The sequence below is a fragment of the Chenopodium album genome, chromosome 7, assembly GCF_948465745.1.
Source record: "Chenopodium album chromosome 7, dcCheAlbu1.1, whole genome shotgun sequence".
NCBI classification, from domain to species: domain Eukaryota; kingdom Viridiplantae; phylum Streptophyta; class Magnoliopsida; order Caryophyllales; family Amaranthaceae; genus Chenopodium; species Chenopodium album.
In genome coordinates this window covers 12,124,028-12,196,116 of record NC_137840.1, presented here as the reverse complement: position 1 = coordinate 12,196,116, position 72,089 = coordinate 12,124,028, and the positions used below count along the sequence as shown (strand labels likewise).

Sequence of the window (72,089 nt, the reverse complement as noted above, 5' to 3'; positions counted from 1 at the left end):
ACTTATTTTGCCCTTGAAAGAAATTTTTTTAATCATTCCTTAGCGAAATTTTAGTCAAACTTTGAAACATTACTTTAAACCCGGTTGTCCAAACTTTTCTTTTTAAAATTTTTTATTTTGGTCCAACATATTCGCAGAAATTGTGTTGATGAGGAAGTAGCTAATTAAGTTGGTAGCATAGTAAGCATACACTTAATTAACAAGCCAAGCTTTGCTCCCTTCTAAAAACATTGACTCTATATACTCACGAAGTCACGATCCTCACACTTTCCCCTTACTTATAGATAGCTAGATCATGGATGGGACACTAATTGAGACATTAACTTGTGATAAAGAGTTGGTAGCATTTATTACAACTGCAATTTAGTTACTCTATCATAATCAGACAACTGTCCAAAAATTTCCACCACTTTAATTTTCTTGAGCCACAACCCATTGATATCTTATATCAACCAAATATTGTTGATATAATGGCAAACTTGTAATATTTGTGAACTTTTTCAGAATTCCACTACTTCAGTAGTGGAAGTATGACGTGGCCCCCGTTTTGTAATTTTTTATTATATTCTTATAATGGTACTTGAATTTGACGGATTCTTAACGCCATCTCTTCTAATTGAGGTTGCTGAACAATTGACCTCCCAGATGGATGAGGAGAGAGAATAATAGAGGTTGCTGCTCGTCAAACGGGAGGAATATGGTTGTCGGCGGGGGATAATACTGCACCCAACGTCGCTCAAACACGAAAATAGCAACAGTATTTCGGCTTGATACATGGATTGCAGGAGAGAGATTATGCTAGAATTCGCCATGGAAGTGTAGCTGAACTTAGACTCGGAAACGCAAGGTAGGTAAGACCACCATGGTTGCTGCAATGAGAGAAGACCCCAGCTACAATATCTAGGAGAGAGAAAATGACGTTAACGAAAAGTTAAAGTAGTTAACTTCTGTTAACGTGCTTCGCAACCAAAAACGGAGCAAATATAACAGGTTGATGTCCCTATTCCAGTAGTGCCCTTACTTTATTGACTGATTTGACGATAAGGCCCTTATATCAACGTTTTTGGTTGATATAGGATATCAATATGTATTTGCTCAATTTTCTTATAGGGCCCTTATTTTTTAAAATGAAAACTATATTTTATCTTAAATTTTCATTTTTAGTTCTTTTATCAAACGTCCTAAGGACAGTTGTTAGTTTTTGCCTTATAAATTTATTTTTTTTTATTTTTATTTATTTATTTTTAAGTAAAAGATATGCTTCGTATATTGGTGCCGATTATATGCATTGCACACTCCACTCATAATTATGCACTCATGCTCATGCACTCAAATATCAAGAGTAGTAGTGAAACACTTTGCTCCACCAAAAGGTTGAAGCTTCGTCTCTGGATCTTCTTATGTTTGGGATTTGAGTCAGCACCAACTTCTTAAGTTCATCCAACTATGTTCAATATTAAATTTCTTCCCAAAAAAAGGATAAGTAGGAAAAGCAATAAAAGGAAAGACGAGAAAAGTATAAACAATTTAGGTGGAACAAAAACATCCAACTTTCTTTTCAACTTATCCAACATGTTATTTGATTACCTTGGAACAATTTAGTGATGCCATATTTGCTAGACTGCTAGTTATCAATCTATATCATTCACGTTAATCACATACATATAAAAATGATTAATTAGATCTATGGTTAATACAAGATATATGGTTTTTGATCTGATCTAATATATGATTGTCTAATTTAATCATACTAGATAATAGACCTTATATATATATATATATATATATATATATATATATGCTAACCCATAAGAAAAATATATATTATATGGCGTCTTATTAGATTTGTATGAATGGATATTTTTCAATTTTGTATTTTTCATAATTTTTTTTTAACAATATTAAAGATGATTTCCAATTTAAAGTTGCACATAAAAAAAGAAAATACGATTAGAGCTTACTTTTCTGATCCGGTTTGAACTTATTTCTTCTAATTTGCTATAATACGATACCGTAATTATATAATGTGAACTAATTAAACATAACCTATAATGTATAAATTGTTAAATGTGGATTGCAGAGAGGGAAAAAAAAATGCAGTTTTAAACAAAAGTAATTTAAGATGGATTCAATTCATATGCTATGTTGAGATATGGATGTCAACTAGCTAGTTTAGGCCCCAACTCTGCTCTGCTGAAATCTGCTCTGCTTCAATATGCTCCGCTCTAACCTTCTTTGCTTAAAAATAATACTTAATATTGAATTATTATAATAATAATAATATTTAATATTTAATAATAATAATAAATTAATAATTAATAATAATAATAATTAATTTTTAAATATTATTATAATAATAATTAATATTTAATAATAATAATAATAAATAAATAATATATATTAATTATGATAATAATAATAATTAATATTTAATAATAATAATAATAATAGTATTAATAGTAAAAATAATAATGATAATAATATTTGAAGTTGATAAATTTGGTCATAAATCATTTTGTTTGTAGCTCTCGCTACATAAAATCAATATGTATTAAGTTTATAATCTCAAAACAAATAAACATGAATTATTGCACACGGGATAAAGAAAAATGATCAATTAAACCACTTTTGAAAAAGAAAGTAATAAATATAGAAATATGATCATTTAAATCACTTTCAAAAGGAAAGTAACAAAAGGTGTCCTTGTTTTTAAAGGGAATATACATTAATGTAATTAGGCATATTTTCTCTTAAGATTAAAACCTAATCTAACAGTATATTAGTATGAAGGAAATATTAGAATTTAAGGTCTAAAAGGGGTTGATCAGTTGGTAGCTATATGCCTTGTGTCCTAGCTAGCTAGGCTACATAACTAGCGGCTCAAAATTAGAAGTGTCAAAATCACACTCGTCCGACCCGATTCGAAACTGACTTGAAAAACATTCGATTCAGATTTCGATTTACGTGGACACAATAATTATGCATGACTCAATTTCAAATTTAGACCCAATTTGATCTCACCGAATCTGACCTAAACACCCAAATTAACACCTCTACTCAAAATATGAGGTTACTTGGATAAGTACAATAACAAGTGCATCACAAGCTCCCACAACTATATGATTAATTCACAACAAATCTTGGGTGAACCTAGTCCACAATAATATTATTGTGGACTTAAGGTTTATACACATGTAACTGGCATTATATTCAACATAGTGACCCCTAATTATATTATAGTAACCTTATTTTTAACATAGTAACCTTTTTTAAAACATGTGTGACCTTTAATATTATTATGAATTTAAAGTACGAAATTATGTTGAATAATAACCTAATTTTAACATTATGATCTTTATTATTCATATTGACCATTATATTAAAAATTTCATTAAAAAAAGTTAAGTTGTTATAGCTTTTATAATGTCACACTAACTTTTATTTCAACATAATAACCTTTATTTTAATATAGTGAACTTTTTTTTTATTAATAAAACAATCATATTGGCCTTGTTTGGTAGTTAGCTTATTGGGGGTATATTAGCTTATTTGACTAACTTTAGCTGATTGACTAGTCAAACAAGCTAATATAAGTGTTTGGTAGAAAGCTTATTGAAAGAGCTTATTCCACTAAATAAGTTCTTTTTGAAAAAGCTCATTTTAGGAGCTTTTTCAATTAGCTTATTCATTAATTATTGTGAAATGACACTTATAACCTCATTTAATTTAAAATCCTATCTAAATTACCTACCCCACAATTAGCTTATTGGTCATTTCACATACTCGGTCACCTTTAAGCTATCAGCTATTTACCAAACACTTTTATATAACCAGGTAATACAATAAGTTAGTCAAATCAGTTAATAAAATCAGCTAGTCAAAATCAGCTAACTCAATCAGCTTCAGCTTTCAGTTTTCAGCTTTCTCCCAAACAGGGCCATTGTCTCTAATGTTAGAGGTGCACAATAAATTAGTGTGAACCATGTCCATTTAAGAATTTGAAATTAATTCAAGCTTTAGAACATACAAGTGACGGTGATTTGGTACACGAAATAACTTGGTTAGTCTAAAGTCAAACTCTAAAACAAATCATTATATAAAATCATTCTCTTAATTGCTTAAGGTGCATTTATAAGAGAAGTGGATATTTGTCAAATGCACGAGTGATAGACGAGGAAAATATATCGTCACAACTGGCGAAGAGGTGTCATCCAATAACCACCCTAACTCCCGACAATCTTAACCTGGCAATTGCAATCTTTTCTTCCCAATTCATGGTATATAGGCACACGAGTGACAAATGCAACAGAGCACTTCCTCACAGATTCGTCTATGCATAGAATATACGGAGTAAGCATTTCAAAAGACCTTGAAAAGAATTTCTACTCTCTTTCCTAAATTCCGAAATGATATTAGAATTAAAATAAATAAATTAAAAATTAAAAAAAATTAAAAATTAAAAAATACACCCCCGATCAATTATGTGATTACTCTCTAATTCTATGATGCACGAAAACTTAGTTTGGGTCAACGTTTGCGTTTTCGATAATATTTCAATCCAAAACACAAGATTTGTTAGATTGTTTTGTGAGAAAACTTGTTAAGTTGGAGTGATTGATTAATATATCCTATCATATCATATACGGAGTAACTAATATATAAAGCTAAACTTTTACCCAGCTCACGAGACAATGACACTTGACATTCTAACTTTTCGTCAAGTGTCGCGCCATGTTGGATATACTTAGATAGACTTCATAAGATAAATAAATTAGTTTCAATCAAATTTGGATAGAACTTTAGAATAAAATTGTTAGTTTAGAGTTTTATTTTTTATAAAATACCAATATTTCATAGGTATAAATTGAATTATAATTTTATTCAAAAAAAATATTATATTATAACTCTAAAATATTTCATATGTATAACATTGAATTATAATTTTATTCAAAAAAAAAAAAAAAGATTATAACTCTAAAAAATACCAATATTATAATTATTATTCATTTACATGTTTACTATACAATTTAAATCGTTACAAAATCACATCAATTCCAAACTAATTTCATATTAGAGATGTATTTTGAAATTTGACATATTGATTAAAAATTTATTTCAAAATTTAATAAACAGTCCGGGCATCGCACGGGGCACAAACTTTTAGCCAGTGCACGAGGCAGCGACACTTGGCGTTTCAACTTTTCTCCAAGTGTCACGACCGTTGGATATATTTAAATAGACTAAAATTGTTAGTTTAGAGTTTCATTTTCAATAAAATACCAATATTTTAAATGTACAAATTGAATTATAATTTTATTCAAAAAAATTATTAGATTATAATTCTAATAAGTTATCATATAAATTTATTTTTAATATCATAATATTTTTTGTAGCAAAGGGCCGAGAGTAGTTTAAAGCGTAAAACATCTATTTATAATATATACAAATCGGTTTAAATAATATACTTCACAATCTAATACAAGTAGAATTTTATTACTATATATATATACCTGTCAATTAGGATCGGGTCATGAGTCATGTCGGATTGGGTCACTTCAGGTTACGAGTCAAGAAATGTTCGACCCTTACCCAAAGTTTTGGGTTCTGGTCAACCCAACGGGCTTTGCACATTTATTTTATATATTTATTTATTTTGCTTTTTTTTTTTTAAATCGAACACTTCCACCAACATTATTATTAGTCATTATATGCCTACTAGATAGTAAATTGCCACAAAAGCACATCAATTCCTAACTAATTTTATATCAATGATATATTTTAAAATTTGATATATAGATTAAAAATTTATCTTTGAAATTCAATAAACAACCCGGGCATCGCACGGGCACAAAACTAGTAACTAATATATAAAGCTAAACTTTTAGCCAGGTCACGTGACAGCGACACTTGGCGTTCTAAATTTTCGCCAAATGTCGCGCCACGTTGGATAGATTTAAATAGACTTCTTAAGATAAAATAATTACTTTAGAATTCTATTTGGATAGAATTTTAGAATAAAATTAGTTTTATTTTCGATAAAATACCAATATGATGTACAAATTAAATTATAATTTTACTCAAAAAAAAGTTATTAAATTATAATTCTAAAAATTATCATATAAATTTATTTTTTATATCATAATATTTAATGGAGCGAAAAAGTAATTCAAAGCGTAAAACATACATTTATAATATATATACTAATTGGTTAAAATAATGTACTTGTACTTTACAATCTAATAGAATTTTATTACTATGTAGACATGTCAATTAGGGTCGGGTCATAAGTCATCTCGGATTAGGTCGGTTCAGGTTACAGGTCAAGAAATGTTCAATCCTTGCCCAAAGTTTTGGGTTCGAGTCAATCCAATGGATTTTGAACTTTTATTTTATTTAATTTTTTTTTTTGCTAATTTTTTATTTTTTAATGTATTAAATCGAACATTTTCACCAACATTACCATTATATGCCTACTAGATAACAAATTGTCTCAAAAGCACATCAATTCCTAACTAATTTTATTATATATATATATATATATATATATATATATATATATATATATATATATATATATATATATATATATATATACGGTTACAAATGTGAATCTTACACGTATTAGAAGATTTTTAAAGATAATTATACAATTTTCACAAAATATATCCTAACCTTGACAAAATATCTTTTCATATATTCTATCACACCCCGCAGTCATGGCGGAAGGAGATCAGATCAAACGCGGAGAAAAATTGTATAATTATCTTTTAAAATCTTCTAATTAGGTTTTGATGATTGTAAACTAATAATGAATATCTATCTAACGTGTTTTTTAAGTTGTGCGTAGAAAGAACAAGTTATGCTTGGAACAGGATACAAGGAACCTGAGGAATGTCAAGTATATATACAAGGAACCTGAGCAAATATGATAAGCAATAGAGAAACAAGAACAATGATGAGTGTCATGGTTGATAAGCATGATGATGGCTAAAGAACCACGAAGGTAACTATGTAAATAGGTGTTTGCATATGTTAGCTTCATGAGGTAAGTACACTATGCATACAAGAGTTGTCTACGTGTAGAAGTATTTACATAAGCTTTAAGTTTAATTAGTTCTCTCACTTGAAGTTTGTTTATGACAAACAAACTTCAATCTAATGTTTCTCTTGAGTGTTTATGTGAAGACAGGAACAGACTTAGGTGAAGTCAATGGGTTGGAACATAGAAGACTTTAAGAGGAACAAGAGAGAATGAATGAACCTAAAGCAGGTTCTCTATGAGAACCAAACCACGAAGGAACCTGAAGGTATTCTCTAACAAGATCCAAAAGGAACTTTCGGCAGGCTTTCCACAAAAGCCGAAGCAGGTTCCCTAACAGGTACAAAAAGAGTTCCATGTTCCCTAACAGGTACATAAAGAGTTCCCTAACAGGAACTTAGTTCTCTAACAAGAACTATCTAAGTTCCCTAACAGGAACTTGAAGACATCAAGTTAAGGAGTTGACTTGGTCTGTGTTGAAGACAGCAAGTTCCAGTTAGGAACTTGGCCTGCGATTCCAGAAGTGGAATGTTGCCCCGAGATCTAGAATACATCAATACTACAAGATTCCAGAACAAGAGTTTCAAAGAAACAACCTGAAGACGGAGAAATCGAAGTATATTGCTCTAGGATTCATGTAAGTATGTTGTACATAAAAGTCAATCTGGAACAAGTCTAAAGAACCAAGGTAAACTCATGATAGTCAATGAAATTAGAGTTACTGACTTGTCAGGAACTCATAGACTGTTAGAGTTTTGAAACCTAATCGAAACTTAGGTCTGCACGTCGTTAAAGGTCGCAGGTCGAATTTAATGATATATATTTACCTAATACGTGCATATCATTTAGGGATTTGATTTTACAGAATAAAGATATTTATTTTCTAATAAATCCCTTTGGAAAAAGATAAGTTATTTTTGGAAAATATTTTCAACAAAATAAGTTTTAAATAAAATCTAATTTTATGGCAAGTATATCTTTTGTAAAAAGATATGATAAGTATATCTTTTGTAAAAAGATATATTAGTATATTTGGAAAATATAAGATTTAGATAAAATCTGTTTTTATGGTAAATATATCTTATTATTATTGATAGAATATATTCTTAACAAAAGATATATTTTTGGAAAACTTATTTTTGGAAAATGTCTTTTATTTCTATCTTTTAATAAAACTTATCTTTTACGAAAAGAATAATTTGGGTGTACTATAAATATGCTCATATGTATTCATTCTAAGTTGAGGCTGATGAAGCTTAGTGGTCGTGCTTAATGGTTTCATCCTTCACCACGAAGCTAAGTCAAACCTCCAGGTCAAAGTGCTAGTCAGGTTTGGTTTCAGTTCGTCTAGTAAGTTCCAGATAGATCTTGAGTGTCCAGTATATTAGTTTTTATCTCTTTATTCGTTGATATGTTTTTAGAGGTATTCTTTGAGATCTTGTAAAAGGAAAAAAGGGTTTTGAGTGTTTTATGTATTGGGGTGTGAAAGTTCGTGAGGATTCTCGTTTTTATAATATTGTATTGTAAGAGTGCAATGTGTGAGCTTCTAGGGTGAAGCCGAATGAGCTTCTAGTGAGATGCTGAGTGTAGGCACTTTAGGAGTGCTGAGTGAATCTAAGTTTGGGACTTAGGTTGGGTAAGATAGGGTCTTATCGTGTAGCAAGTTCAGTCAGGAACTTGTGAGAAAGGTCTGTTTGTAATAGGTTTGTAACTAGGAGTCTTTGGCCTATTATAGTGGATTGGTTTGGCTTGAAATCCCTTGGAGGGTCGAGGTTTTACTTCCAGTTGGGCCCTGGATGGTTTCCTTGTAAAATCCGCTTTGCATTGTCTAAGTTCCTAACAACAATCACTTTTATATTCCGCGAAAAGTAGGCACTAGGAACATACTACAATTCACCCCCCTCTTGTAGTATATCATCCGAAATAACAGTAAGTGAGAAATAATGTTCTTATGCAGTCAATTCGAAGATGTGACCAACACAATGTCATTAACCTAGTACTAAGTCTGTTGCATCATTATTCCGTCCTACGCCGAAAGGTGAAGAAAGAATTATTACTCTTAAAAATGACAAACCAATTATGCAATAAATATATAGTTAGCAGAACACTAATACCAAGCCCATGGCGGTCATTGCTTTAGGCCATAGGGAGCCTTATGTAGCCTACAAGCATACCTAAGAAAACGCTTATGAAAATACCTTAGGGGTTGATGCATATAGACAGTCTCATGCAAATCTTAAAAAAAAAGAAAAAAGCCATTTTAACATCAAATTGATGAATAGACACTTACTAGTCAATTGATCTTTTAAGTTCTTCAACTGTTCACAATAACAAGAAATATCAGAAAAGTTAGACAAGTGTAATGAATTAAAATGGTTTTTCTGAAATACCTTAGGACATGCGTGCCAATGAATCATACTTGGATCATAGATATACCTACTTAATAAAGATGGGCAACGGGTCGTGTCGTGCCGCCGCAGGCCGTGTCGCGGTGGTGGGCGTATCGTGCCAACTCCGCGGCGGGCCGTGCCTAAATTTGGCACACCCCAGCCCACGGCACGGCCCACGTGCCTGGCGAGCCGTGCCGTACCGGGCCGCGGGCCAAATCGTGCCATTTTTTTTTTAATAATAAATGTAAATAAAAAACGATATATATATATACGTTTTAGTACAACTTAATTTATGTTTATGTTAATGTTAATATATTTTGTTTTGAACAACCTTTATTTTAATTAAGGTTATATAAATTATTTATCTAATTATATTTAAGTTTATATAAATAATTTTATTAATTTAGGAAAAAACAACAATGCATATAATAAAAAACAAAAATTTACGAGTGGGATAAGCCGAAAACACAAAAAAGTTGAAGATAACTTATTTTACTATATGCCGGTAGCCAATACGATAAATCGATAATACAAATAATTAAAAATCGTACAATAATTGGTGAATAACTTCATTTATTATACGGAACACGAGGTTCGATAATACAAAAATTGTACAATAGTGTACAATTATGGCGGGCCTCGTGCCGTGCCACGTGCCGTGTCGGCGTGCCGACCCACGGGCCGGCCACCGTGCCGCCCTCCGTGCCTCGTGCCGTGCCCGTGCCAATTCCCAGATTTGTGTTCACGGCACGACCCACAGGTGGGCCGCCGTGCCGTGCCGTGCTGGGCCATGCCGGGTCCGTGCCCATCTTTACACGTCGAATGTTATATCCGATTGAGTGCTTGTTATAGCTGTTAGATTTCGCGAAAACTCCTTATATTGGAGTGTGTACTATTGATCAATATATATAGAGTTTACAATGCTAGGCTTAATCACGTTAGGAAACCTAGTACAATAAGGATACAAACTACACATAAAATCTATCCTAATCTACGACAAATATTATCATAAATATAATATCTATCAATAGCATACATCAGGCATCCAATCAACCTAGCATTTTCCAATTGTGAAACTGGACCTCCACCATTTGGAACCAAAGAATCGTTTGGAGCCATTGGAGTAGACATGAGAGAACTATCCCACTCGTTAAAATTCTTAATCACTTTCTCAATATAATAAATTATGTTAAAATTAGAGTGTCATTCCCTCCATTTATTCTAATACCAAGGATAACATCCGCTTCTTTCATATCCTTCATGGAAAAGCTAGGCGAAAGAAATTCTTTGGTCTTTTCAACTTGATCCAATCAAATGAGTCCCATATATATATAAGCATGTCATCCAAATATAAACAAATCATAACACCTTTACCATAATTATCAAATTTACTATATACACTCTTATATAATTGATTTATATTAAAGCCATTTGCCAAGACTACATCATTAAACTTTTGATGCATTTCTTTAGGTGCTTGTTTTAGCCCATACAAAGATCTAATCAACTTGCACACTTTGGTTTCTTATCCACTGACAATGAAGCCTTCCGGTTATTTCTTGTACCCTTCCTCCTCCAGTTCACCATTAAGAAATGTTGTTTTGACATCCATTTGGTAAATTGTAAGGTCATGAATCGTGGCTACAACAATCAACAACCTTATGGTGGTTAATCTTGCCACTAGAGCATATGTATCTAAGTAATCAATACCGTGAATTTGCTTGATTGTACCCTCAGACCTCTAATCGAGCCTTGTACTTTCAAGAGTTCCATTGATCATTAATTTTCTTGTGAAAATCCATTTACAACCTAAGAGAGTGCAACTAGGTGGTAAATCTGACAAAACCCAATGCAAGGCTTATTTTCCATAATTGAATCCATTTCATCTTTTTGACAGCTTCTTTCCAAAGTGCACCTTGGTACACAACTGACCATGTGGTAAATCGGACAAAACCCAAGTATTATTTCCCATAATTTAATCCATTTCATCTTAGATAGCTTCTTTTCAAAATACCGTATCATGAGATTTCATAGCCTCATAAAAAGTTTTAGGATCCTCCTCCACACTATAACAATATATTATTTAATATTCCATCTTACTTGCTCCACTTTCCTTTTTTGGACGTATTTAAATACTTACTTCATTCATTTCCTAATTTGTAAACTTTTAATAATATTTTATTATTTCTCTCTCCACTAGTAGGGCTTGATGGCTAGTCACTTGAGCTTAATTTCATTTCAGTTCGATTCAGTTCAGTTTAACTCCAATTTTTTCAGTTCAGTTCAGTTTAGCTCCTAATTTCCTTCTCTCATAAAATATTCATTTCAGCTCTATTCAGTTCAGTTCAATTCAGCTCAATTCAGTAAATGTGAACAAGCCCGTAGTCCCCTCATATATCATATTTTTATAGTTTTCATATTCTCTTCTCCTCACTTACACTGACTTTTGATTTTAAAAGTTTGTTTATTTTTAAACAAACCTCACTTCCATCATATTTTATTACTTTCTACCGTTCCTCAACAACTTCGGGCAAAAAGAAATGAAGCAAGTAATAAAATACGGAAGGAGTATATTTTTGTAGGAATTACAGCAATTCCTGAGCTATATAGGCCACTACGAATATATTAAATTTTGGGGTAACTTTAGTATGCAACCAGTTAACACTAATATTAATGTACATCAATCAGTATAAGGGTAACTTTAAGCTAATTTTAGGGTAACAATTTTTTTTTTGAGTAACTTTAAACATAATATAACTTTTATATAAATAGACAACAAGAAAACTTTTATAAAGGTAATTTAATTACCTTCAATCACTAATAATTGATTTTTAGTCATTTAAAATGTGATTATTTACTAATAAAGCATAGACAATTTTTATTTGTATTAGGTTACTTTTATGCATATTTGGGTAACTTTTATTTATTTTAGGGGTAACTTTTGATCACTTTAGGCTATCTTTATAATGGATGCACAATAATTCTTGTACACCCGTTTTTTTTAAAAGTTTGTGTCGATTTTGATAGTATTTTAGGACCACATATGGAAAGCCCAAGATCGAGTTAAATGAATTAAGTTCGGTGATAAGGGCAAAGTTGGCTAAGGATTACCACTACGAGCTAGTGAGCCAATGGGTCTTGGCTGCGTACTAATGTATCTATTATAGCTGCAACAAGGAAAGACCCAAATGTGCGGCCCAAATCAAATAATCCAAATATATAATATATTCATGACCCGCCCAAATCAACTCCACGCTCTATAAAATGAACATTTAGTATAAAATGAACATCTAATAATAAAAAATGAACATCTAATAATAAAAAATGAACATGTAAAAAAATGAACATGTAATACTAAAAAGTGAACATGTTATAAAAAATTGATCATTTATTAAAAATATACATGAATATCATATAATCATATATTTGCTAGACCACGACCTTAAAAACGAACATTTAGTAAAAAAAAATGAACACGTAAAAAAAGGAATATTCGGTAATAAAAAATAGACGCGTAAAAAAAACCCGAACATTTAGTAATAAAAAGTGAAGAAATGAACATTTATCATACAACCATAAAATAGCTAGACTATACCAAATAAAATGAACATTTCGTAAAAATATATGAGCACATTAAATAAATGATAATTTAGTATTAAAAAAAAAAAAAAAAAAAAAACCACGTCAAATAATATTATGAACATTTTTAAAATTAACATGATTTCATATATTTATAGGTTCAAATTCATTGTATATAATAAATTTACGAAATATAAAGCTAAAATAAATCGTTAAAAGTTTTATGTATTATATGTTCATTTTTTGTGTACTAAATATTCATTTTTAGTCAACTAAATGTTCATTTTGTACAAACGTGTTCAATTTTAAAGTATTCCGTGTTCATTTTTTTTAACAGAAATTATACACAAGTTCAATTGTAATTATTTTAGCTCTAAGAATTTAAATATCCACCTTAAATCTAATCTTGATTCATCATAGAGACAATAATTATTGATCAATAACATGATGGATTTTTAATCACAAATTCAAAATTGATTGAAATCAACAATTTTACAACATTCACATGCATATTCATAAACACAAAAAAAAAAAATATTAAATTAAATTACCTAAAGATTCATAACCGCGATGAAGATGATGACGATGGAGAATGCTACGGTGGTGACAAATTGGAGAATATCCAGAGTAGGACAAAGAATTTTAAAGATTGAAGGGAAGTAATAAAGTAAACTTTTAAGGAAAGGGAAAAAAGAGGAGAGAAATATTTTGAATTGAGAATAAACCAGAAGAGAGAGGAAATTAATAGAGCTAATAAACAAGAAGAGAGATAGAGTTAAAATACAAGGAAGAGAAAAATACGTATGTTCATTTTTATGTACTATATGTATATATCTAAACTTGTTGCAGCTAGCTTAGCTACACTAGTGTGTAGTTAAGAATTTGCCCTAGTGAGCTACCAATAACCAATTAAAATAAGGGCCAAGTAGAGTGTTTAGCCACGGATCAAAAATCCAAGAGATTGAAGTTAAAAGACCCAAAGAAGGGGGTGTAGCAATTAGCAACTAAATTTGAAGGCACAAAGGAGAAATTCCAACAATTAGAGCAAATTTAAAGACTTACTCAAATAGTCGGGAGTGTTTAGTTAGTTGGGCTTTGGTACTAAAAGCCCAACTATTTTTCTAAGTTCCAATGGGTTATTAGCAGGGTTATTAGTTTCCCCGGTTTTTTTATTTTTAATTTTATTTTTAATTTTTTATTTTTTTATTTTTTTTTATACAGAGGTTTTGTTTTCTTTAATTAGGTTTTATGCTTTTCATTAGTTTTATTTTTATTATGTTCATCACCAAACTTTTAACATACGTTGGTTTGTTTATTTCATTACTTAGTATTCACGCTTTATTCTTACATTAGTTTTAATACCGTTGTTTTTAATATACTTACTAGTGAGTAGTCCAAGCGTTGCCTCGGGTTATTACTTTTGTTTTTTTTTTTTTTTTTTTTTTTTTTTTTTTTGATGCGAATGAGAGGCAAAACCTCGGAAAAGAAAAACAGAAAATAAAAGACTAAACAGGAACTAAACGTGGCCAAGCCACTCCAACAATATCATCATGCAATATACGTCCTAATTCTATAGGAGGGAATTGAATCAACTCGATATTGTTGTTCTGGATGACCCCTTGATTTGCTAGCCAATCAGCTGCTTTATTTGCTTCGCGATAAATATGGATAATTTGGGTTTGCCAATTAATATCCTCTATAAGTTGTTTGCAGTAACGAATTATATGGTACCCCTGTCCTCGGTTGATCTCTTCATTCCTCAAGGCAACCACCACTAGTTGGCTGTCAATTTGTATTTGAAGTTTGGTAGTGTTCATTCTCTTTGCCAGCTCCAACCCATATTCAACCGCCTTCAGTTCAGCCATATACGCATCAAAGTCACCAATTTTGAGTGCAAATGCATGAAGCATTCTTCCAGTGGAATCACGAATAATTCCTCCACTTCCAGCCGGACCTGGCGCACCTTTTGCTGCTCCATCCGTATTCAATGCTAGCCAACCATCCGGAAGAGTTATCCATCGAACAAGTAGCTCTGTTCTTGTCCTGTGATGTTGTGAGTCAGCAGGGTAATCATCCCCTAGTATACGCCACACCTCCTCGAACCTTGTAAGTAGAAATTGATTGATATCAATAGGAATTTCATTTGTTCTATCGAACACAATGCTATTCCTCCATCTCCAAATCCACCACAATGAAATAGCAAAATATGTTGGCCATACTTCAGTGGAGAGATTGCTTCTAACTTGGTGTTTGATGTTTCGAACTATCCATTGCTTCAAAGTCCCTTGATGAAAGTTCGAGGCTTGTGCTGGACCTCCAACTTGCCTCCATACCTCTCTGGCAGCCTGGCAGTCACGCAACACATGTAGAGTAGTCTCTTCATTGTTGTTACAGGTTTTACACCATGGAGAATCTGTGAGATTACGCTTAAGCCTGTTTGCATTTGTCATCAAACGATCATGCAATGCTAACCATAAGAAGACCTTAACTCGTGGTTGCACTCTAAGTTTCCAGATTAAATCCCACAAACCATCATTCCCCAGATCATCATCCCTCCTTATAATGCGCATAGCTGATTTTATAGAAAATTTCCCCTTTGTTCCTCCTCCCCAATAAAGCAAAACGCCCACATCATTCTCTTTTCTCAGTGCATGAGCTTCGATTAGACGAAGAATATCTGGAGGTAATAGATCAGCAAATAAATCCCATTTCCACCCCATTTCCTCATCCCAAAGCTCTTCAACCGTGGCACCATCGAGGTGTTCTGGTATGTCCTCAGTCGCAGCTGTACGAAGGGGCTTGGCCATAGCCCAATTATGATCCCAAAAGAGGGTAGACGCTCCATTCCCTATGGCCACCCTCGAACCAGCCGAGATGAAAGTTGAATTTTCTGAATCCCTTTCCAAACATTAGACATATTAGCTTTAGGTTCAAACATATCAATATCACACCTTCCTTTACAATATTTTGCTCGTAGTACACGAGCCCATAGAGCATTTGGTTCAGTTAAAACCCGCTAACCTAATTTAGTCAAGAAAGCCGCATTAGTTTGACGGGCCGATCTAATTCCTAGACCTCCTTGTTCTTTCGATTTTTGCAAAAAATCCCAAGACAGTAAGTGGATTTTTCGGTGCTCCTCATCACCTCCCCAAATAAATCTTCTAATATTTTTATCAATCTCATCACAAATAGATTTGGGGATTCTAGCAGTTTGCATGGCGTAGGAGCTCATTGTTGTCAAAGTAGTCTTAGCTAGAGTAATTCGCCCAGCCATAGAAATATACTTTGATTTCCATCCTGCAAGTCTTCTGTCTATTTTTTCACACAAGTAAGCAAATGTATCCCGAGTAACCCTACTAGTAAGAGTAGGCATGCCAAGGTACATTCCCAAATCATCCGTTTCATCAATACCCAAGGCATGACAAATTTCTGAAATTTTATCCAAAGACATATACCCTTGATTTAGGATAGCTAACCTTTTGCCCCGAAGCACTACAAAATCTAGCTAGACATTCTTGAATTACCATTGCTTGCTCCACCGTGGCCTCTGCGAACAAGATGATATCATCTGCGAAACATAGGTTGGAAAGTTTCGGCCCGTTCCTACTTGCATAAATAGGTTTCCATCGATCCTCAATGATTGATTCCTCAATTATTTGATTCAAACGTTCCATACATAGTACAAAAATATATGGTGAAAGAGGGTCACCTTGCCTGATTCCTCTTCCCGGTTTGAAGACTTGAGTCGGTTCACCATTCCATAAAACCCTCATAGAAGATGTTGTAATACATTCCATAATAAGGTCGATCATCATAGGGGGAAGGAGAATTTCATAGAGAGTGTCTCTAATGAAATCCCATCGGAGCCTATCATAGGCCTTTTCAAAATCAATCTTAATCGCCATGAGACCCTTTCCACTTTTCTTTTGTCTCATTGTATGAATAACCTCTTGGACAATAACTATGTTGTCAGTAATTTGTCTTCCCGGCACAAAGCTAGTTTGTGTACAAGAGGTTAAATGTGGCATCATTGGTTTAATTCTATTCACAACAGCCTTTGTAATGACTTTATATGCAACATTACAAAGACTAATGGGTCTAAATTGAGTGGCTACCTCTGGAGTATCAACCTTAGGAATAAGCCCAATAAAAGTTTCATTCAATTTGTCCGGCAAACCTTTTCCATTCAAAGCATCAAGCGCAACCTTATATACATTCTCAGCCACCAAGTCCCAATGTTTTTGGAAAAATAAAGCCTGAAATCCATCCGGTCCTGGTGCTTTCATCGCACCCATTTCAAACACAGCTCGTTCAACTTCACATCTTGCGAAAGGCCTCGATAGCATGTCCCAATCTCTCGGGGTAAATTCTGGAAAAATTCCAGAAGGCAACGGGCCGAGGCTTTGGTGTTCATCGGCTGCAAATAATTTCTGGAAGTAGGATACGATATTTTGTTGGATTTGTTCCTTTTCGTACAGCCACTCGCCACTATCAATGTCCTTAATAGCTGTAATATTATTCCTCCATCTTCTTGCTATTGTGCTAAGGTGGAAGTAGGATGTATTTCAATCTCCATCCCTTATCCATTCAACACGTGATTTTTGATACCAAAGGATTTCTTCCTGTTCTAGCACTTCATCAAGATCTTTGCGTAATTTAGATTCGAGTTTTATTAAATCCCTCGAACGTTGCTCAGCCAAACAGCGTTGCACCCCCGAAATACGAGCTAATAAATTCCTCTTCTTCTTAAAAATATTATGGAATATGTCTCTATTCCACTCCTGTAAATCATCACCCACTTTTTTCAAAAGAGGAACTAGTGGGCTCGATTTATCCCACTTTGTCTCAATAAAATCACGAAAATTGTCATGGGTTAACCATGCTGCTTGAAACTTGAAAGGTTTATTTATTGAAGCTATGGGAGCAAAACCATTAGGCGATATTAAGATTGGGCAGTGGTCCGATTGAACAGCAGGGAGATTTTTTCCAGCAGCATTAGCAAAGCGGAGGCTCCATTCCGAATTACAAAGGGCCCTGTCAAGGCGGGCACTTGTTCGAGTCTCGATAGTGTTACCTCTAGCCCAAGTATGATTAGGTCCACAAAATTCTATTTCCAGGAAATCCATGTCTTCAACCCATTCGTTGAATTTAGCCGTACGCCTAGTTGTCTCAGAGCAGCTAGAACTCCTTTCCTGAGCAAATCGAGTATCATTAAAATCCCCTGCTAACATCCAAGGTTTATTATGAGTTGCTGCAAACTCCTTTAATTCTCGCCAAAGATCACTACGTTTCACAGGGTCTGGACTAGCATAAATCGCCGTAAAATACCACGGTTCTTCACCCACCCTTCGAATATTCATAGTAATGTATTGATTGTGTTGATGAATTGGTTCAATAGTAACAAGATCCGGTTTCCAATAAACCCAAATACCACCACTGAAACCTTGAGCATCTACTCTAGTATGACCACCATAGCCAAGTATATTGGAAATACGTTCAGCTTGGTGGTCCCCCATGTGCGTCTCAACTAATGTTAAAACATTCGGTTTATGGTTTCTAACTATTTCTTTTAACGCACTAATAAAAGCACGGCTTCCTACCCCTTGAACATTCCATACCATACATGAAATTTCTTGGGAATTTGGAGCTAAATTAGGGATAGTATCTTCCATTAAAACAGGAATAGAAGGTAAAGAACTTACATAAGCACTTGAGATGAATCTCATCAGCCTATTTATTTCATTGGGTATCTTCAAAGTTACCACTAATTCCATTGGCTCCGGGATGGGTTCCAACCAGGATTCCATCCGTACCTCTAAAACGTTCGTCAGGGGGTCGGCTATGCCCAAATACGGTATCTCCATTGGTTGACCCACGCAAAGAATCTTGTCCGTCGGGATCTTCAATTGAACAACATCCGAGGGTGGGGGAAATATGGGTGAGCTCCTTTGGGGATTCATCTTGTGACACTGTTACTGTTTCCATTCGAGTATCTTCTAAGTTCTTTTGTCGAGCTTCCTTCGCAATATTCTCACAATTATTTTCTTTTCCTGGCTTATTTTTGGTTGCAAAATAATGAGTGGCATCTTTCAAACTTTCCAAGTTTGTTATTGGAATAAGGGGGGTATTATTGGGTGTAACATTTTTGGAATTTTTTATTGTATCTTTTTATTTGGAATTTGCCTTGCTTCCCAAGCGTGATTCTTGGGTTTTTTTCCCAGGAATAAAGTGATTGGTATTAGGATAAATTCCTAATTTATCTTGAGAATTATCTCCTAGATTAATGGTGGGAATATCAGTCTCACTATTTTTAGAAGATAAATTAAAATCTTTGGCAGAATCTTTTGATCCCAGATTAATAGCTCCTTGAAATATATCCTTAGACATAGAATTTTCTAAGGGTGAATTTTCAATCTCACCTTGCGCTGCAAGCACTTCGAAGCTAGAATGAGTACCCTCTATGCCTGCCGCTGACTTAGCTTGGATATTAGGAAGGACTTGGTTACCTTCCTTGTTTTGAACTTGACTATCCTTCCCCTGGTTTGGACCATTTTTTTCCATTCTTGGATTACGTCTACGGCCTGGTTTCTTAACCAACATCCAATCCCCATAGCTATCAACTTCTTCAGGCTTAGTAGGGGGTGCTTTTGTTTGAGCATCGATAGCTTTGAGCTGATCATTAACTTGATCGATGACCATATTATCACTTGGTACTCTCAAAGCACATTGATCCTCCACATGACAAAGTCTTCCACACTTGTAGCATAACATCTTGATCCCTTCATATTGGATTCTCCATATTCTCCCCTTAAGCCAGAATTTAGCTAGTAATGGCTTCGAAAGGTCAATCTCTACACTTAGTCGAGTAAATTGACCTCTCTCTGCATAGGCTGTGGACTTATCCACTCGAATAACCCTGCCAATTTTTGTCCCAACTTTCTTTAGGAATTCTTTATCAAAGTATTCCACCGAAAGGTTTGGAATTCGCACCCACGCGGTCAAGACATTGATGGATGCTTCTTCTGGGATAAAATTTGGAGTCCATTTTCGAATCGTAAGATACTTGTCATCGATTAGCCATGGACCTTGTGTTAACACATAATTGTAATCATCAACATTATTGAATCTCGCAATAAAGTACTTGCATCCAATATCTGTTAAGATTAATTCGCCTTTTAAATTCCATTTCCTTTTGAGCCGTTTCATGAGTCCCATATAGCCAAGGCTACCATCGAACATTCGAATAATTAGAGTATGCTTCCATGGTTTTCTCATAGCACGTTTTTCCTCCTTTGTAAGAAGAATCACAGGGCATCGTTCATTATCCTCTAAACCTTCTGGCATTTCATCATCATCAGAAACATCATCCTCATCCACCTCGAAATGGTTCTCCATAGCAGCAGCAGTCTCCAGTTGGGTATCACGAAGCAAATCTCTGAAGGATTTGGTATTAACCCCCTGCATCTGAGGTGTAGCCTTATGTAAATCAGGGTTTAGGGCTGGTATTTGTCCTAATTGGCCATTGGGCAAAATTACATTTTCCATCACCACATCAGAATTAATCTTGCTTGATTCTGGATTTTCCTCCCTATTAAAGATTAAATGAGTAATTTTTCTTTTGGGTTTCTTGTTTGATCTGATGACTTGATCAAGCATTTCAGGGGGATGGGGTTGAGGCTGGTTTTCGCTCATTGCTAGAGAGAATTTGTGTAATATTGAAATATTGAAATGTTAATCTACAGTACTCTAAATTCTAAATGGGTTATTACTTTTGTAATTGTACAATGAGAGTATTTTTTTAATGGATTTTGTATTTTGCAATTGTCTTTTTGTAAGCAAACTTTTTTGTTTTTTTTTTAAATAAAGTATAAGATAGTTTTGGCACATCAATTTAACAATAATGAAAACAAAGAGTAAAAGGAAGTTTCTTTTTTATTAAACAATGGGGAATAAAGAGTCTAACTGTCAAGGTAATTCAGTACTCGCCTTAAATCATTAATATTGTCTTTTTATTTTATTTTTTTAATGAATGTTTGTGTTTATTTTAATAACTAAACTATGTTGTTTATATATATTCCTATTTCATAATTGTAACATGCTTGATAATTGGCTTAGATGGTTGAAGTCTAAATTTTTATAAATGGTTCGCAGTTCAAATCTCCTTATATTCAAATTTTTAATATGAAGTGATGATGTGGCATGATGATATGTTGGGTAGGTGACATGGCGTCGGTGTTGTGAAGTGACATGGTGTCATGAAATGCTTATGAAGTGACATGGCGTAATTTGGAGGGGTCTACGTGGCACATTGACGTTTTTATACACGCCTTTAATATATTAGTATAGATTTTAATTATTTTGATTAATTTAGATTTAATTATATGCGATTAGTTTAATTCAATTTTTTTTTGGGGTCCATGATTAATATGAAGGAATAATTTGTTATTGTTTGTAGTTGATATTACAAGATAATTTCCTATTGAATAATTTTAATTCTATACAACTAGATTATGAATGAAGTAAATGTAATTTGATTGCAATATTATAGCAATATTGATTTTATGAATCTAGTAGATGTAGTTTTGATGTTAATGGCTAGTTTCTATTGTAAATAGTCTCCCAATGGAGTGAATCTTAGAGTGGGAAAAGTTCTCCCGCATAGAAAGAAAATAAAAGCTTTGAACCCTTTGATGTATTTATTGAATTATGTGTGCTATATGTGATTAAATGTTTTGGGCCAATAGAATTGGGCTTGGATATGGCTATGGTAGTGGTTTGGTTAGTACTTAGTAGTATATTTATCAGCATATTCTTACAAATTTTTTAACTACACCCAGGGGTATGGAACACTGCCTACACCCCCCCCAAAACTTCCGCGCGTGTCCCGCCATTCTCTTTTCATTTATGAATTTTTTGTAAATTTTGATAACATGTTCATTTCTGTATTGGTCCATATTAATTTTTGTATTATTAAATGTTCATTTTTAGCAAGGAGTTTTTTATTCTAATTAATAATTCGTATATTTTTTGAATTGTATTTTTAGAATTTATTATAGATAAACCTAAGAACAAGTTTATTTATAAGGATTATTGTACTCAAAACATTTTTATTATAAGAAGTATTACATCATCACACGTTCATTTTTTTTTTTAACTTATGTTTCAACATATGTTCTTTTTTATATCATCAAATATTCATTTTAAGACCTATGTGTAACTGTGTAAGTAATATAATAAGTTGCATGCAAATACATACATCTAAGAATTCTATTTATTTAAATAAATGGTTGTTAAAAAATAATACATTTCTATTCTATTTCATGTAATTGCTTCATAAACATGAAAGTGAACCATTCAATCCTAAATGTACATATGTGTCTTGTTAAATGAACAATATTAATTGTTACATTTGGTATAATAAAGTGTCTATATAGATATATCCTCCTTCTTGCACCTCTAATTATATGAAATTTGTGTGTTTTCCATGAAAAATATAATTCGATGAGCACAATATATTTGCCGCCTTTAGCTTCTTTGCTTGATTATCCTGTACAATAAGATATCATGTTTTTTAAAAACAACTAATAAGAACCATGAACACATTCCAAACAAAAATACGTGTAAGCTAGGATTCAAAATTGAACATTTATGAATGAATAACAATAATGAATTCGAAAATGAACACACAGTAAATAAGTTAATAATACATTTTGTACGATGAATGAACAACATGTGATAATTTTTGAACGTTTTATGATATGTGAATGAACATACTTAATACATGTGTAAATATACATTAATATATGTGTGAATACACACATATCAAGTTAAAATGTATCAATATTTGAATAAACATTTGTCAATATTAAAGTTAAAATGTATGTACATATTAATTTAATGTGAAATTAAACATGTATTATTATAGTCTATGTGACTATTTTCATTATGAGAATGAACCTGTACGTATTTAAATCTAAATGAACAATTATTTAAATCCCATTATACATTCATTAATATCTGAATTTACAAAAAAAAACTAGGGTAGTGTGTTCTCTGAAGACTGGACCCTAGTCACTAGGTGAAAAAACAAAATTGGCACCGGTTCAAAACCCCTTAATGCCACCGGTATGAACCGGTTCCAATGTGGGGGGTGCCAATAAGTGGTTTAAAATGCCACCGGTTCAAACCGGTGGCAAAACTCGGAATTGGCACCGGTTAACCAGTGCCAAAAAATCCCAAAAAAAAATTAATTCAATGTTTTTGGCACCGCCAAAAGTGCCAAAAAATCAATATTTTTTTTTTTGTCTTTTTTTACTTAAAAATTAAATAAACTAAATTAAATGAGAACACAAAATATAAATCGAACATCACAATCAATATAATCGAATCTGTTCAATATATATATAATAAAAAAAATTTACAGTATAAATCAATAAAAAAATTACAACATATAAATCAAAAAAAAAAAAACAACATATAAATAAAAAAAAATTACAACATATAAATAAAAAAAATACAATATAAATCAAAAAAAAAATTTACAAAATCTAAATCGATATACTTGCATCTTGATTTTTGATTTAAGATCTAAATCCATATACCTGCACCAATTAAAACAACCAAAATAAATCGATTAAAATGATTTAGCTGCGAAAAAAAAAATAGAAAATCGAAAAATAAAAAAGAAAATCCGTTAAAAACCCAGAAAAAAATCCAGAACATTAGTTTAAAAAAAATTGAACCCAGAAAATCAGTTAAAAAGAAAATCAAAAAAAAATATAAAAAAAAAAACCCTGAAAAAAAATCGATTAAAAAATAAACCAAAATCGAAAATCAGAAGAAATAAAACCCAGAAAATAAAAAAAAAATCGAATTTAAATCAATTAAAATAAAAAAAAAATCGATTAAAATGGGCTAAAACGATTAAAATAAGTTTAAAACCAAAAAATTCAAATTAAAATAAGTTTAAAGATCGATTAACCAAACCAGAAAATCAAAAATCACTTTAAAAAATCAAATTAAAATCGATTAAAATAAAAAATAAATCGATTAAAATAAAAACAAAATTCGAAAATCAGTTAAAAACCCAGAAAATAAAAAAAAAATTGAATTAAAATCAAGAAATTATGCCCTAACCTTGCTCATGCATGTGTTCGTGGTGGATTAAACCAAATTGTTTTTGAAGAAACCCATAAAAAATCACGAACAAACCCTGAAAAATCAACTTCGAAAAAACCCAGAAAATTTTCGATTATTGTAACCGAAAATCAACTTCGAACGAACCCATTAAAAAAACCCAAAAACGCATGCATTAACCCAAAATAATCGATTATTGTAACCGAAAATTAACCCAGAAATCGAAAAACAAAATCGAAATAAAAAAAAACAATCGAAATCGAAAAAAAAAACCCAGAAATAGAAAAAAAAATCAAAATCGAAATCGAAAAAATTAACCCAGAAAAACCCACAAATGGAAAACACCCAGAAATCTAAATAATTTAAATCGAAAAAAATTGAAATCGAAAAACCCAGAAAAAAAATTGAAATCGTAAAAAAAAAATAAAAAAATGAGAAATCGATTAAAAAAAAACCTAGAAAGAGAAAGAGGATATTGCATGTTAAAAGTCTTCGAATTGTTGGTTGTCTTCTAATAAAAGAAAGGAGAAGGAGATCCACAAAGAGAAAGAGAAGATAGAGATCGCGGACGGAGAGGAGAGAGAAAGAGGAGGAGAGGAGAGAGAAAGAGCTGAGGTGAATCTAGGGTTGAGGAGTTATATATAAAGGGCCGCGTTTTTTTTTATAATTAAAAGGCACTGGTTCAAACCGGTGGCCTTTATGTTTTTGCCATTGGTCCAAACCGGTGGCCTTTATGTTTTTGCCACCGGTTTGAAGTGAACCGGTGCCTTATATCCTGGTTTAGCTTCCCACCAATTTTTAATGCTATTTTTGCCATCGGTATGGACTGAACCGGTGGCAATTAGGGGGTGCCTTTTTGATATTTTCTACTAGTGAGTTGATCTTATCTAAGGTAAGAATGCTAATGATCATACTAATATTATAATGAACATCTATCAAAATGAAAATGAATATTTATTCAAAAATAATTTTCATTATAAACTAATTCAAATTTCAATAATTCTGCGAAAGCTCAACTAATTAAAAAATTAGCACAATTACACTCTATATTTCAGTGGCAAATAATTTCATGTGTAAATAATTATCAATATGAGAATGAATGATATGATAAAGAAATTTGTATTAAAAGTCATAACAATTATAAGAACTAGAACAAGTTGTACACAATTTTTAAAAATTTTAGGCCAACAATTAATAATATAAAATCACGCCTTAACACAAAACTAGAGATCAGAATATCAAACAATAACATAATTCAACAACAATTATAAGTCTTACTGACTTCCACAAAAAAGTGTAAGTAGTCACAAATTCTTACTCAAAATCTTTAATTCCAAAGAAAAAAATTGATGGAGATGACAATAATATGAACATATATCGGAAATTTAATATTCTCGTATATTAATATGCGAATGATCATTTACTAATAATAAGCTAATGAAAATCTATCATAACAAAAGTAAACATTCTTCAACAATTATTTTCCACACTAAACTAAATTTACATCTCAATTTTTTTTTTTTTTTTTTTTTTTTTTTTTTTTTTTTTTTTTGTGTGTGTGTGTGTGTGGCTTGGGTAGTTGGGATAGCAGTTTGTTTAGGTCTAGACACCCATTTGTGTCTCCCCAAAACCAAACCCAGTGATGAGTGTCTGTCACGTCGAATCATAATCGAATGAGTGAAAGTGTGGAAAGTTTAGTGTTCCGGATAGTTTTAATTTCTTTTTTCCTCTCTCTGTTTTTGAAAAACTATTTTAAGAAAACAGCCAATCCAGTTTGGTTGGTCCATGATATGGGTCCAATAGTAGTGTAGTTGGATGGGGTTTGAAAAGAGCTTTCCAACGATATATTATAAGCCACATTCCGATGAATATTGAGGAAGTTATGGCCAAATTACTGAACTAGGCTTGGTTTGAGCCTTATATACGGCCCAATGATCTAGAGGAGGGCCTAATATGGATTTATCATTCCTAATGCAATTAGGAATGGTTTTAGTCTTCTAGATTCTTCTAAAAGGTTCTTTTCATTCCTAATTCTATTAGCATTGATAAATTGACTTTTGTTGACTTTTTTTATTAGAGTTTTAATCAGAATAAAAGAACGTTTTTGAGGAAAATACGATTTTATCCTTCTGTACGGCAATTTCTATCTGATTTTAAGAAAACGCGTCAATTTCTTAGTCAGCGCCAAACGCCAACTGTAGCGCCAGGCGCCAAGACGCTACGCTTGGCGCCTGGCGCTAGCCTTAGCGTCTGGCGCTAACGTCAGCGTTTGGCACTAACCTGGTTTTACGCGTCAGAACTCTGTTTTTGATGTTTAATCTTTTTGGCTGATTTTTTCTATAAATAGCTTCCTAAAAACTCCGTTTTCATTCACCAACTCTCGTCAAGATTTTCTTGATTACTCTCTCTCTCTTTTTCTAAACTAGCCTTCTCTCAAATATAAAATTGCGCACTCATTAGACTTATAAACACCTAGCCATATTCGAAGTTGCCTTCGCCCTAGACGTGAAAGGTTTAATTTCTGAGGGTTTGGTCCCAAATCTCTCTTTCAATTATTTAATTTAATTGTTTGTTATTTTTTCTTGAAGTTACTAACGTGTGTATTTTGTTATTAGAAAGAGGTACGAGGCATCCAAGTAAGTACTTTAATGGTTTTTATTGATGTTATTATATAGAGTTCATGCTTAGGTTGTTATTATGATATTCCTAGTATCATGTCTAGGGTAACTTTAATATTAAGTATGATTTTTATGATGCCTTTTGTGTTCTTTCTATTATTTGTTCATGTTACTATTATGTTAGGGCTAAAGCTTTGATCTTTATTGTTTAGTGACATGATAAGGTTTGTTATTAATCTTGTTAGTATCATGCCTAGGATCTTGCTATTATTATGCTTTAACATTATTATGATTATTTTTATGATTTATGATTATAATTGTTATAATTATTGTTATGATGATTATTTTTAATTATGATTGTTATGATTATAATATTATGATTATTTTAATTATTGTTATTTTGATTGTTATTATGTTGCTTGATATTTATTGTTATTGCTTGATCACACCTTTTATGCATGTTTAAAGGGAATTTGTACTTGTAATCACGCTTAATAAGATAATTAACAATCTTGTTTAGGGTTAATTTGATTATAATTCAAGTGATCGCCAATAATAGTTTTATTTGTGCATTAATATTCAACCAACATAGATAAACAGGTTTAGGGTAATCCTATTGATTGCATGTTAGTCAGAAAGCGCACATGAATACGATCAGAATAAAGTAGAGGCCTATTATTAGGGCAGGTTCAATCTCTTTTAGGTTGGATTTGTACCTTCATCCCCGAACACCAGTCATGGTTCAAGACCTTATGGAGTTGACAATCTCCTGGATCGTTAAGAGGTGTAACCTTCACCTCGTGAACGGTTTACAAGTTCCTAAAAAAACTTGTTGACGATTCTTTTGCTCTATCTTCTTTCCCTTTGGACGTCACCGTACTTTAGTGTATGATCACAGTGGGGTTCAAGCTAGGGGATTAACGCTTGAAATATTCCCTACAGTTTTTGGCGACTCCACTAGGGAGGATTTCTATTTTAATTCCTGAAATTTATTTCGGCAATGATTTAGAATGAGTGGATGAGACTCGAAACGTTCTAAGTATTTCATGTGCGTAATTTTGATTAACATTATTGTCATATGCAGAAAAAAGATCTCATTAGAAAGACCATCCGTAATGAGTTAAAACATAGGATTTTTACACGTAGGAAATTTGAGGAATATTTTTCACAACTAAGACCGAAATAACACTGCGCGAAACTGTAAAATTATATCGAGCACAGAAAGCTGCTGAGGCATGTAGGAATTAGCATCAGCGAACAGAAGTTAGTGCTAGAATTTAACTGTAGCGCCAGACAACAGCTCTGTCGCCAGGCAGTACAGCCAAAATCCGGCGCCAACCTCTGTTTGCTGGCGCCAAGTTCTTCCGATACCGAGCCAGAAATATGCGTTCTAATTTCGACCAGTTTTTTGCATTGCTTGCTCGATCCTACTTCCTGATTGAGTTTTTCTCACTTTTCCGAAACCCATATGTGTTCTACATATGGACATAACCCTCTGGGAATTCATGCTCCATCTACCTGATTGAACGCTCTGAGCAACAAAGGGTATATCCGAGAATGTTGAATTCACCAAACCATGGAAGCGAGTTTTTTCTAAAATTCGCGGTGTCCCATCCACTCGCGCCAACCCTTCACGGTTAGGCTTCCGCGCGGTGTATCCGGACAATTAACCATGGATCCTCTTTGACTAACCCATATTCCGAACTTTAGAGAACTAGAGCCATGGTTAGGTTGCAAACTCATTGCATCATATTGTGCCTACTTGACTAGTTGTGCATTATTTGTTGTGCATACTCTATGTGATTTTTCCTAACTGTTTGTTTGACTTGTGTTATGACTAAATTAACTGATTAATGACTAAAAGACTTTGTTTAATTAATTAATTAATTAATTTGAGCTAATAAATAAACATAAAATCGAGTCATAGTTCCTTTAAGTCAACCCGGATTTTTATTCCCGTATACTGCACAAGCGTCAACTTGTTTTGGTCATAGCCGTAGTTCTAAGAAGAACTACGAGTCCTACAACCTATGGATATGTAGCCCCAAGTTTTATATTTAATTTGGCGTTGGTTTCATCCCAATCAAAGTCACAGATAAAAAGTTATGACTAAAATACCACAGGATGTTCAGTTTAATGCATATACGCGAGGTCTTAACTTAGTCTTTGCTTGAGTCTAGTCACATAGTCTAGCCACATGGTCATGACAAGAGTCTTAACATGTCACCTACACTCACCAGTCTTAGCACACACTTTGAGTATATGTCACCATGACCATGTCTTAGGTTCATGCATGAGTCGGTTTTTTCCGTCATTTGAGTTGGGGGTACATTCTACTCCGAATTTTCCACATCTCTCCATCAACATGCTTTCTCCATATCACCACCCTCATTTTTCTACCTTCTTCTATCCATTACATGTTGAATAAAGTTTGAGTAAAACAATTAACAATGAATATCCCCAAATTCCTTTTCCACAGTACTTGGTCGAGGAGAGAAGGGCGATTAATCAAGGATAACCTCTTTATTCAAGTCTTACTTTTTGATAAATCGATTCGTCAAAGAGGAAAGCTAAAAGGATAATGGCAACCTAAGAGGAAGTTAATGAACTTAGGAGTCAATTGACTGATGTGACTGAGGTTTTAAAGGCCTTAACCCTCAAAATTGATGACCTTGTGAAGCAACAACAAATGAACCTCATGCAAGAAAGCTTGAGCAAGCTATCTAGTGACTATAAATTTCAGGGCATTAGTTCACAAGGGGTCTTGGTGGATAAAGAACTTCTTCCGCATAAGTTCAATGCCAACAACATCCCAAAATTCAAGGCAACTGACAACCCTTATTTTCATCTAAGAGCTTTTGAAACCATAATGAACATTAAGGGAATTGATAAGAAAGTCTTTCATTCTTTGTTTTCTTTATCCCTTGAGACCGTTTGTCAACAATGACTCTTTTCCCTTGACAACAAGAAAACCTCTTCTTTGGAGTCAATAACAAACGCTTTCATAGATAGATATAAATGCAATATCCAAGTCGAAACTGATTATAGACAACTTGAAATGCTAAGACAAAAAGAGAATGAAGGCTTTACTTCTTTCTTCAATAAGTGGAGGGAAACTTCCGCTAAGATGATTGAGGTCCCCACCGAAAAGGAGTCTGTGAGGATGTTTATCAAGAATCTCCAAGAAAAGTATTCAATGCACTTAAAATATCAACACAACTTGAATACTTTCAGAGCCGTCTATGACATAGGTATCGAGATCGAAGACGACCTCGCAAAGCGAAAAGCTACTAACAATAGTAACCACGGTGGCTGGAAAGGAAAGAAGAACGACAATCCTTCTTCTTCCGAAAACGCCCACTCTAGTAATAATGTTAGTACCTTTGACCATAATGGTGTCTTAGCCATGGACAATCAAGGATCTAAAAGGAAACCCAGGCGAGAGTTCACACCCATTGGAATGACCTACGATGCTGCTTTCGACCGTCTTTACGATCGAGGGTTAATCAAACCTATTGGCCCTACCGAGGATCCAACGCCAGAAACTCAATCTTCGAGATGGAATCCAAACTCCTATTGCAAGTACCATCGAGGAAACGGTCATACCACTGATGAATACTACAGGTTTCAAAACCTCATTCAAGATCTCATAGAGGCAAATAAGATCCCATTGCCTCTAGCTAGCGAGAAGACTGGATGATGTCGGAGTAAACAACACAAGACAGAGGCGAGCTTCAAAGACGAGATTTCATGACCTTTTTTTTCTATTTCTTTTTTTAACCGTTTCCCCCAATAAGTCTAGCATAGGCACCTTTCTTTTCCCTTAGATTAATTTTGTAGAATCTTTCTTTTTCCCATTTAATAAAATGAGCATTTATTTTCTTGCATATGATCATTTCATTACATTGCAAAAAAAAAAAAAAAAAAAAAAAAAAAAAAAAAAAAAAAAAAAAAAAAATCCATGTCAAACTAAGCACAAGGTATACCAATGATTTGAGGCACCCCTTGTAGCCACATCATATTGCCTTTCACCCTTCTAATTTACATCCCCTTTCTTCATAAACCACTTTGAACCTCGTCTAACGATAAACCTTTCTTTCTTCAACCTACATCTACCTAACCTTGGGATGGGATGGTATGCAACTTATGCAATTTTCAATTTCATAAAAAGCTTGAGTGACTTAAAAAGATAAAATAGCAAAATAAAATAAGCAAAATAAAATAAATAAATAAAAGTGTACAAAAAGGGCAAGTGTTCTAATGTCTTTGATATGAAAATATATTCGATAAGAACACGTCTCGGATTGCGTTTTTTATCGAGTGCTCGGTACCGTGCCTGAGAAACATGAATGCCAAGTGAGTGATAGACCGCATGATCGGAATTGTCCACACTTATAAAAATAAAATAAATAAAGCAAAAGAAAGAGCTAAAAAAGAGTAAAACCTCAAGCATAAAAATTCAATAGCAAAGTTGCACACCTTGGGGGCTTATCGAGGGTCTTGAGCCTTTATCCCCTTCTTCTATAACCTTTAGCCTAACCACATTACAACCTTTAAAAAAAACCTTTTTGAGATATACACATACTTGTGCGAGGTTCGGCTAGAGCTACGTTCGGCCTGATTCCTAACGGATACGCAGGCAACCTCACATCGAGGTGCGGCCGTAATAAAAATGCATTCACATTCACATTCACACACCATGATCATATCAAGGGATCTCCAATGCTCATCCCTATCTACTTAGAGCTAGACTTGGGTGCTTGATCCCTACATCATTAGCTTACCTAGCCAAAAGAGTCACCATCATTTGACTCTTCTTGAAATAATATTTTCCCACACACTTAGCTTTTGCGGCCTAGCTTTAGTATCACTTTCACACACCGCACAGATACATGACCAAATATACCTCCCCTTAGGAACCCTTTGTCATGGAATCTTAACACAATGTTGAAGCATGCCTTGTCATATCAACATCACTCATCAATCATAATTGTCATTGCATCACGAAGTATGAAGTGCTTAGCCTCTGTGCCTAAGTTACCCAAATGCTTTCATCATTGAGTCAACAATTGAGATAGCCTAGGATGGGTTAATCCTTGCACCTTGAGAGATAGTATCAAATGACATTTGACTAAGCTCATTCAACATGCACCTTCAAAAACTTCACTTCGATTCTTTTTCGTGTCTTTCTTTTTCGGGAGAAAGTCGGTACCCTCCACAAAAATGACGGAAAATTTTTGCTTTTTTGCATTTTCGAGTCCCACAATCACAATACAATGCACACACGAGTCATGTACACGTTGAGTCATGTCATGATATCACCTTGATTTGAGTCTAACACACGTGTCATTACACTTTGAGTTGAGTCAACCTCGAGTCAATCACAGCGAGTCAAGTTTATACCTTGAGTCATGACAAGTCAATGAGTCAAGCAACACTAAGTATTAGTTCAACCCTAAAGAAATATAAGCAAAGTCCTATAGTCAAAGATATAAATGCAGGTGCATCCCAGCAAGCGAGGACATTCCCGGATTTTTTTCGAAAAAACCGCAAATATGACCACAAGAGATTCCTCCAAGATAGGAGGAGTTACATGGATCGGTAAATTAGAGATGAAGAGCTTTAATTTACAAAAGATTTGAGCAGATTTGGTTGAAAGGAAACGACCAAGCTCAAAGTTTGGAGCAAAACCAAGCAACAACGGCAGCAAGACCCGACTCCAGCACCAGACGACGAGGCTATCGTCTGGCAACAACATCTGGCATCTGGCGTCTGGCAACAGAGTTTAGTGCCTAACTCTAGATCCCAGCGTCTGGCGACAGAGCCAATTCTTGACGCCAGAGATATTTCAACAGCGACAGAGCTTGAAGCCTCTCAGAATGGTTATTTCGACCTTATACAACAATTTCGGGTTCCTTGGTACGCTAGTTAGCCCCTATAAGCAAATTGACATGATTAGTAGTCGGCTCGATTACAATTGTAGTAAGTGATTGACCTGACAAAAAATCGTCTCACTTAGCTTAAGCGCCTAAAACACTGACTCATTACAAGCACCAACGTATCGGTTTAAAAGCAAGCACTTAAACGACAATATTTCCAAATATGGATTGTCGCGCATTCTTCTTAAACGACAATATTTCCAAATATGGATTGTCGCGCGTTCTTATTAAACGACAATTTTTCCAAAAATTGGATTGTCATCCCCAACTGACAATATTTCCAAAAATGGATTGTCGTGCATCTTCTTCAACGACAATTTTTCCAAGATTGGATTGTCATCTTTGGCAAAGTTTCCAAGCGTGGATTGTCGTGCTCCTTCTTTGTTTGGCAAGTTTTTCCAAGTTTGGATTGTCATACATTCATCGACTCATTGGCAAGTTTTCCGAGATTAGATTGTCATACACCCAGTTCCCTATGGCAAAATTTCCCAAAGGATTGTTGTAGGTTTCTATTCATCATAAATATCGACAAAGGTTCCTCAACGTGGATTGTCATTCATTTCAGTAAGTGGCAAATTTTCCCGAAGTGGATTGTCGGTCGACTCTTTTTTGCAAATGATCCAAGACGCGGATTGTCAATTGTGGCAATATTTTCCTAAAAGGATTGTCGCATAGCGTTGGCAAATTTCCAAGGTGGATTTCTTTCAAGAGTTATATTCCAAGATGTGGATTGTCGATCGTAGCAAAATTCTTATGACAGATTGTTACGAAGCATTGGCAACTTTTCCCCAAAAATTGGATTTTGGCAAATTTTCCGAGATACGGATTGTCGCTTAATCGTGGCAACATTTCCAAGGATGGATTGTTACGAAGCATTGACAACTTTCCCTAAATCGGATTGTCATACATCATACAAGAGTTGTGTTGGCAACTATTCCCAAAGAAAAGAGGATTGTCATCGCAGTAAAAGCACTGGCATACTGGTTCACAAGCAGCAAAGCGCCGACGTACTGGCAGAGCAGCATTAAGGATCAACAAGCAGTGATCTTTTCGAAGACTATCACAGCAGAAATTAGAGGCGGTTACAGGCGTAGCAGTCTTCGGGCGGTATTCTCTAGCTTGCGGAAGATCGTCACAACAAATCGGTTACTTCCAGAGACGTGTGCTCGACGGTGCAAGATACGCGTTTCTTAACTCTTTTATCTGTTGAACTAATGCTAGTTTGCAGGTATCGACGTTACAAGAATGATTTAGGATCACAGAACGTTCTGAATCATTCTCCGTCCCTATCGATACTTTGACTTTCGTTTTCAAAACGTGCATTTCTCCAAACTCAGTCAAAGTGGGGGCTTCTGTAGACACCCATTTGTGTCTCCCCAAAACCAAACCCAGTGATGAGTGCCTTTCACGTCGAATCATAATCGAATGAAGTGAAAGTGTGGAAAGTTTAGTGTTGCGGATAGTTTTAATTTCTTTTCTCCTCTCTCTGTTTTTGAAAACCTATTTTAAGAAAACAGTCAATCCAGTTTGGTTGGTCTATGATATGGGTCCAATAGTAGTGTAGTTGGATGGGGCTTGAAAAGAGCTTTCCAAAGATATATTATAAGCCCAATTCCGATAAATATTGAGGAAGTTATGGCCAAATTACTGAACTGGGCTTGGTTTGAGCCTTATATACGGCCCAATGATCTAGAGGAGGGCCTAATATGGATTTATCATTCCTAATGCAATTAGGAATGGTTTTAGTCTTCTAGATTCTTCTAGAAGGTTCTTTCATTCCTAATTCAATTAGCATTGATAAATTGACTTTTGTTGACTTTTTTTTTTTTAGAGTTTTAATCAGAATAAAAGAACGTTTTTGAGGAAAATACGATTTTATCCTCCTGTACGGCAATTTCTATCTGATTTTAAGAAAACACGTCAATTTCTTAGTCAGCGCCAAACGCCAACTGTAGCGCCTGACGCTAGCCTTAGCGTCTGGCGCTAACGTCAGCGTTTGGCGCTAACTAGGTTTTACGCGTTAGAACTCTGTTTTTGATGTTTTATCTTTTTGGCTGATTTTTTTTCTATAAATAGCTTCCTAAAAACTCCGTTTTCATTCACCAACTCTCGTCAAGATTTTCTTGATTACTCTCTCTCTCTTTTTCTAAACTAGCCTTCTCTCAAATATAAAAATTCCGCACTCATTAGACTTAGAAACACCTAGCCATATTCGAAGTTGCCTTCGCCCTAGACGTGAAAGGTTTAATTTCTGAGGGTTTGGTCCCAAATCTCTCTTTCAATTATTTAATTTAATTGTTTATTATTTTTCCTTGAAGTTACTAACGTGTGTATTTTGTTATTAGAAATAGGTACGAGGCATCCAAGTAAGTACTTTAATGGTTTTTATTGATGTTATTATATAGAGTTCATGCTTAGGTTGTTATTATGATATTCCTAGTATCATGTCTAGGGTAACTTTAATATTAAGTATGATTTTTATGATGCCTTTTGTGTTCTTTCTATTATTTATTCATGTTAGTATCATGTTAGGGCTAAAGCTTTGATCTTTATTGTTTAGTGACATGCTAAGGTTTGTTATTAATCTTGTTAGTATCATGCCTAGGATCTTGCTATTATTATGCTTTAACATTATTATGATTATTTTTATGATTTATGATTATAATTGTTATAATTATTGTTATGATGATTATTTTTAATTATGATTGTTATGATTATAATATTATGATTATTTTAATTATTGTTATTTTGATTGTTATTATGTTTCTTGATATTTATTGTTATTGCTTGATCACACCTTTTATGCATGTTTAAAGGGAATTTGTACTTGTAATCACGCTTAATAAGATAATTAACAATCTTGTTTAGGGTTAATTTGATTATAATTCAAGTGATCGCCAATAATAGTTTTATTTGTGCATTAATATTCAACCAACATAGATAAACAGGTTTAGAATAATCCTATTGATTGCATGTTAGTCAGAAAGCGCACATGAATACGATCAGAATAAAGTAGAGGCCTATTATTAGGGCAGGTTCAATCTCTTTTAGGTTGGATTTGTACCTTCATCCCCGAACACCAGTCATAGTTCAAGACCTTATGGAGTTGACGATCTCCTAGATCGTTAAGGGGTGTAACCTTCATCTCATGAACGGTTTACAAGTTCCTAAAAAAACTTGTTGGCGATTCTTTTGCTCTATCTTATTTCCCTTTGGACGCCACCGTACTTTAGTGTATGATCACAGTGGGGTTCAAGCTAGGGGATTAACGCTTGAAATATTCCCTACATTAGGCCACTTGAGTATGGGATGCGGGAGGATGTGGATGAGGGGTGTATGTAGATCTTCCTAGTTTTAGGGTTCCCCAAAACTTCCGCGCGTGTCCCGCCATTCTCTTTTTATTTATGAATTTTCTGTAAATTTTGATAACATGTTCATTTATGTATTGGTCCATATTAATTTCATTTAGGAGAGGGAAGGAGATCATTACATGGGTGGGGTTGGGTTATCAGCAATGGGACTGGTGGCTGGAATAGTATTTAGGGTTTTTTTATATGAGATGGTGTAAATAATACAAGTATTTTTTTTTCTTCTTCTTCTATTGTACCCATCTAATGAAATCAAAGATACTTTTTTACACCATCTTATGAAAATTTTACCAGTACATACTTTTGCTTTACAAATTATCTACAGTACTTACTTAAATAATTAGATTCCTCTTTTAAATATTTAACATATGAATTATAGTATAAGATTTCAAATTTAAACCAACTATATGACATCAAATCATTGACCATGAACTATTGACTGTGTATAATAATCTCCTCTTATGTTTTATTTTTTATTTTTTTTTTATCCTTTATTGTAAATTAATAATGAAGGTGGTGCATAAATAAGCAAGGAATAATTGAGTATAATGAAGGGCATATTTACCCTTTCACATACAGCTGTGACAGTGTGGTTCCTACAGGCGTGGGTACCTTGCATTATACAGCTGTTTTGCGGAAAGAACATAATGTACAAATGTAAAGAATGTACAACTGTAATGAAAAAAAATGCTATTAAAATGTAAAGAGCATATACCTAAAGTAAAAAGAGCATATTTGCACCAAAAAATAGTGAAAAAAATATGTTCATGTACTTTGATTGTCAATGTAATGTACTTTTATTTGTAATATGATGTTCATTGCTTATTGTGTATTGTTTTTTGAATTTGGTCTTAAATTATGGTGTGTATAAATAAATAATGTTCATTACATAATATTTTCATGTCTTTTTTATTAATAATATTACAAATGTTCCTTAGATTAAAAAAATAAATAAATAAATAAAAAATTTAGAAAAAATATAATATTAGACGTTCTTTACAAAATAGCTATATGTTTCTTCAAAAAAAAATAATTATATGTTCTTTATAAAATAACTATTTGTTCTATATAAAATAGCTACATATTCTTTCCGGGTTTTTTGTCTGCACCTTGCTTGGTACAGACTGATGTACCATAAAATTTTCATCACACACGCACCACTCCTTTGATTTACTTCGTATATAATAGAAATGTACTTCGTATATAAACATACAAGTATTTGATCATAGAATTATAAAACTATTCTTTTGCAAAAAAACAATTTTACTCAGCCCGTGACTTTCTTCTTGCTAAATCTCTACATTTCTCACAATTCACCGACTATAATCTTGTAATTAAGGGATGACGAAATCTCTAGGTCACCAATGTGTTCATTCAAATAATTGTAAGACAAACACAAATGATAAGAATGGATAACGATTGATATATCCTTGAATTATAAATAAGCAAGGTGAAACATTGAGAAGACATGGAAGAATAAAGAAAATAGAAACAAACAATTAAAAGTGTGATATTATCATTAAGATGGTTGTTCTATATCACATGTGACCTTAATTTCCCTTCTTTATATAACATCATTGGTCCCTCTTTGTCTAATCTCTCGAGTTTTTCATTAATTTTCCAATAATAATTGTCGAATTCAACTCAAATCAAACAACAAGACAACAAGTAAATGAATATTTTGTTTTAGAATGAAATTTGTATGTAATGATAAATAATTTTGTGTTTCGGGTGAAAACAATGGGACCTTGCCGAAGGTCCAATGAAGTGGATGAAGGCTTGTCCGGTCCAAAGGATGCTGGGCCGAAGGTTTCCTGCACAGCAAACACATGTAAACTGGCCTCGGGGGTGGATCCGAGGAAGACCCCTCCGATGCCGAAGTCAGACAGTGTTTAGAGAGAGAAAGCTATGCAAGAGATTTAATGCTTGAGGCTTTGTGTGTACATGAATGACAAATGATGTAATTGAAGGCTTTTATACCTTAGCATGTAAAGAGGGGAGAGTGATTGGGCCCCAAATAATCATGGGCTGACCATAGCAACTTGGACCAATTGGTTTATTGCTGACTTGGCTTGATAGGAGGCTTGGGCCTTGACCTTGGAGGATTTGATCATTTAATGGCTAGGCCCAATTAGCTAAATTGGACCCAAACAACTTGCCCCCCAGACCCGATTTGGAAGGATGACGGGTCGGGTTTGAATCCAATAAAAATGGAGGGAAGTAAATGATCTAATTAAATCAAAAGGTTTAAATTTTAAACATCCATTAACTAAATAACTGTAATTAAGATAATTAGTGGGAAGTTGAGTGGATAATGGGCGGTTAAGTAAGAGGGATAGTGTTTAACGGTTACTTAAGGAGGCTTTTAAGAGAATTTAAGCATTTTGGCTTTCTGAATTCCCATTTTCTGGAAATATAAACCAAATTTGCCATTCCTCTCCTCATTTCTTCATCAATTCACTTTCGAACTCCCTGAAAACCCATTGCTTCCACTTCGAAAACCCATTCCACACCCGAGATCAGAGCTTGGTATTCGATCCCACTGCTCCGACCCATTGAATCGGCAAGTTTCGGTCCTCATAAAGGTAATTTTCCTCGAATTTCCCTTGATTTTCTTAATTTTTTCAAAGAATTCCTCTTTTCCCGACTTCCTTTCTTGCGAATTCATCAATGGCCCGCTTAAGAGGTCGACGGACTGTGAGGCGAGGTCAGGTCAGGGACCCTAGGGTCCGTGCCGATGTATGGAATGGGGAACGCGTCGAAGAAGACCCGGAAAGGGGGATTCCGGCGGTCCCCTTGAACGCGGCTGCCCCTCAGCAAGGGGCTGGGGCTTGGCCTGCCCCTCAGCAGGGTGCAGAGGCTGGAATTGCCGAACAAGAGGGAGATTTGCCTCCTGCGCTATTGGATCTGCTACCTGGGCATGCTGAATGGCAGGATGCCGAAGCCCAAAGAGCCATGTCTGATAATATCCCTTATTATTGGTGGGTTAGGCACGCCGAAGCTTATCGGTTTGCCGAACAAATCGAATTACACTATGGCATCCTTGAAGAAGATGGGTATTGGTGCCGAATGCCTTCGCCTACTGACAGGATTCATCGCCCTCCCCCTGGATATGTGGGGGTATATACTCGGCAATTGCAGTACGGGCTTCGGTTCCCCTTGGACCCGTTCGTCAGAGACATTATGATAAAATACAGGATCTCTCTATGCCAGTTGACACCCGTCAGTATTCGGCGGGTGATGACGTATCTCTGGGTATGCAGGTTCTTTGCTGTCGAACCGACTCTGCACTGCTTCCGAAGGATGCATCAGCTGGTGCAGAACACCCAGAGTGTGTATGGTCAGCATGGGGCTGGATGGTGGCGAATTGAGAGCCATCCCCAATATTTGACCATGTGGCCGAATGATTCTTCGGATAAGGACTGGAGAGGCCAGTGGATTTGGGTAAGGGCTCCTGCTGATCCGGAGCATCCCTACTTTTTCGGGGTCCCAAGCTATCTCTCCAGGCCCGATCCAAACATGCAAGATTTGGGTCCGGAAGACCCTGATGCTGCCAGCCATCCGAGTTACGTACAGATGAACTTCTTCGGGATGCAGAAAAATCCTGGGGGGACTGGCCGAATGAAGTCCCTCCCAGCCCGATGGCTTCCCGATAACCATTACGTCTTCCAAGAGAAGATGTTGGCAGTTTTCGGCCTCAGCCGAAAGCATAGAGGCGGTGAGTACCTTCGGCTGGGGCCGAGGTCTATTTTGTATTGCCTTATTTGTTTTGTTCATATCCTAGAGCTAACCTTCAGCTTCTCCTTTCAGAGTTGAGCGAGGCTACCTTCGGCATTGACTATGGTCGGCTGGGAGTGAATGCTGAAAGGGTCATTTTAGACTGAGCCCCAGCTATCACTGCTCTGAAGGATCGTCCTCTACACCTGCACTCGTCGGGCCTTCAGATCGAGGTTGTTGCTGATTATCTGAGGCAGAAGCCTTGGTGGGAGAAACGGGATCCTCTGAAGCCTTTGCTAGCCGAGGAAGTACTCGCCGCTCAGGCTGCCGAAGAGGTGACTAGGGCCATTAACTCCCTAGAAAGGGGTGAAGGGCCATCTAGAGCTTCTGAGGTTCGGCCGAAGAACCTGGTGAGTCCTTCAGCGCCTGTTTTTTTTTTTTTTTTTTTTTTTTTTTATGATTCCTCCTTACTCCCCCCACTTTTGAAGTCTGAGGAAGAGGGCGGAAGGAGAGAAGGAAAGGCTCCAGCATCGTAAGACGACCTCTCAGATCTTGAATCCTCAGAATCTGACGATATGGACGACCAGCCTCTGGAGCAGAGGAAGAGAAGGAGGACGAGCCCAGCTGTTATGGGTCCGGGAGAGTTCGCGCTGAGGCCGATGCCTGGCGTGTTGATACGGGAACCTGCTGCTGGCCGAGGCAGGGCTCCCAGGAGTACAAGGGGTCCTTCTCCCCCGATTCATCCACCACCGCCAATTCCGTCGCCGCCGAGGACCCCTCCACCACCTCCAGTTGCTGACATGGAGGTGGACCAGCGAACTCCTGATCCTAAGGAGAGGGTTCCTGAAGCGGTTTCCAACAAGGGGAGTGCTGCTGGGCTCCCTGAGGTTAGAATTGTTGGAGTAGCCGAAGAGGCGGCTACTGCTGAAGACGAGGCCCCTAGGGGCTTCATTGATTAGATTCAGCGGGAGGTTGACGCCTTAACCAGTCAACCTCTCAGCGGGGCTGGAGGGGCAACGACTGAGCCCGAGAAAGCGGACGAAGTTCCATCTGCTTCGTTCCCCTCCTTCAAGTCCTTTCAGTCTTGGGACATGGGGTTCTCAGCCAAGAAGTGCTCTATCCCAGATGGCGTTAGGGCCGAGATCTGGGGGAGGCATAGGGAGAGTGCTGAAGCTTACTTCGGCGGTTGCTCCGAATTATCTGAAATGGAGCAAGTCCGAGAATGGTCTGTTCGGGCAACCACTGGAATTGCCGAACCTGGTCCTTCAGTACCAGATCCAGCTAGAGACAACCAGAGGTTGCTGATGCAGGTATTTAATAAGACTCTACACCTTCAGCATTTCCAGTTCGTCACACTTGTAATTAATTTTTTTTATTTACTTAAATTCCATTCTGGCTCCGCAGGTTGCTTACAACCACACCCTGACCTGTGAGATGATTGATACGCTCCAGGGAAGGGTGGACATTGCTGAAACAGAGGCGAAGCTCGCCTAGCTGAAGCTAAAGAAGGCCGAGGACAGGGCTAAGGTCGTGGTCGACTCCTTCAACGCCTTCTGCGATGAGATGGAGAAGGATATCCTGCCTCAGATAGATGAAGGTGAGGCCCTGCTCAAAGCCTTCGGGGCGGTTGACGTTTCCAGCCTGAAAGCCAAGATCCAGCACAAAATCGACGCTGAGGTCCAATCTCAAGTGCTGGCCCGAGAAGAGATATCTCGGCAGAAGCTCAAGATCTTGCAGGCTAACGTCGAACAACATCGCCAAGCCTGCGAGCTGAGAGAGAAGGAGCTGGTCGAGGCCGGGATTCAGCTAGAGTCTCAGTAGCAGAGTATTACCGGCTTGGAGGTTCAGCTGAAGAACTAGGAGGAGGATCTCTCTCAAGCTCGTGACAAGGTCGAGAAAACTGAGCAGAGGCTTGCTGATGCCGAGGCTCAGTTAAAGGAGCAGCACGAGTCTTCCCAAAAAACCCTGGAAGAGGTACAGAAGAAGCTAGCCAAAGCTGAGGCCCAGCTAGCCCTCAGGGTTTACACCCAGGAGGAGTATTCGACTACTTACCTCAATGGCTATGGGGTGGCTCGGAGGCTGGCTCTTCATGCTGCGCCTGAGCTGGACTGGTATCAATGCGAGATCTGGGCTGAAGACCCCCTGGATCCTCATATGCAGCAAGCCAGCCAGGTTGAGGTTGATCTACTTGCCCGCATCCAGGCCGAGGATGCTAAGATGAGGGAGGCCGAGCTGAGAGAGGCTGAGATGAAGGAAACTGAGGTTAAGGTTTCGGCTCAGCCTGCCTCTTCTGCAGCTGGGGCTGATGCCGCTCTGAACTCCTCTCTCGCTGGAATGCCTGATCCTCCAGCTGAAGCCTAGGGACTCGGGCAGTCGTCTTCAGAATCTTGCGGATCAACGTGCTCTTAAAGTGATAGACGCCGCTTCTAATTGTTTTTTGCCTTTGTTTTTGCTTCAGCTTGCCTTGGTGTACAAACTTATTTACTTTTTGCCTTGTACGCATTTCGGCAGCTGTTATTTTCCGCTTGTGGGCGGCTGCCGATATAATCTTTTAGTTTTTTTGAACACTTCAACTTTGTAGCTCGTGATACGAGCATAATTTCGTATTTTATGCATCTGACATTCCTCTCATGCTGCTTTACTTTGAGCTTGCATTTTTTTTTTTGCTAAGTACAAAGCTTCAGCTTAGAGATGTCAGTTGAGGCAGTCTGCACTTGTTGTGCTTCCTACCCCCAGAAATTTGGAGGCTTGCCCCTCAGATTTCTGAGGTCACCATTTCCTAACAGTTTATGCTTTTGCTCTCGATTTTCCGTCTATCTTAAAAATGGATACCTCAAATACAGGGCCAACTGAAGGCAGTATTTCAGATAATGGCTATCTGGGATACAAGGCTCAGTTAAGGAAATATCCCAGATTTGTCCATGGACTCATTGCCTTGCAGAACAAGTCCTACTGAAGTTTTCACCCCAGCTGAAAGACCAGAGTTCCTTAAAAAGGCGAGTTTATCGGCAATCCGAAACCTGGTGCTCTGAGGGCGAAGGTTTCGGAAAGGGCCGAAGTAAACCCTTAAAGAGTAGATAACATAAAGAAAAAATGAAAGAGTAAACATTGCAAAATGTTTTGTGGAGAATAGCGGCTCTGAGGCCTTTCATTAATAATTCAAAATGTACTTACAACGATTGTTCTGCCCCGAAGGGTTTATACATGATATTTTTTAAGTACATCAGCATTCCAGTGATTTTTCAACTCAGTCCCATCCAACTGTCGAAGTTGGTATGTTCCTGGTTGAAGCTCATCATAGACTTCATAGGGTCCCTCCCAGGCCGCTGAGAGTTTCCCATGAATTCGGTTTTTTTGTACTGCAGCAGCATTCCGAAGGACAAGGTCTCCAATTTTTAGACGCCTCGCTTGGACTCTTCGGTTGTAAAATTTGCTGATTCTCTGCTTGTATGCAGCCATTCTGACTCGAGCCGAGTCTCTTACTTCGTCAAGGAAATCGAGAGATTCCTTCATAAGATCCTCATTGTCCGCCGAGAAATGATGCACTCGCAGGCTCTCTGTACCGATCTCTACGGGGAGAACGGCTTCGGCGCCATACACCAATTCAAAGGGTGAGTGGCCTGTTGCCTCTTTTTCGGTTGTCCGAAGGGACCAGAGGGTTCCTGGGAGCTCCTCCAGCCACTTGGACTTCTGATCCTCCACCCTCTTTTTGAGGGCATTCAGGATCTGCTTATTTGCAGCTTCGGCTTGTCCGTTACTTTGCGGGTGGCATACCGCTGAATATGCCAATTTGATGCCGAACTAATCTGTATACCGCTTCAGCGGCAAGTTATCGAACTGCCTCCCATGATCGAAGACAAATACTTTCGGGATGCCGAAACGCGTGATGATATTCTGCCAGATAAATTTTCTGACAGTCTATTCTGTAATGTTTAAGGCTGCTTCGGCCTCGATCCATTTACTGAAATAGTCGACACTGACTATCAGCCATTTTTTCTAGTATGCGGCATCCGGAAATGGGGCCAGGATATCCAGTCCCCATTGGGCGAATGGGAGTGGGTTCAGCACAGGCTGAAGCTCTTGTGCTGGCTGATGGATGACTGGTGCGAATTTTTGGCATTTTTCGCATTTTCTGACCAGTTCCTTAGCGTCTGAGATCATGGTGGGCCAATAGTACCCCGCCCTTAATGCTTTGTGGGCCAAGGTCCTTCCCCCAATGTGGTTTTCACAGATGCCGAGGTGGATTTCCCGAAGGATGTAATCTGCATCCGTCGGTCCCACACACTTCAGCAATGGAGCTGAGAAGGACTTCCTCAGTAGCTCCTTGTTGAAGACAACGAACCTTGAACCCGTTCGCTTCAACTTGGAGGCTAAAATTCTGTCTTCGGGAATTTCTCCCCGAAGCTTGAAAGCCAGGATGGGATTCATCCAGCTTGGTTCTTGATCAACGCAGCACACTTCAGATGCTTCGTCAATACTTCTTTCTCGGCGCACCTCCACATATAAAGATCGGTTCAGCTCAGTGAGAGTTGAACTAGCAAGTTTGGAGAGTGCATCGGCTTGAGCATTCTGACCCCTGGGGATCAGCTGAACCTCAAAAGTTCTCAGCTTTGCAATAACTGACTTGATCTTGGCAAGGTATGAAATCATTGAGGGCTCTTTGGCCTCGTAGCTGCCACCAATCTGATATGCAACTAGCTAAGAGTCTGTCTTCAGACAAACGTGTTCGGCTTCCAGCGAGATGCACAATTCTAGGCCGGCGATGGCCGCCTCATATTCGACTTCGTTATTCGAAGCTTTGAATGAAAATTTTAGTGCGTACTCGAAGGACTTGCCTTCAGGAGAGGTTATGACCACCCCTGCCCCCGAACCGTTCACGGTGGAGGATCCATCCGTGAACACGGTCCAGGTTTTCTTTGGATCATCTAGCGTTTCCTGGTACGAGCATTCGGCCAGGAAGTCCGCCAGAGCTTGAGCCTTTATGGCGGCTCTCGGCTGGTAGCTGATACTGAATTTAGTGAGCTCAAAAGCCTATTTGGCCAGCCTTCCAGATTTTTCCACCTTGCCGAAAACCTTTTCCAACGGCTGATCTGTCAAAACCACTATCTGATGACAATCAAAATAGGGTCTTAACTTCCGAGCGGCTACCACCACTGCATAAGCAACTTTTTCAAGTAAGGGGTAGCGGGTCTCAGCATCCGTCAGGGTGTGACTGACGAAGTAGATCGGTTGTTGAACCTTATTTTCCTCCCTCGACAGCACTGCACTGATGGTGGCTAGGCTGACAGCCACGTATAAGTACAAGGATTCTCCCTCCACTGGGCTAGCCAGCGTTGGGAGTTGAGCCAGGTGCTCCCGAAGCTGCATGAAGGCTTCTTTTTGCTCGTCTTCCCAGACGAGCTCTTTTGTTTTCTGGAGTTTCAGAGCTTTGAAGAAAGGTAACCCCTTATCCGAGGCCCTAGAGATGAACCTCGAGAGGGCTGCCATTCTTCCGGTGAGCCGCTGAACATCCCTCTTTGTTTTCGGCTCGGGAAGATCGAGCGCCGCTTGCACCTTGGCGGGGTTGGCATCGATTCCCCTCTTGCTGACCATGAAGCCAAGAAATTTCCCTGACTTCACGCCGAAGACACACTTCTTCGGATTCAGCTTCATTTGGTGCTTTCTTAAGGTGGCGAAAGTTTCGGCCAGGTCCTTAACATGGTCTTCGTCTTTTTTTGCTTTTGACGATCGAATCGTCGGCGTAGACTTCTATGTTTCGGCCCTTTTGCTCGGCAAAAACTTGATCCACCAATCTTTGGTATGTTGCCCCCGCATTTTTCAATCCGAAGGGCATCATTTTGTAATTATACACCCCGGCATTCGTAACGAATGTCGTTTTTGCCCGGTCGTCGAGGTGCATGAAGATCTGATGATACCCAGAAAATGCGTCCATGAAACTAAGCAAGGCGTGGCCACTTGTCGAGTCAACTAGCTGATCGATCCTCGGCAAGGGATAAAAATCCTTCGGACACGCCTTATTTAGGTCCGTGAAGTCAACGTACATTCTCCAGGTGCCATTTGCCTTCTGAACCATCACCACATTAGCCAACCATTCTGGATACTGACAGGGTTCGATGAAGCCCGCATCCAGCAACTTTTTGACCTCGGTTGCGATGTCTCGGTTCTTGTTTGCGGAGTAATTCCGCTTCTTTTGCTTAACTGGTCGACACGCGGGGTCGACATTAAGCTTATGGGAGATGAGGTCTGGACTTATCCCAGGCATGTCAGCTGCCGAGAAAGCAAACACATCTCGGTTGTCCCGAAGGAGTTGAATCAGTTCAACGCGGACTTTCGGATCAAGGTCCGATCCGATTGTAACACATTTTTCAGCGTCTCCTTCGGTCAACTCGACCGTTTCGGTCTGATGGTCCAGCTCCATCGTCGTGGGGCTGGACTCCTCATTTTCTGGTCTGCTGTCTATGTCAGCAGGAGTTCCACATTTTTTTTTTCGGCTGGCTCTCTAAGTCTTTCGGCTCAGATGATGAGCTAGCCTTTTCTTTTCTTATCCCTTTTTCTTTGGCCAGGTCTCCTTGAGCCGAAGCACTTAGGCCCTTCGGCTTTTTCGCGCTCGGCTGATTATCTTTCTCCTCCTCGTCCTCGTCGTCCTCTTTTGTACGACTAGTGGACGGCTTGAGGTAGTTGCACCTTCGGGCCTCCTTTTGGCTGCCCTCGATCCTTTCGGGGTAGCAGGCATCCGAGACATAGATCATCAACTGATGGTATGTCGAGACTACCCCTTGGATCTTGTGAATAATGGGTCTCCCCATTATCACATTGTACATGGAAGGAGCATCAATGACCAAGAATTCGGTCATGACGTTCCTAGCTGCCTCATCGCAGCCGATGGTGACAGGAAGTGTTACCTTCCCGTCTGGATAAGTTGAGGCCCCGTTGAATCCGGATACCGGGTAGGGTACCGGCGTGAGGTGCTTGGGCTTCAGCTTAATTTGATTGTAGGCCTTTCGGAACAAGATATTTGCTCCGCTGCCGCCATCAACAAGAACCTTGCTGACGTCGTGGTTGGCCACCGTGGCGTTAATCACCAACGGATCCTCAAGAGGGAACGTCACCCCTCGGCAGTCGGCAGCTGTGAACGTCATGTTCGGCACCGGCGACTGAGGAGGATGAAGGCTGGCGTTGTTCACCTGATGGGTCAGAGCCCTAAGGTGACGTTTGTGCTCCCTCCGAGAACATATTCTTCCCGAGATAACATTGATTGGAGGAAATTTTCCCTCCGCATTTTTGTTGTTCTTCCGGGGGAAGTCAAGTTCTTGCCGAGAGTCCTTTTCGGATTTCTCAGCCTCTTTTTTCTCGCGGTAATCCGCGATATATTTTTTCAAGTATCCCTTTCGAACCATATCTTCGATCTGGTCCTTCAGCTGGATACACTCTTTAGTGTTGTGTCCCGGTGATTCGTGGAACTCACACCACTGATTTTTATTCTTGCGCTGATACCACTCGGGGAGTGGTCTCGGCTTCCTATAACTCTGCTCTTCCTTCGTCACGCTGTAGATCTTAGCGCGCGGAAGGGCCAGCGGAGTATAAGACTCGTATCTGCCTGTGTACGGGGCAGATTTTTCCGTCTTCGGCTCGTTGGCCAAAGATTGTTCCGAGGCTTTCACCTTTCCTTTCGTCTTCTGGCCTTGGCCTTCAGACGATTGTTTTTGCTTCCCGTTCTCGGATTGGGGTTGGGACTTTGTTTTGTTCCACTCCTCGGCTCGGATGAATTTATCCGAGGCATTCAGAGCTTCCTCCAAGGTCTACGAGGTGTGCATGACCATGAAGTCTAGGAACTTTCCAGGCTGAAGGCTGTTCTGCATTGCAAAGACTGCCAGCCCTTGGTCCAGCTGAGAAACGCTGGATGACTCGTTGCTGAAACGGGTCAAGTAGTCTCGGAGACTCTCGGTCTCCCCTTGCTACAGGCCCATGAGCTCAGCAGTGGTCTTCTCTCGGCGGTTTGCCGTGGAGAATTTGCTCTTAAACTTGGTGGACAGGTCGTCCCACCCCGTTATAGAGCCTTCCTTTACTCCCTTGGAGATCCACGCTTGCGCGACCCCCTTGAGAGTGGTGGGAAAATATTTGCACCAGGTCGCTTCGGACCTTGGGCAAAGATGCATGTGCCCCTCGTAGGAGGCGATATGGTCCTTCGGATCTAAAGTCCCATCATATGTAATGTGCAACGGTATTTTAACCGTAGGCACATGCTCTTCCAGAATCCATTGCTCGAATGGAGAACTGGTGGGTAGCATAACGGCCTTGCCTTTGTTCCTGGCCGAAGGGACCGCGCTCCGCCCTCTTAGAGAGGTAGGAGTGGTTTTCGTCCCTGGCTGGGAAGTTCGGGCCTCGGCTACAGGGAATGAGAGGCGGCTGTGCACGCTCGGCTCCCTGCCACCGAGTCGGTCGAGTACGCTTCGGCGAACAGTCTCAGGTCGCTCTCGGCGGGCAGATTCCGGCCGAGAGGCTGAGCTGCTGCTCTTATGCGTTTCTGGCCGAGAGGTAGAGGATCCTTTGAAAAATTGAGGGTTCTTTTTCCTCTCCCTTTCAGTCCTCCGGGTATCCTCTTCCCACTCTTCCAGCTCCCGGAAGGAGGGAGGCTTCCCCCCATCTTGGTCGAGCTTCCTCCGCTGATGCCTTGTATGCGGAGGAGTTCAATCACGAGGTGGAGGCATATTTTGTGCCCTCATTGCCTCCATGAGCACCGCCAGCGCTCTTGCCACTTCTTCCGAGCTGGGCCCCGTCAGAGGGGTCCTCGGCTGAGTGTGAGAGTGAGAGCGGATGGTCAAAGGTTGGCTTTGGGGCACTGATTGAGTCCTATGACCGGACTGACTTCTGTTAGACCGAGGGGGAATCGGTCTATGATGAGAGTTGTGAATTACGGGAGAAAGGGAATCCTCCCGGTATGATCCTCCCTCCGAACTAGCACCCTTCGAAGAGTTCCGGTCCGGCGAAGGTGATGGTGTAGGAGTCTTAGGCCTTTCGCCCGCTCCTTGACTTAGTCTTCTGTTCTTGCGATTCTTAGCCATTGCTACTAAGATGATTGCAAGATGATTTTGATTGGCTTAAAGATTTTTTGAAAGTCTTCCCCACAGACGGCGCCAAATTTTTTCGGGTGAAAATAATGGGACCTTGCCGAAGGTCCAATGAAGTGGATGAAGGCTTGTCCGGTCCAAAGGATGCTGGGCCGAAGGTTTCCTGCACAGCAAACACACGTAAACTGGCCTCGGGGGTGGATCCGAGGAAGACCCCTCCGATGCCGAAGTCAGACAGTGTTTAGAGAGAGAAAGCTATGCAAGAGATTTAATGCTTGAGGCTTTGTGTGTACATGAATGACAAATGATGTAATTGAAGGCTTTTATACCTTAGAATGTAAAGAGGGGAGAGTGATTGGGCCCCAAATAATCATGGGCTGACCATAGCAACTTGGACCAATTGGTTTATTGCTGACTTGGCTTGATAGGAGGCTTGGGCCTTGACCTTGGAGGATTGGATCATTTAATGGCTAGGCCCAATTAGCTAAATTGGACCCAAACAATTTGTAGATTGTGGCTTGTGATGGAGATAGTGATGTGCTGAAAATTGGAACAACGGTACATTAATGATAAAGTTATTGGAATTATTTGAACTACAGAAGAAGGCCTACAACATACATAGTGTATAGAGACGAAGGTTTCTAATTAAAGGTGATTGAATCTAAAGAACCTGGATAATTTGGTAGATCTTGGTGGCTTAATAATAATTTGACGAACCAAATTTTGAGGTTAATTTTACGTCGCATCCACCGAATAAAAGCGGTGAAATCAAACTAAAGTAAAAAAAAGTTTTAAACGGCACATGCCTCCTAAAATTAGTCCCAAAATTTATTTATTTATTTATTTTTTTGACAAAGAGAACTAAGAAATTAAAAACGACAACAAAGTAAATGACAACAACGAGCTGATCCAGCCAATTGATGAGCAAGGGCAATGTGTAGTCTCGGAACCTTTTGGATATCAAATCTACTGAAGCCCGCAACGATCTGCCGAATTTCGCGTAAAGTCCAAAAAACCGAAATAGAATCCGAAATTTGACCCCAAATCAGAGAATAAACCGAGCCACAATCCGTAAAGACCTTAACACTGAAATAACCTTTATCGCGAACATGTCTTAACCCAAGAAGGCAGGCTAACAACTCAGAATGGATAGCGGAGGAAGCGAAACTTGCGTGAGCCCCTCCCCAAACATCTGGGGAGGAAGAGGTAGAAAACAGATACCAGCCCATACCTGCACGTTGATCCTTGTTATTCCAAGCGCCATCAAAGGTAAGACATATATCATACCCATCAGAAGAACCACCCGACCCCAAAGACTTTGGAGCAGAAAAACCAAACCCCGGAGGACTAGAGGGTTGATGAAGATCACACAAATTTCTAGCATCACTGCTCTGAGTAACCCATAAGTCAGCCACAACAAAAACTCCAGCTGGAGAAAAAACCTCCGAACGAAATCGAAGATTGTTCCTAGTTATCCAGATAGCCCATAAAAAGGCTAAAAGACCATCCAAACTGCCCCAATCCTTCGCGAAACCAGTAATGGATTCCGTCAACCAAGAATTAAACTCTTGATGCAAGGGAAAAGTCTGAAGCACAACCAGAGGGTAAGAAGCGCGGACCAAACAAGTAAATACACAATGCTGAAAAATGTGAGAAACTGTTTCGGGATGGTGATGGAAAAAACCACAAGTAGCATCAACTGGAATCCCTTTTAAGACCAAAACGGTCGCGATGGGAAGGGCATTATGTAAAAAATTTCCAAATAAAAAGCTTCCATTTTGGGAGCATCGAAAGACCCCAAAATTTCTTCCACCAACCTGGAAGAATATTAGAAGATAAAGTCCTATCCGACCAGTTCTGGGTCAGCATATGGGCATAAGCAGATTTAGTAGGGAACGATCCATCCCAAGTGAACTTCCAATAAACAAAATCATCCATTTCTTCATGTGGTCTTTCCATGCCAAGAATGAAATCAGCCGTAACAGGAGGAAAAAGCTGCCGGATACGAGTATTATCTCAGGCTTGAGAAACAGGATCAATAATCTACGACACCATGGTGGGAAGGGATGGAGTCCTTGAATCGAACAGACACCCCTGGAACCCAGTTGTTGTCCAGAATATTAATCTGAGAACCAGAACCCACCTTCCACATGACTCCAAGAGAAAGAACGCGGGCTCCTTCCAACAAACTTCGACATCCTAAGAAGGACGGGGAGGAGAACTAGTAGCTTTGTAGTTTAAAAGGTGAGGGTATCGAGCACGATAAATCCTCGAAACTAAAAGTTGTGGATGATGAATTAAACGCCACATTTGTTTGGCAAGCAGAGAAGAATTAAAAGAAGGCACATGGCGAATGCCTAGACCCCCTATACCTCGAGGAAAATGGAGGGCAGGAGGTGGAGTTAACGTTATACCTCGAGTAGAATTACCACTTCTCCACCAAAACCGAGACAGGAGACGGTTGATGCGCTCAACAATAGTCATTGGCAATTTAAAGACTGAGAGCACATGATTCAAAGAGGCAATGACCACAGTATTAATTAGAACTAACTTGGCCGCTGCAGATAAATGCCGAGAACTAAAGGCTGACAGCTTTTACGACACTTTGTCCACCAGAGGCTGAAATTGGTGACATTTAGCTCGCCCTAAATCCACTGGGAGACCCAAATATGTTCCTACAGAATTTTGAGATCGCATATGTAAAGCAGAACTTAAAAATTCTCGGTAATCATCTAGAGTATTGGAACTAAATTTAACAAAGGACTTCTGGACATTAACCATATGGCCAGACATGGTGCAGAAATGGTTAATAACTTCCAATAGATGAGAGCAGGCTTCTGGATTAACGTGGAAAAATAGTAAAGCATCATCCGCGAAGAACAGATGGGAAATTGAATTGAAGGAGTACGTCGAGTAATGCGCAAACCTTGGAAAAGACCAGAATCCTTAGACTTACGAAGCATAACCGAGAAAACTTCCATGCAAAGAGCAAATAAATAAGGGGACAAAGGGTCCCCCTGCCGCAAACCACAAGCCGGACGGAGAACAGAAGTTGGCCTACAATTAACAAGGATCTGATAGGTGACTGTAGAGACACAATGCTTGATAATTTGAATCCAATAAGTCGGGAACCCAAAAGCCTGGAGTACATTCCATAAAAATTCCCAATTTACCCTATCGTATGCTTTGTTCATATCCAACTTCAAAGCTACGGAATATACTTTTGAAGAAGAGGAATTCATATAGGAAAGAAGTTCATGGGCAATAAGACTATTGTCCGACATTAGCCGGCCCGGAACAAAGGTAGATTGGGACTCCGAGATTAGAAGAAGCATGAGTTTCCTCAAACGGGCCGTTATACACTTCGCAATGCACTTATATAAAACATTACACAAACCTATGGGCCGAAATTGGGAAGGGGAATCCGGATGATCTACCTTAGGTAAAAGAACCAGGAAGGTTCAATTCCAATCTTTAAGCAGATATCCTCGGGGAAAGAAATACTGGATTGCCGAAATAACTTGATCCCCCACTACTGCCCAGTGAGTTTTAAAGAAAGCAACCGAAAAACCATCCGGCCTAGGGGATTTATCATTTCCAATATGGAATATAGCATCCTTAATTTCTTCCGTAGTAAAAGGCTCCATGAGGTGCTGACGATGAATAGGAGAAAGTAAAGGGAGATCTGAGTCATCCCAAAAACCAGGAATGGTAAGAGATGAAGTGTTTTGGCAATTATACAGATCTGAAAAATGAGTAATCAAGAGATTCTCAATCCCCATGGGATCAGAAATCCAATTTCCTTGGCTATCCTTCAGACTGAAAATTTTATTCCGACGACGCCTGTAGGGAATATTTCAAGCATTATCCCTAGCTTGAACCCCACTGTGATCATACACTAAAGTACGGTGGCGTCCAAAGGGAAAGAAGATAGAGCAAAAGAGTCGCCAACAAGTTTTAGGAACTTATTGTAAACCGTTCACAGGGTGAAGGTTACACCCCTTAACGATCAAGGAGATCGTCAACTCCAATAGGTCTGGAACCATGACTGGTAGTTCGGGAATGAAGGTACAAATCTAACCTAAAAGAGATTGAATCTGCCCTAATAATAGGCCTCTACTTTAATCTGATCGTATTTATGTGCGCTTTCTGACTAACATGCAATCAATAGGATTAACCCTAAACCTGTTTATCTATGTTGGTTAAACATTTAATGCACAAATAAATCTATTATTGGCGACCACTTGAATTATAAACAAATTAACCCTAAACAAGATTATTAATTATCTTATTAAGCGTGATTACAAGTACCAAAATTCTCTTTAAACATGCATAAAAAGCGTGATCAAGCAATAACAAATAAAATATCAAGCAACATAATAATCATCATAAACATAATCATAATAATAAAAATAATCATAATTAAAATAATCATGTTAAAGCATAATAATAGCAAAATCCTAAGCATTATACTAACAAGATTAATAACAAGCCCTAGCATGTCACTAAACATCAAAGATCAAATATTTAGCCCTAACATGATACTAACATGAATATTAGGAAAGAAAATAAAAGGCATCGCAGGAATCATGATTGATATAAGCAAATCACCCTAAATATCATACTAAAGAAAGCATCCTATAATGATACTAGGAACATCCTAAACATGATACTAGGAATCAATAAAACATCCTAACATGATACTAGGAATCAAAATAACAATCTAAACATGATTTCTATATCATAAAAATCGATAAATCAATTAAAGCACTTACTTGGATGCCTCGTACCTCTTTCTAATAACAAAATACACACGTTAGTAACTTCAAGGAAAATAATAAACAAAAAATTAAATTAAATAATTGAAAGAGACATTTGGGACCAAACCCTTAGAAATTAAACCTTTCACGTCTAGGGCGAAGGCAACTTCGAACTATGCTAGGTGTTTCTAGGCCTTGTGAATGCGAAATTTTGTGTAAAGGGTGGTTTAGAAAAGAGAGAAAAAGAAAGCTTCTAACTTTGACAGAGAAGAGAATTAGAAAACTAAGGAGTTGATGATTGTAGATGATTGAAAACGGAGTTTTTAGGAGGCTATTTATAGAGAAAATCGGCCAAAAAGATAGAAAATCGAACCAGAGTTCTGACATGAAAAAACGAAGTTAGCACCAGACGCTAACATTAGCACCAGACGCTAACGCTAGCGCCAGGCGCCAAGCTTAGCGTCAGGGCGTTAGGCGCTAATCAGTTTTTTGACGCGTTTTCTAAAATCACATAAAATTTAACCGTACAGGAGGATAAAATCGTATTTTCCTTAAAAACACTCTTTTATTCTGATTAAAATTCCAAAAAGTCAACAAAAGTCAATTTATCAATGCTAATTGAATTAGGAATGAAAAGAACCTTCTAGAAGAACCTAGAAGACTAAAACCCTTCCTAATTGCATTAGGAATGATAAATCCATATTAGGCTCTCCTCTAGATCATTGGGCGGAATATAAGGCTCAAACCAAGCCCAGTTTAGTAATTTGGCCATAATTTCCTCAATATTCATCGGAATTGGGCTTATAATATATCGTTGGAAAGCTCTTTTTAAGCCCCATCCAACTACACTATTGATGGACCCATATCATGGACCAAAAAAACTGGATTGGCTGTTTTCTTAAAATAGGTTTTCAAAAACAGAGAGAAGAGAAAAGAAATTTAAACTATCCGCAACACTAGACTTTTCACACTTTCACTTCATTCGATTATGATTCGACGTGAAAGGTACTCATCATCGGGTTTGGTTTTGGGGAGACACAAATGGGTGTCTACAACGTCGTTCCTGCACCGAGGAGAAAAGAAGGCGCGAACTAGTTTCTCCACAAGCATCCCATCGTATTTTAGATCTCTGTTTCCAGTAAGTGAATAAGGTGGAATCCTGGAAAATTTTCTGATCCCGAGTCTGAAGAAAAAGCGAGCATGAAGCCATCGAATTCAAATACTGAGCCTGCGAAGCAATAGTATCTTGCAAATCTCTCCAGTCAATGCCCCAAGCCTTTTTATGCTCCATACACCAGCACAACAACTTATGTCTAAGATTCACCAATTTTTGTGAAAGCACAAACATCTTAGAACCCAAAAGGTTGTGTTGCCAAAAGGATTGGATCATTAGAGACACTTCAAATATCCAAACACCAATTTTCAATTCGGTAAGGACATTTCCTAGTAGAACAGGGTATTGTTTCTTTTAACACAATAGCCGCATGATCCAAAAATAAAATGGGTTGGTGAGTAATCATAGCATCCGGATGGGTATCTTACCACAAACTAGTCGCATATCCTTTGTCCAGTCTTTCAAAAGTAGGGTTACCCAACTGGCCATTAGTCCAGGTTTAGGTAGGGCGTGTAAAAGGAATATCAACTAGACCCGAAGCTAGTTTCCATTCTAAAAATTCAGCACGACCAGGGATGGAAGTGGCTCCACCTAGTTTATCAGTTATATATTCTACTTGGTTGAAATCGCCTAAAAGTACAACATAAGGATATTGGTTTAAAATTTCTAAAAGTTCATCCCAAACATATGAACGTAAAGAAACTTGAGGCGATCCATACACAAACACTACAAATTTTATTGCTTGACCAGGAACTACAACTTTACAAAAGATAACATGCGGGGAAACTGAAATAGGAACAACTGAAACAGGGGCAAACCAAAAAACTACTAAACCCCCACTATGCCCAACAGCATCCGAACCACAAAACCCATCAAAAGCTAAACAAGCTAACTTAACTACAACAACATTTATAGATACTAAGGTTGATTTAAACCTTATAAAGGTTGTTTTGATTGATTAAGAATTTTATATAGAGACAAATAATATAAATATTGAACCAAATGAACAATTTTTATGTCTTTTTTGTTAATCATGTACTATTTTTGAGGGAATTGTTAATCATGTACTACGTATAATATAAATATTGTTTTACACATATTTTGCATATTTTTAGTCTTTTTTGCAAGAATTAAGGTTAATACTTTCATCTCAAAAAATATATGCATATATAGTAAACATGAGAACCTAGATGCTTAAGGGATCAGTGCTCATCTTAGCTCAGCAACGAACCGGCCCAATAGCCATCACCGCTTTTGTATGTGTTTAGAAATTACTCCGTACAATATTCTATAATAAGCAGAATAAAAAAAAATTCAACAAAGTTTGTCCCATTTGAACATTTATAAGATTTCCATTATTTGATTGTTGAAGTTGATACCTTAAAAGGCCAATTAGCTAAATTGGTATAAAAATTAGCATCCTTGTGACATATTGGTATAAAAGTTATCGCCGGTGACATATTGGAATAAAAGTTAGCAATTTGTGTCAAATAGGTATAAAAGTTAGCCACCAGCGACATATTAGTATAAAAGTTAACAAATTGAGACAAACTGGTATAAAAATTAACAAGCTTTGATATTTCACCCTTCTTTTCTTGCCGAATGAGTTTTTTTTTTTTTTAAAATAAAAATAAATAAATAAATTTGTTGTTAATTCTCATTTTATGATAAATAATTCTCTCCTTCATGCTCATTCACCTAAGATAATCGATAAATAATAACAAAAAAAATCGCGAGTTCAAAAAAAATCTTAAAAAATGAATGGAAAGAGAAATTTTTATAATTTAGTGTCTCAAAAGTGAAAATTGTCATGTAATAAGTTGTGATATTTATGAAGCTGGGAGAAAATATATTTATATAAAATTGAATATTTGAAACAAAAAAGCTCGATATAATCTTAAAGTATTTAATCAAAGAGTTTGATCTTGTAATTTTTCTTGATTAATTCTTCTACATAATCTAGAATATTTCTCTATATATTCCTTTTTTTCTCTTTTTTTTTTTTTTATTCTTTAACTATTTTGGGGGCTTTTAACAGTTTCCAAAAATAAATATTTAAAGAAAAAAAAAGGTAAAGGAAAACAATAAATTTAAGCTACAACAAATAAGAATTATCTTTTGTACAATATAAGCTTATTATTCTAAGAAGAAAGAGGGATATCAGCACTAATAAACTTTTATACCAATATGTCATCACATAGTAACGTTTTTACCAATACGTCATCGGTAACTAACTTTTATGCCAATCTGTCACAACTTGCTAACTTTTATACCAATTTGTCACCGGCGATAACTTTTATACTAATATGTCACAAGGGTGCTAAGTTTTATACCAATTTCGATATTTGGCCTACCTTAAAATTTTAGTCAAGTTCATGAATCCACCTTCTTTTAATATTTAAACCCTTTGTTTTGTTTAAGGCATAACACCAACTTTAACAATCAAAATAATGGAAAGTTGGCAACTCAAAATCACCCCTTCCTAGGTTTTATCCCTTCGAATCAGAGAGTTTTTGACAAATTTCTTCGTGTTTTGTACGGCCAGCCCATGGCTCAATACACCACTACAACTTCCACGGTTTTCGATATTTCATGCAACTTGTAGCTTTCTCATTGCAATTTGCAATTGGGCTTTGTTATTATACTTCAAGTAAATATAAATATCTCAAGAGGCCAACACTCTTGAAAATACCAAGCACAGTATATGTATATGTGATGACCAAATTAACATCTAGCCAAGTATGTTTTCTAATTTAAATATTTTTTTACTACATAATGTTTCTTGTAGTCCAATATCATGAAATGTATTGAAAGAAGTTTTTTGGTTGACAATGAATAATACTTCCTCCAATTTCATTTTAATGCAACACTTTGACTTTTACATATTTATATACTCATATTTGACTAAATTTGATGGTTTAAGGAAAAAATATAGTTATGTGGGATCTTATTAGATTCGTCTAGGTTTATTAATAAAAAAAATATTGATATCATATTAATGATTTTTACTTTTACATATTAGTTATAAAAGATATTAATGATTGAAATGAATGCATTGACAAGCGGCATATAATGAGAAGTGTTGCATTTAAAAAAAAAAAAAAAAAAAAAAAAAAAAAAAAAAAAAAAAAAGGGTAATGATATATGTAGCCCTTAGAGCTATGTATAAACATTAAATATACTTCCCGAAATGGAAGTAAGTTGGGGATTCATGACAAAATCACGCGTAAATCGGTGTAATTAATGTCAACTTCTTATATTTAACCCTTAAAAAAACACACACATGAAGTATAAGTCCTTGTTTAGTTCGGCTTATATTTGCTTATCTGATTTGATCTGATATGATTTTATCTGGTCTGGTCTGATCTGATCTGATCTGAATTGAATGTCAGAGTTGATGGAAGAGGCGAGAGATAGCCTAGAGAAGGCCTCTCATCGCATGAAGAAGTACGCTGATAAGGGAAGGCGTCCGTTAGAATTTAACGTTGGGGATAAAGTGTTGCTGAAACTTACCCCCCAGATTTGGAAAAAGATTAGCACCAAAACGGCGCAAAGGGCTTTGATCCCAAGGTATGATGGTCCATTTGAGGTGTTGAAGAAAGTGGGTGTTGTGGCATATCGGTTGCAATTACCAGAGAGATTAAAGGTACACCCAACCTTTCATGTAAGCTACTTGAAGCCTTACTACGAGGATGCGGAGGGTCTGCATCCTGCCTCAAAGAGGAACCCACCAACGATCAGAAAACAGTTCACTAAGGATGTGGAAAAGATTTTAGATCGGAGGGTGTTGGGCCAGAGTAAAAATAATCGCCGAGTAGAGTACTTGGTGCAGTGGAAGAATTACCCCGAAGCGGAGGCTTCGTGGGAACGTGATACAACGTTATGGCAATTCGAGGCTAAGATTGAAGAGTACCTGACGAGGGCGTCAGGATCTTCAAGTGGGGGAGGTTTGTAAGACCCCTTTTGGGCCATGCGCGGCATGGCGTGCCTAGGCAAAGGCACACTGCGGTTTGGCTATGGTGCTAGACCTTGTACATATTATTGTAAGACCCTATGGTGTGGCTAATAAGTAAATAAGGGCATATGGTTGCCTCTATATGTTAGCTTGGTAAGCTAAGGTTGTTTGGATGGGCATTGGACCCAAGGGTTGGGGCCAATAGTCCATTATTGTTTTACTGTCAGTGGCGTGTTCACTAGTATTATAAGCGTAGTGCAATATAAAGCTCTTTAGGGGAAGGGTGTCAGTCATGGCTTGGTGCAGCCATGGACGCATCATTGGCTAGGGCCATGGTGCATGGTTCCAAGGATAGTGTGGGCTATCTAGGACAAGGTTGGCTTAATACTAGTGGGGTAAGTGACTTGGGTATGAGCAAAGGCTCGTGGCGAGCCTTTATCAGTTAATGCTTGGCGTTGGCTGCGAAGCGACGCGTCGGTTGGGGAACCGGCGTCAAATGGAGTATTGTTAGATTCGTGATAATGTGTATTTTATTAATATGTGGTTTTTAGAATTTTTTTTTCATTGAAGATATTTAGCGATAAAAAAATTGTACATAAAACGATGATATGATCTGAACTTATTTTTTCTGATGTGATCTGAACTTATTTTTTCTAATCTGATTTGATCTTAATAAGGTGAACTAAAATAATGCAACACTTTGATTTTTACACGATTCATGTACTCATCTTTGACTTAATTTTATGGTCCAAGGAAAAATATAGTTGTGTGTTATGTTATTAGATTCATCTTGGTTTAATAATAAAAAAAAATATTAATATCAAATATTAATGATTTTTACTTTTACATATTAGTTATAAAAGATATTAATGATTGAAATGATAATGCATTGACAAACATATAATGAGAAGTGTTGCATTTAAAAAAACACACATGCATGAAGTATAAGACCATTTGAAGTGTTTTGAGTATTTAGGATTCTAACAATTCCTCAACTAATTATTTGATTATTGAATTCTATGAGTTGTTTAATAATTAGTTAAAACTGTACAACAATTGGATATCAATTTTTCATCTCAATTTCCATACCTAATACCCTTTGGATAGTCCACTCCACAACTATCTTCTTGGCCCAATTTGTTTACCCTAGCCCATTAATTAATTTTGGCTTGTTTCTTACTTCCAGTAGTTAATGGCTAAGGTCAATCTCAGCTAGCACTAGCTGAGGTCGCCCCCACAATTGAACATTTAATGTAATAAAAATGAATCTTTTCTAACTGGACATATTTTACAATAATTTTGTATTTCTAATTAATCAAGTGTTCATTTTCATGCAGTATAATGTTCATTGTTATAAAATAAATATTCATTTTCATGTCGTATGGTGTTCATTCTTAAAAAAATAAGTGTTATGAGTATTTTATTTTTTATTAATACAATTTTTTCTGTTTGTTCAGTTGTATAAAGTGTTCGTTTTAATAACAAAGGATGTTCAATTAACATTAGCATTAATAATGTTAGACATTAGCATTAATAATGTTAGACATTAGCATTTTGTTCATTATTAAAAAAAAAACATATTGTTGATTTATTTAATTGGTATTAAATCATATAGCTCAATTGTGTGATATCCGTTCAAGAGAATTGAATAAATCAAAGTATTTAACTTGAAGCTTACAAAAAATGTTGATGAATAAACAATAACATCATAGGTTTGTTTTTATTTACAACTGAAATGTTAAGTTATATAATATTAAATGTACAAATTTTTTTGTTCCATCTTCATAGTCTCTTATTAACTCTTATATTATAAATGTTCATTTTTATATAATGCAATGTTCAGAAATTAATGTTCATTTTTTTTTCTAGTAAATGTTCATTTTTTTCTATTAGATGTTCATTTGCTGAGCGCGACCTCAACCAAAAATTTGCGTCTTACTTCATTTGGCTTAATAATCGTAAATTATCACGTACGTATAACTTTTGTTAATTAATATAATATTCCTACAACTTAACCCAACTTGATCTCTGATACCATGTAAATTAAATACGATCAAGTAACTTTTGTTAATTAATACTTCCTCTGTTTCTTTTTAGTTGACATGATTCTTTAGTCAATGCACTTATTAAATTATTAATATCTTTAATTATCAATAAGAAAAAATTATAAAAAATTAATAATTTAAAAGTATATAATCTGACGAATCTTACAAGATCCCACATGACTATATTTTTCATTACGTATAAAGCACAAAAAACGGTCAAAGGGAGGTGCGTCAATAGCTAAAGTCAAAACGTGTCAACTAAATAGGGGTAGTATAATATTTCTACACTCAACCCAACTTGGACTCTAATACCATGTTTAATACAGGTTTTGACTGCACCTGCAAACTAAGAGAGAGAGAGAGAGAGAGTGTGTGTGTCCACTTCACAAGTCTAAAGAAAATTTCATCCCAAAACCATGGGTAATAGGAGAAGTAGCCCATTTAGCCTTATAAAGGCCCCATTTGTTTTGATGTAAAATGTGTTTCATGGAAATGATTTTTCCATTTTTTTTTCCCATTTTCCTTTGTTTGGTTTGTTAAAGGGCGGAAAACAATTTTTCTAAGGGCGGAAAATTTCATCCTTAATGATGGAAAACATTTTCCTTCTCAAACACAAGGGAAGCCTTATTTTCTTCTCTTCTCCTTACCTCCTTTTTTACTTCCCTCTCATTTATCCTTACATTTCCACTCCTATTCTTTATTTTTCTTGAACTCTTCTTGTATACAACCAAACAAAGGAAAACAAATTTGCAATTGTGCTTTTCCTTGAAAATTCCTTGAAAATATGTTTTCCATTAAAACAGGTTTTCCATTGAAAATGTTTTACATTAAACCAAACGGGGCCAAAGTGATTAATTCTTTTTTTTTTTTCAACCAATATGGAACACTTACATGTGGTGATAATTGGGAGGTCTATTATTCAACACTTCTTCTCACATGTAAAATCTCTTTTTATCTTTGTCTCATGTGATTATTTGGGCTAGAGTGTTTCTTCAATATATTTCACATATGTGACATATCTCAAGGAAGCCATAACACAAATTGTTTGGTGGTTATTTACCATAGTCGTGTTGTTAAATTATATTTTCATTAATTACTACTCATTATCATCTTCCTTCCCTTGCATTGCAACAACCCGCTCCACCACCAGCCAAATTACCACTCCATCAACTTCATTGACATCAATCCTTTCTTCATTTCTCTTTCTCCTTAGTCCTTACACCACTTGCTTACAATGCAAAGCCACGTGAGTCACCACACCCCCACACCACTTTGAAGGAAATGTGTCCTCGACTCTCGTGCAATTACTAATATAATATGGATCATATTATGGAGATAATAAATTCGTTTAGTTGGGTCGTCTTTACGTCTTGCTAGAGACCAATATTGATCATTGGGTTAAACCAATGCCAACTAAATGGATCCTATGAGGTCGCACGTTACAGTGTTAGGTCGAACATGAATACCGAGTCCAAAAGTTGGGCTTAGTGAATGACTGGCCATAAGGAGTAAGATAGGAATAAGTCTTGCCTTAATTAGATAATATGATTATATATAATAAAGGGCTTGGGGAAAAATATAACAGACGTTCATCTCTCAAAAAGAAACAACATAATATTTTTCCCTTCCTCTCTCTACAACCGGTTAGAAGTTCTCCATAGAAGAGGAGATTAATCTCTCCCGTCCAACTAGCATTGGTGGAGGTTTGATCTACACTTGTGGACCAATATTAGAGGAGCAACAATTGGGGCTCTAATCTCCGCAAGAAGGTAGAAGAAAGCTTGGGAATTCACGCATCAAAGGTTAATTCTAAACTATTATGTGGTCCTTTATTTGTATATGCATGAGATCCTGTTTAGGTGCATATGAATGAGATTCATGAAATTCCGCTTAGAGTACCTAAAACCCTACAGTGGTATCAGTTAGCCCCTTGCATATAACTTATTGGTCACAATAATATGATTATTTTGATGTATTTTATATTAATTTTAATTTGATTAAGGGGAGGAATTGAATTATGGATTGAATAAACCAATTAAAATATGATTTTGATTGATTGGAATTGATTAAATGAAGATTTAATTGCTCATTTTTATTATTATTAACCCTAGCCGAATTTTTTAGCCCTAAATGCATTAATTAATTTTCTGATTTTTTGTGTTATGAACCCTAATTTCGAAAATTAATGTGTTAATTTCATATTATTTGATTTAATTTCTCATACTTAAAAGTTTTTTAGTGTGATTAATTAATTCATGTAAAAGAGTTTTATATGAATTAGAAATCAAATTTTATCAAAAGCCCCATAATATTTAAAATGGAGATTTTAGATTAATTTTCTGAAATTATGCATAAAGGAGTTATGTTTAATTTAATTAGATAACCAAATTAATTTTGCAAGAGTTGTGGAATTAATTTAACTCAAAAAAAAAAAGGGGGAATTAAGAAGTTGAGTGGGAGCAGCCACGGCTGGGTGGCAGAACCGCCCGTCGGTGGTCCACCGTGGCTGCTCCGGTGGTTGTCAGGGGCGCTAGGGAGCAGGGCGGCGTTTTCAGGGGAAGACAGTGGCGGCAGTGGCTGAAACGTTCAACTGTTGCACAGTTCCAGCCACTGCACTAGCTGCTGGGTGTGCTGGGCTGGTGCGCCAGCCACTGCTGCTGTGGCTGGGCAACTGCCTGGCTGCTGCGGCGGCTGGGCTCCGGCCTGGCTGCTGCGGCGGCGGTGCCGTGGCTGGGCAGCCTGCACAGTCACGGCAGTCCCCTGTTTTCAGTTTCAAAAAAAAATGATAAAAATAAAGTATTTTTAATTAATTTTGAATTATGAATTTAAATTTAATTAAGGATAATTGTTTAAAAATCTGTTTTTAAGGAGATAAATGAGCAATTCCAATTATGGTTATTTGACTTGGTTTATGTGATTATCCATAATTTGATTTTTTAATCAAATTAAAATTAAATGGTTAACTAATGATTAGGATGGAATTTTAAATTGGTTGAGATAATCCTAGAATATAAATGTGTTTTATTTTCTTAGATTATATATTTATTTGATTTCATCTCATTCCTAATTTAAATATATGATATTTTAATTATGGTAATGAATAATATGGAGATATTATCTAATCGTGTCCTAAAATATGTGATATTTGAAATATACGTTGTCTTAATTAAGAATATCTGATATTTTAATTTAGGCAAAGTATGCTATGTGATTTATTATGTGGCAATTGTATGTTATATATGATATATTATTATTGCTATAAATGACTAGTATGGCCCAAAGTTTAAATTAGAAAATACGATCTGCGTATCGTTGTGTATTTTTGTAATTTAAATACGATCTGCGTATCGTTAAGTATTTTTGTAATTTATTTTAGTTATGAATTAGTTTAATTATTTAAATACTTAATTAATCCAAAGAAGAGCCCAAGATGAGAAGACCCATGATGAAAATGGATGGAGATCCATGAAGAGTTCAAGGAGGTGCCTAATCAAGCTTAGTTCTTAGGATTAGAGGCCATACTAGCTCATATTTAATTTTATTCATTTTATTATTGTTTTTGAAATGTTTATAAGGTTATTGAATGTTGTTATCAAATGCGCTAGAGTTCCCTAATTTATAACAACATAATAAACTTAAGTCCCACAAATATTGAGGCCCGCTTTTCCAAATATAAATTACTTATTAAACCCTTGATTAATAGTAATGGGTCATGCCTCCGCAGTGTATTATTATTAATAATCTTGGGAGGTAAGGTGAAATTGCGAATTTTACACACTTAATTTGGTCACCCTCAACAAAATCATCAAAAGCGTTTTGGATTTTGAAGCAAGGGGATAGTTAAACATGTGATGTCATCTATCCAACCAAGAATTACAAGAAGTTGTAATTAGTAAAGGAGTTTACTTACCTTGAAAATGTAACCTTAAGGAAGGGCCTCCGTCCGCTTAATGCTACATAGGGATAGGATCTTGGAATCACATTATTCATAAAGGGACACAAAATGAATATAGTGTAAAGTAGCTAAAATGATTTCAAAGGATGTTTGAATCATAAACTACTTTGATAAACATAGTTGAACTTTGTATTTATTTGCAAATATTATGTCTTTATTGATTAATTTTCATGTTATATATGTTATCTCCTCGATTGAAAGAAATATTGAGAAACGTTCTCAAAACTAAAAGAGTATCCGTAAACCATTATCCATGATTTGCTAAAAGGGTTTTTAAAGGCTAAAGGAGTGTTAAAAACCTATTTAATAATGTCACATGTCTAATGATAGCTTCCAAGAACTCAAAAAGTTTGAATAATTGAATGGCTCCACCATTGACTCATTTTGAAAAACGTTTCAAGTGATTAAACTCGATGGAGAGGTATAAGACCTCTAAAGACAACATGAGTACGACTCACATGAAGAACCCAGTATTTTTCCTTGATCAATATGATTGAACATGGTGAATGACTTGGATTTTCATACTGTCAAATGTTGACTAATTTAAGTGACATCATTCATCACTTATTGCATGCGGTGTTAAATACAAGATTAAACTCCAACATGAATTGTGTTGAATGGTTTTGGCAAAATTATGTAAGATGCTTAAAGTAGTTGAGCATAGTATCATTTTGAGCTTGAAAGAAATGTTCTAAACGGTTCAAATGAGAAAGGGTTATGAAGGATGGGGACTACAATAAAAGCCAAAGGATAAAGAAAAGATAAATAAGTTGTCAATTCTTAATTACAAGGCTACTAAATTGTCAAGTGCTATTATGAATAGCAAATGTTTAAATTGAGGACTGACTCCAAGAGATTGAAAACTACCCCATAAAGTACAGTTGGAAGGTAAAGAATGGAAATGTTCCACATCAAGTAGTTATAGAAATTGATTTAGCAAAAATCTACTTATTTGACATGTGATGTCAAGATTAACTCTCTTGTTGAAGAATGAGGTTGAGTTAAAGAGTTGAAACTTGGATAAGGGAAAAGTAAATCTACAATGTGAGAAACAAATGTTGTTTTACATGTATGACTTTACATTTCACTTAACTATATATAATTTAGCATCGAAATAAATAATCGTTATTATATTCTTGCTATAATCAAAACATCATTCCATTGCAGTTACCACTGAATGTCAAAGATTCAAAGCTTCGAACAAATGTTATTTTGTGCTTAGTTGAATCAAGGGATGTTTTGAAATGCTAAATAGGTTAAAGAGTTCTATATGTTAGATATAGATGAACCATTTCTATGTATGAATCACTTCTAGAAATGTCATTTTGATCAAAATACGAATAGAATTGCATACGGAAGCTCCAAAGGGATGGACTTCTAACATCATAAGATTATGAATCCATTGATGCATGCAAATCTTATTGCAGTTTGATGATTGAAAAGTTTATCTTTTGGAGAAAAGGTGACGTGATCCCATGGTTGAATACATAACGATGTAATTAAGACACCTAAGGATCATAGGCTAGAGATGAACATGGATACTTTATTTGAATATGATCAAACATGCTTACATGAAGCATGAATCTTAAGATTTTGAAGGAGTTCAATAAGGTTCAAAAGAAGAATCAAAGGACTTGGTAAACATTGCGATATGATCATAACAGTTTACTTTTGAGTCAAATTGTTAACTTGGCAAGAATTCAAAAGCATTTACGATGTGATCGTAGTGATGAGCATTTGAGCCAGAACTTGATGATCATCCTAAGGATTGTAAAATTAGTTTACACCCTACTCCACTAAGAGAAAATGTTTTTCAAATAGAGGAATTAAACTATATAAGATATAGCATAATTCATGGTGAACTGTACCTATCTTCCAAACAATAGTTCTAAGGATACACTTTTAAATTGAGCTTTTTACACTAATTAAAACTGCGTCAAATCACAATGTAGATAAGACATCATATAAGATATGGATAAGAGAAGTTCTTATTTTGTTTTTCTACAAATTTAAGAATAAGAAACTTGTATTAAACTGTTTAATGCAATGTTGAATTCTAAATCTTAGTATAAGGTACTACAACCACAAAATGTTTTGAGGACAAATTGTTTGTTGCTCTAAATTGGTGCCTTTTTGAAAAGAGGTGTCATTTCTAAAAGGCAAGTGGGAGTAATTCTCGAGAAGGTCGAGAAGAGCAACATACCCTATGCTAAGAGACCCTTTTTCATAAGGCAAGTCGGAGTATAAGTCTCGAAGGTGTTCGAGATAAGGCAAGTGGGAGTATAAGTCTCGAAGGTGTTCGAGAGAACCAACAAATGAGCATGATTCACACCATGTTAAAAACAACAAACACGTGGTCTCATTAATGTAATGGGATACGTAACTATGTGTCAAGGGCCACATTCCATGTATACCCTTCTTATGTTGTTCTTCATTGAAAATAAGTTTTCACTTGTTGCGCATAAACTCACAAAGTCTAGTAAATCTAAGCCAGAGAAATAAGTTCAATGGTTAAGAAATTCTAAAATATTGATTTTTGAATGTAAGATTTGACGAGTCACAAAATAGCTTAGTACAATGAAAATCTAAAATGGTTTCCATGTCTGAAAAATTGAGTGTGAGACACTTGGTTGATTTGCATGAATTGGGAGAGAACCATTGAATTCAAAGAGTAGACAAGGAAGGAAAAATGTTTTCCAAGCATTGATTAGTCACTAAAGGATTTAACGAATTCATAGTATTGACTATGGTGAAATCTTTCATTACTAATATTGCTTATATCTATTCAGACTCTTCTAGTGATTTCAACTCTATGTGATATGGTTGATGGAGTTCAAAACACTTTCCTGAAATTGTTCATGAAAAGGAATGTGTATGTGATACACACATTAATGTTTTGAAGAACCAGGAAATCCTAGAAATGCATGTAAGTTTCATAAGTCCATTAGTGGATTGAAATAAGCATCATCGAGCAAAATCTTCGATTTACTAAGTTAATCAAAATGGTTGATAGTCTTATAAGTGAAGAAACTTGTACATACAAGAATTTTAGTGGGGGCTGTGTAGTCTTCTTGGTTTTGTATGTAGATGACATACTTCTTACAAGATACGATGTTTCCATACTTGAATAGGTCAAGTAATGGCTAATGAATTGTTATTGTATGAAAGACCTTGAAGGTTTAAATGAGTACATCTTGGGAATCAAGATTTATTTAGATTGGTCTTGAAAGAGGATTGAACTTGATTGAGAAACTTATATAGATGAGGTTCTCTCTACGTTCAAGCATGAAAACTCCAAAGGAGGTTTCACTCCCATGTGGCATAGCACATTGCTCATCAAGACTCAGTGCAAAGCAAAGACTGATAAGATATAGCGAATGAGTGACATTCCTTGTGCATTAGCAAAGGATTCGTCATAAAGGCTACGCATTATACTCATTAGATGCATGTATGCAATTTTCAATCGAATTCTGATATGTGATATTGGAAATTATAGAATTAAGAGTTTCCTAAAGTACTTGGAGAAGAACAAAAGGCAACGTCTAAGTATACGGAGATAAACTATCATAAAAGAAAAGGTCGCAAAGTTCATATGGATGAGAATGTCTCAAAATTTGTTAACTAAACTATTTCAGAAGCCTAAATATGAAAGTCATATTAGGTTCAATAGAAATTGACCACATTAGATGGTTTTGATTGTGTATTGGACACAGTTGCAAAACTATCAATTGTGTTCTCCCTATGTTTATCAATGTGAAACAAAGTTTCATACTTATTTAATCATGGTTTAGTATTAAATAAAATGTCCAATATATTTTATGAATTTCAATGGGTTTGTCAAATGCGTGATTTGATGAATGAAACCCCATAAGTGAACTGAATTCATGGAATATTTAAGTTCCTAATCCAAGTCGTTAAACTGGACATAAACGACTTATTGAAAAGGATTAGCATATAAGATTGATTGATAGCGCAGTTTCATGGGCTATGGGAACATAGAGATGTTCAGTAAATTATATGGATTTGTATGGTTGATACAGATCGAACTGACCTACTTAGAAGTTTTGAAAAACTTCGCAATTATGTTAGTGGATTCCTAAGACATGAGTGGAGCACTGCTTAGCTCAATGATTAGTGTAACTTTGATGTTATCAAACGCCATGCCGTAAAAGGGGGCTATAAAGGCAACATTCGGGTTATACTAAAAGTTGAGTGGGAGTTTTGGTTGCCACAAGATTGAATAGGTCCTCCTATGTTAGATAGGATGGGTGTCTTGGCCTCTTGAAGAGTAAGGATTGGAAATGCATGGCCGTGCTCAAATGGATTACTAGATAATCATTTGTTTAGCAATTCGAACTCGGATTTCAAGAAATAATTTGAACGCTAGTATGGATGACATAGAGATGTAATCATACTATCAAATTGGACACTAAGAGACTTAAGGAATTTGAAGATTGCACGCTTGTCTCAGACAAGTGGGAGATTGAAGGAAATGTGTCCTCGACTCTCGTGCAATTACTAATATAATATGGATCATATTATGGAGATAATAAATTCGTTTAGTTGGGTCGTCTTTACGTCTTGCTAGAGACCAATATTGATCATTGGGTTAAACCAATGCCAACTAAATGGATCCTATGAGGTCGCACGTTACAGTGTTAGGTCGAACATGAATACCGAGTCCAAAAGTTGGGCTTAGTGAATGACTGGCCATAAGGAGTAAGATAGGAATAAGTCTTGCCTTAATTAGATAATATGATTATATATAATAAAGGGCTTGGGGAAAAATATAACAGACGTTCATCTCTCAAAAAGAAACAACGTAATATTTTTCCCTTCCTCTCTCTACAACCGGTTAGAAGTTCTCCATAGAAGAGGAGATTAATCTCTCCCGTCCAACTAGCATTGGTGGAGGTTTGATCTACACTTGTGGACCAATATTAGAGGAGCAACAATTGGGGCTCTAATCTCCGCAAGAAGGTAGAAGAAAGCTTGGGAATTCACGCATCAAAGGTTAATTCTAAACTATTATGTGGTCCTTTATTTGTATATGCATGAGATCCTGTTTAGGTGCGTATGAATGAGATTCATGAAATTCCGCTTAGAGTACCTAAAACCCTACACACTAAGCCGCAACCATCATACATATTTTTATAGCGTAAACTTCTTTAACCTACTCATGCCTTTTTATGAGATTTCGGTGGCCTAAGGGCAAAATGGGCCCTAATTAACTAATCCTTAAAAACATTAATTAATAATAGTAAAAAAATTATTCGGGTATGAAGTAAAATTTTCGCAATACTTTTTTTAGATACGATACTATTTTTTTAAATACAATAACAATTGTATATACAAACCATAAATTACGCAATACTTTACAAAGTATATAGTAAAATTTTACAAGTAAATTAACGTTTTTCCCAAAAAAAAAAAAAAAAAAAAAAAAAAAAAAAAAAAAAAAATCTTCTAATCAACATTATCACAATCTAATACCAATTCATTTATTATTGTTAATCTCATCGATCTTATACAACTAATACAAGTATCAATTAATCTATTTCTCTTAATTAATCCAAAAAAAAAATATTTAAATTTCTGATTTTAAAAAATTGAGTAACTGGACATTACTAAAAACAAAAAATTGACGAAGATAAAAAAAAAAATGATTAAATTTCTCCGTTTCAAAATTAGAACCCTATTTTTCTTTATTATCTGAGTAATATATGTTAGAAATAGGCGTCTATTTATGAAATGAAGGGAGTAATATATTAAAGGAAATTTTGACTTTTACCACCAAAAAATTTGGACAAATTGTTTTTTACCACCTACTATTTTAAAAGTTGTATTTTACCACCAAATAATGTTCTAAAAATTATTTTTCACCACCTACCGTTAAGAAAACCGTTAAATCTAACGGTGTTAAAAAACATTCTTCGATTTTCGTGCCCGAATTATTTTTTTATAGGTTTAGGAGGGGCATTTTGGCCCTATGGGTCCAATTTGAGGTCAAAATTGATAAAAAAAAAATGATCGGAAATACCTCGTTTTGCGTGTTCACGCAATTCGATGTATTTTTAAACACGCAAAACGAGGTATTTCCGATCATTTTTTATCAATTTTGACTTCAAAATGGACCCATAGGGCCAAAATGCCCCCTAAACCTATGAAGAACATATTTTGGGCACGAAAATCGAAGAATTTAAAAAAATTCCGTTAGATTTAACGGTTCTCTAAACGGTATGTGGTAAAAAATAATTTTTTGAGTTTTATTTGGTGGTAAAATACAACTTTTAAAATAGTAGGTGGTAAAAAACAATTTGTCCAAATTTTTTGGTGGTAAAAGTCAAAATTTCCTATATTAAAACTAATTGACAAACTACGGGCCTGTTCACATTTATTGAACTGAGCTAAATTGAACTTAACTTAACTGAACTGATTGGAGCTGAATTGAACTGAACTGAACTGATGATTACACCTGAAATGAATATTTTATGAGAGAAGGAAATTAGGAGTTGAAGTGAACTGAACTGAATAGAACTGAACTGAACTGATTAGAGCTTAACTGAATTGAAATTAAGGTGAAATGAACAGACCCTATATCTTTTTTTTTGAAAGATTGACAAACTATATCTAACAATTAGATAATTCATATCATTTCATTGAATGACTAAAATTAAATATTTAGGGTACTTTCATGTAAATTAAATAATTCAATATTAATTTTGTGAAAAATTAATAAACAACATTTGAAAACAAAAAAATTAAATTAAATTGAAGAGCTTATCAATGATTTAGGATAATTGCTACAGTTGAAACCTGATGAGAATTGAAGCTAGAGAAGAACGTTTATATGATTTATTTTTTTTAACAATTATTAAATTATTAATTTCTAAGCCACAACATATTGTATTTTGCAAATAATTAAATAAAAATAAATAAATAAATATACACATATTACAATATGAGTGGAGTTTATTTGTTTCTTTTTCAATCAATCATGTTACTTGTTTGTGCTAAAGTTGCTTGCATGTTGCTCAATTTTTTGTTCTCTAATGGTAAGCATGTAGCTAGAAATTTTATTTAAATTGCAATCAAGTCTTTATAATTGAATCATTGGAGATGTTTTAAAAGTAATGATGGAGAATTGGAGATAAATAGAAGCAAAAGAAAGATTATACAGTTTTTCTTCTTCTTCTTCTTCTTCTTTTTTTTTTTTTTTTTTTTTTTGGAAAAGATTCAAGATTATACGGATGAAATTGATATAATGGGAAACTAGATTAACCTCATGCGATGCACGATTTTAAAATAAGAATTGAATTATAAACATTTAACACGTACTAAAAAAAAATAACTTTCTCATCATTTTTCCTAACTAATTTTTAATTAAATATGAATATACAATTCCC

At 36.2% G+C, this 72,089-nt stretch overlaps 4 protein-coding genes across 4 annotated transcripts; 1 reads left to right on the top strand and 3 right to left on the bottom strand.

The window, feature by feature from the left end:
• Window positions 1-17,573: 17,573 nt before the first annotated feature.
• Window positions 17,574-18,782, bottom strand: LOC145640011 (uncharacterized). The gene has a single exon (XM_081691319.1). It carries the CDS (start codon window positions 18,780-18,782, stop codon window positions 17,574-17,576), a length of 1,209 nt encoding a protein of 402 aa, XP_081547445.1.
• A 24,202-nt stretch (window positions 18,783-42,984) lies between these two features.
• LOC145640010 (uncharacterized) lies at window positions 42,985-44,436 on the bottom strand. The gene is made up of 2 exons (XM_081691318.1): window positions 44,361-44,436; window positions 42,985-43,562 (listed from the first exon to the last, which is right to left on the bottom strand). The coding sequence occupies exons 1-2, from the start codon at window positions 44,434-44,436 to the stop codon at window positions 42,985-42,987; spliced, it is 654 nt and encodes a 217-aa protein (XP_081547444.1).
• Window positions 44,437-49,723: 5,287 nt separating this feature from the next.
• On the bottom strand, window positions 49,724-52,636 carry LOC145640009 (uncharacterized). The gene is made up of 6 exons (XM_081691317.1): window positions 52,359-52,636; window positions 51,781-51,911; window positions 51,227-51,352; window positions 50,956-51,053; window positions 50,672-50,849; window positions 49,724-50,562 (listed from the first exon to the last, which is right to left on the bottom strand). Exons 1-6 carry the CDS (start codon window positions 52,634-52,636, stop codon window positions 49,724-49,726), a joined length of 1,650 nt encoding a protein of 549 aa, XP_081547443.1.
• A 5,477-nt stretch (window positions 52,637-58,113) lies between these two features.
• Window positions 58,114-58,683, top strand: LOC145640008 (uncharacterized). Its single transcript, XM_081691316.1, has one exon. The coding sequence runs from the start codon at window positions 58,114-58,116 to the stop codon at window positions 58,681-58,683; it is 570 nt and encodes a 189-aa protein (XP_081547442.1).
• The last annotated feature ends 13,406 nt before the right edge of the window (window positions 58,684-72,089 follow it).

Coding starts and splice junctions, on each gene's coding strand:
- LOC145640011 (XM_081691319.1), bottom strand. CDS start 18,782: ATGGAATTAGTGGTAACTTTGAAGATACCCAATGAAATAAATAGGCTG.
- LOC145640009 (XM_081691317.1), bottom strand. CDS start 52,636: ATGGGGATTGAGAATCTCTTGATTACTCATTTTTCAGATCTGTATAAT. Junction 51,912..52,358: donor CAAGTTATTTCGGCAATCCA/GTATTTCTTTCC, acceptor TGTTAATTGTAG/GCCAACTTCTGTTCTCCGTC. Junction 51,353..51,780: donor GGATTCTGGTCTTTTCCAAG/GTTTGCGCATTA, acceptor ATGTGCTCTCAG/TCTTTAAATTGCCAATGACT.
- LOC145640010 (XM_081691318.1), bottom strand. CDS start 44,436: ATGATTTCATACCTTGCCAAGATCAAGTCAGTTATTGCAAAGCTGAGA. Junction 43,563..44,360: donor GGTTCAGCTGATCCCCAGGG/GTCAGAATGCTC, acceptor TGGCATATTCAG/CGGTATGCCACCCGCAAAGT.
- LOC145640008 (XM_081691316.1), top strand. CDS start 58,114: ATGTCAGAGTTGATGGAAGAGGCGAGAGATAGCCTAGAGAAGGCCTCT.